General features: G+C 41.2%; 1 protein-coding gene across 3 annotated transcripts; it reads left to right on the forward strand.

Annotated features, from left to right (window-relative positions):
* The first annotated feature begins 12,481 nt into the window (after positions 1–12,481).
* GOLGA5 (golgin A5) lies at positions 12,482–52,539 on the forward strand. 3 transcript variants are annotated; one of them, XM_023546517.2, is made up of 13 exons: positions 12,482–12,506; positions 17,290–17,866; positions 25,091–25,318; positions 26,686–26,905; positions 27,812–27,935; positions 29,709–29,912; positions 35,124–35,294; positions 36,181–36,309; positions 40,758–40,856; positions 43,920–44,142; positions 48,294–48,399; positions 50,235–50,298; positions 51,948–52,537. In XM_023546517.2, the coding sequence occupies exons 2-13, from the start codon at positions 17,320–17,322 to the stop codon at positions 52,026–52,028; spliced, it is 2,196 nt and encodes a 731-aa protein (XP_023402285.1). In that variant the 5' UTR covers positions 12,482–12,506; positions 17,290–17,319; the 3' UTR covers positions 52,029–52,537. The 3 variants fall into 3 exon arrangements, with proteins under 3 accessions (XP_023402285.1, XP_003408884.1, XP_023402286.1); XM_003408836.4 differs by lacking the exon at positions 12,482–12,506 and adding an exon at positions 14,456–14,606; XM_023546518.2 differs by lacking the exons at positions 12,482–12,506; positions 43,920–44,142 and adding an exon at positions 14,456–14,606 and having other exon boundaries at positions 51,948–52,539.
* Positions 52,540–72,089: the final 19,550 nt, after the last annotated feature.

The following is a 72,089-nucleotide window of genomic DNA, read 5'->3' on the forward strand; positions in this document are numbered from 1 at the left end:
CCATAACACCATGAGTTCCATTTCATCGAGAAAAATGAAGCAAACAGATGAGAACTTTGACAAGCTCCCACCAGCATACCCATCCCTCCCTGCATCTGTCCTATATACTCCATCTCCTTCCTGTTAGGTTGGATGACTTGTCCGTGTTCCTAGTAAGGCCATTTCCTCCACCTGTACTCTAAATATGCCATCCCTTTACTAAATGAATAATCTGTTTAATAAGAATCAGCACAAATCTGTTTCCTATAAGGTGGAGGTTAAAGATGTCCCAAAAGGCCAACTTCTCCAAACTGCTGTACCACTCCATCATCTCTAACACCAACTACTCCCCCCTCCGCTCAGTTACTCTTCCTGCTAACTTTGGGCTCAGTATTCACTGCAATGTCTCACAGAACTCATGAACTGTACTTACAGGTAAGGGGTTTATTAGGGGAAGTAACAGGTTACAACTTAGGGTCAGGATCAACTTGGAAATAACTAGATACAACTCAGAAGACAATATACAGTTCTTCAATCAAGACAGCTTACAACTAAAACAGCTCTCAGCTCCTTCTCAATTGTGCCTGTAGGCAGGCCCTGCCATCTCGTTCAGCCACTTCTCGGGTCACTTCTCACTGCTGCTTCTCACTGCCACCTCAAGGCTGTTTCTTGCCATCTTCAGTGTTACAGCTGCTTCTTCTCTCTCTCTCCTTCTGTCTCTCACTAAAAACCTCTGTTGGCTAACCTGCTTATATAGCAAGCTGTTTATCAATTTCAAGGCATGCCCTCCTCAAAAGACCATGAAAACTAACCAATTACCTCAGTAGACCACAAGTCACCTAGTTTGCATACATAGTAACTGACCGATCCCTGCAAAGGTTTTACACACCTTATTTGCATAGTAGACTGACCAATCCCTGCAAGGTGGGTAAAGTAAACCAATCACAGGGCAGGCTGTGGGCCAGCCAATTATTTTGGCAGAATTATAAACCCAAGGCCAGAAAGGCCATATATAGGAGAAACCCATTGCCCTGCACCTCATACCAGCTCAAGGGAATGGCTTCAACAATGTCTCCTCTGTCTCTGCCTCGCATCCTAAATTTTCCCTCTCTTTTGGATCTTTTGCCAAAGAGATCTTCCCCTGTGCTTTTTTTTTTTCCTCTCTAATTTTAAAAAACAAAATCAAAAAACTTCTCTTGACCCTACCTTCCCCTCCAGATACTGCCCCTTTTCTCTTTTTTTTCTTTTATAAGAAAACTTCTTAGAAGATTAGTCAGATTCACTGTCTCCAATTTCCCTCCTTTCAAATTCTCTGATAAGTAAATTGTGGTATATTTACACAATGGACTACCACAGAACAATGAAAATTTTGCACACAACAAAATAAGCCAGACACAGAAGAAAATATGCCAAAGGAACTCCACGTATATAAAGTTCAAAGACAGGCTAAACGATACTATATTGTGTAACTACGCAAAGTTAAGGGATAGACCTATATAAAAATAAGGAACTGATCACCAAAAAAATCAGGATCATTGTTACAGAAGAGGGCCGGAATAGGAAAGGACACTCGGGGGCTCTGGAGCACTGGCAGCAATGTTGTCATAAGGAGCCCTGGTGGTGCAGTGGTTAAAAGCTTGACAGCTAATCATAAGGTTGGCGGTTTGAATCCACCAGCAGCTCCTTGGAAACCCTATGGGGCAGTTCTACCCTGTTTTATAGGGTCACTACGAGTCAGAATTGACTCGATGGCAACGGATTTCTTTTTTGGGGGGCTGCCATAAGGAGCTCTGGTAGTGCAGTGGTTAAAGAGCTTGGCTGCTAACCAAAATGTCAGCAGTTACAACCTACCAGCCACTCTGCTGGAGAAAGATGTGGCAGTCCACTTCCGTAAAGATTTACAGCCTTGGAAACCTGTTGGGCAGTTCTACTCTGTCTTCTAGGGTTGCAATAAGTCAGAATCGACTGGACGGCAATGAGTTCTGGCTGCAGTGTGTAGAACGGAGACGAGAATGACAAGAATGAAAGCAGGGGGACCACTAGGAGGCTGGTGAAGTGGTCTACGGGGAGAAAATGGGGGCCTGGACTGAGGTAATGGGAGCAGAGATGGAGGAAGTGCACAGAGATGAGATGACATTGGGGGCAGGCAAGATAAAGAGAGACAGAAAATGATGATGCCTAGGTTGTTGGCTTCAATAGTTGGAAAGATGAAGGTTCCATTTCCTCAGATATGAAGAACAGGGGGATATTGGCTGAGGGGCAGGGGAAATAAACAGTTGCAATGTAGACTTAAGTTTGAGGTGCCTTTGAGACACCCAAATAGAGAGGTCAGGTGGGCAGCTGAAGTTCAGAGGAGAGGTCTGAGCTGGTGATATAAACTGGGAGGTCTTCAGGGTACTCATGGTGTCAAAGCCTAGAGACTGAGTTCATGCTGTGTGTCCTCTCCCCAGACACACCCACAGCAGCCTGGACCTGGCCGGACACCTGACTTAAGCCTGAATGATCAGATTTTCCCTTCCATAATTTGGCTGTTTTGGGTGTGGGCTTAGTTAGCTAGCTAGTTATTGTCGAGTTGGCTCTGACCCATGGCGACCTTATGTACAACAGAAAGAAATGCTGCCCAGTCCTGCAGCATCCTCACAATCACCAATATGTTCTACTCCATCATTGTGGCTATTGTGCCACTCCGTCACACCAAGGTTTACCCTCACCCTCATTGGCCCTCTACTTCACCAAACACAATGTCCTCTCATAGCAATTGATACTTCCTTACAATGTGTCCAAAGCAAGCAAGTCAAACAACATTCTGTTGTTACCCATAATTTTCAGAAGTAGATCACCAACTCTTGCTTCCTAGTCCATCCTAGTCTGGAAGTGCCATTGAAACTTGTCCTGTGGGGGACTCTGTTGATATTTGAAATACTGGTGGCATAGCTTGCAGCATCACAGCAAAATGCAAGCCACCACAGTCTGACAGACTGACAGATGAGTGGTCATGATGTGGGCTAGGGGAGGGGAAGTGACCTTCAGGAATCATATAAGTCTGCTCAGGAGCTGGGGGAAGCCATGATCCATCTGAGGGCTGAGGAGCAGAGGAAGCCGGGCTACAGGAGGGGAGTGAGTACCAACAGCAGGGGGACACAAGAGACCCCAGCTTAGGGTCTCCAGCCTCTCCTGGTGCCAGCAGCATCCTTACCTTGCCCTTGGGTGTTTGGAGATACCATTCCAGGCCAGGACTAGCTCTCCAAGTATTAACCTGGTCATTCTCTGTGTTTTCTGCCCCTTCTTTTCCCTCACTCAATTCCTGAAGGTCTTTTTCCCCTCAGCCAGTCCACATAATTATGGATGTTTATGCATAAACTTCGATATCCTAGGCATCAGCAAGCTGAAATGGACTGGTATCGGTCATTTTGAATCAGACAATTGTATAGTCTACTATGCCAGGAATGACAACTTGAAGAGGCATGGCATTGCACTGATCATCAAAAAGAACATTTCAAGATCTATCCTGAAGTACAACACTGTCAGTGATAGGATAATACCTATATGCTTATAAGGAAGACCAGTTAATACGACTATTATTCAAATTTATGCACCAACCACTAAGGCCAAAGATGAAGAAATTGAAGATTTTTACCAACCTTCACGGTCTGAAATTGATCAAACATGCCATCAGGATGCACTGATAATCACTGGTGATTGGAATGGGAAAGTTGGAAACAAATAACAAGGAACAGTAGTTGGAAAATATGGCCTTGGAAAGAGAAATGATGCCAGAGATGGCATGATAGAATTTTGCAAGACCAACAACTTCTTCACTGCAAATACCTTTTTTCAGCAACATAAATGGCAACTATGCACATGGACCTCGCCAGATAGAATACACAGGAATCAAATAGACTGTATCTGAGGAAACAGATGATGGAAAAGCTCAGTATCATCAGTCAGAACAAGGTCAGGGGCCAACTGCGGATCAGACCATCAATTACTCATATGCAAGTTCAAGTTGAAACTGAAGAAAATTAGAACAAGTCCACAAGAGCCAAAATATGACTGTGAATATGTCCCACCTGAATGTAGAGACCATCTCAAGAATAGACTTGACTCGCTGGACACTAATGACTGAAGACCAGACTAGCTGTGGAATGACATCAAGGACATCATATATGAAGAAAGGAAGAGGTCATTAAAAAGACAGGAGAGAAAGTAAAGACCTAAACGGATGTCAGAAGAGACTCTAAAACTTGCTCTCCAACATCAAGTAGCTAAAGCAAAGGAAAAAATGACAAAGTAAAAAAGCTGAATGGAAGATTTTTCAAAGGTGGGCTTGAGAAGACAAAGTACTATGATGACATGTGCAAAGACCTGGAGACAGAAAACCAAAAAGGAAGAACACGCTCTGCATTTCTGAAGCTAAAAGAACTGAAGAAAAAAAGTCAAGCCTCTAGTTGTAATACTGAAAGATTCTATGGGGGAAATATTGAATGACGCAGGAAGCATCAAAAGAAGATGGAAGGAATACACAGAATCACTATACCAAAAAGAACTGGTCGACGTTCAACGATTTCAGGAGATAACATGTGATCAGGAACTGATGGTACTGAAGGAAGAAGCCCAAGCTGCACTGAAGGCATTGGTGAAAAAACAAGGAATCGACAGAACACCAACTGAGATGTTTCAACAAACGGATGCAGCACTGGAAGTGCTCACTAGCCTTTGCCAAGAAATTTGGAAGACAGCTACCTGGCCAACCAACTCAAAGAGATCCGTATTTATGCCTATTCCCAAAAAAGGTGATCCCATCAAATGCGGAAATTATCGAACAATATTATTAATATCACACCCAAGTAAAATTTTGCCGAAGATCATTCAAAAGCGGCTATAGCAGCGTATCAACAGGGAACTGTCAGAAATTCAAGCCACACTTAGAAGAGGATGTGGAACCAAGGATATCATTGCTGATGTCAGATGCATCCTGGCTGAAAGTAGAGAAAGCCAGAAAGATGTTTACTTGTGTTTCGTTGACTATGCTAAGGCATTCGACTACGTGGATCATAACAAATTATGGATACCATTGGGGAGAATGGGAATTCCGGAACACTTAATCGTGCTCATGAGGAATCTGTACATGGATCAAGAGGGAGTCAGTCATTCGAACAGAACAAGGGGATACTGCATGGTTTAAAGTCAGGAAAGGTGTGTGTCAGGTTTGTAACCTTTCACCATACTTATTCCAATCTGTACACTGAGCAAACGCTTCAAGAAGCTGGACTATACGAAGGAGAACGAGGCATCAGGATTGGAGGAAGACTCATGAGCAACCTGCATTATGCAAATGACACAACCTTGCTTGCTGAAAGTGAAGAGGACTTGAAGCATTTATTGATGAAGATCAAGGACCCCAGCCTTTAGTATGGATTACATCTCAACATAAAGAAAACAAAAATCCTCACAACTGGACCAATAAGTAACATCATGATAAACGGAGAAAAGACTGAGGTTGTCAAGGATTTCATTTTACTTGGATCCAAAATCAACACCCATGGAAGCAACAGTCAAGAAATCAAACTACACATTGCATTGGGCAAATCGGCTGCAAAAGACCTCTTTAAAGAATTGAAAAGCAAATATGTCACCTTGAGGACTAACTCGCGCCTGACCCAAGCCATGATGTTTTCAATTGCTTCATATGCACTCGAAAGCTGGACAATGAATAAAAAAGACCGAAGAGGAATTGACACTTTTGAATTGTGATGTTGGCGAAGAGTATTGAATATACCATGGTCTGCCAAATCACGAACAAATCTGTCTTGGAAGAAGTACAACCAGAATGCTCCTTAAAAGCAAGGATGGCAAGACTAAGTCTCACACAGTTTGGACCTGTTATCAGGAGGGATCAGTCCCTGGAGAAAGACATCATGCTTGGCAAAGTAGAGGGTCAGCGAAAAAGAGGAAGACCCTCAACGAGATGGATTGACACAGTGGCTGCAAGAATGGGCTCAAACACGGCAACAATTGTGAGGATGGCACAGGACCAAACAGTGCTTTGTTCTGTTGTGCATAGGGTCGCTATGAGTTGGAACTGACTTGATGGCACCTAACAACAGTCCACATCAAAGCATATTCAAAGAATCAAACACAGTCTAGCTGTTTCTACTAAAATCTAGAGAAAACCCAATAACCCATCAACTTGGATAAATAAAATTGTAGTGCGTAAATATAATAGAATAAATTCAGTAACGAAAATGAACAAACTACTGCTACAGGCAACAGCATGGCTAAATTTCATCAAAGTAATGTTGAGCCGGAAACATAGACACACCAGACTTCATACTATAATTCCAGTAATTTAAAAACAGGTAAAGATATGGAGATAGAGGTCAGGGCAGAAGTTGGCTTTTTTTTTAGTGAGAGTAATTAAAGGAGGTTTCTCGCCTGCCAATATGGTTCTATTTCTTCATGTGAGTGATGATTGCATAGATGTGTTCACTTTAGGAAAGTTTGCCAAGTTGTACACTTTGAGGTACTTCAGGAAGGTTGTTTTAAGAATAATCGCAATAAAGTCATGTGTTTTTTAAAAAAGCAGTCTAGAATACACCAAGAGTGTGACTCAGGTTCCGACTTACAGTGACCCTGTAGGACAGAACTGCCCCATAGGGCTTCCAATGCTCTAAATCTTCACTGAAGCAGATTGCCACATCTTTCTCCCACGGAGTGTCTCTTGGGTTCAAACAGCTGACCTTCCGGTTAGCAGCTGAGTGCTTAATCACCACACGACCAGCACTGCATAAAAGTTCTGGTCTCCCCAAAATGGCTGTACCATTCTGCATTCCCACCAGCAGTACATAAGAGTTCCAATTTCCCCGAAGCCTCTCCAGTTATTTTCTGTTTTATTGATTCCTGCCAGCAATGCTGGGGTGAGATGGTATCTCATTGTGGTTTTGATTTGCATTTCTCTGATATCTAGAGATCTTGAGCATTTCCTCATGTGTCTGTTGGCCGCTTGAACGTCTTCTTTGGTGAAGTATTTGTTCATACCCTTTGCCCATTTTTTACTCGGATCGTTTGTCTTTTTGTTGTGGAGGTGTTGGATTTTCTTGCAGGTTTTAGAGGTTAGGACTTTGGTGAAGTCTTTTGATGAGCGTAAGTGTTTAATTTTCAGAAGATCCCAGTTATCTAGCTTATCCTCTGGAGCTTGTGTGCTATTGGTTGTGATTTGTATCCTGTTAATGCTGTGTATTAGGACCTCTAGTGTTGATCCTATTTTTTCTTCTATGAACTTCTTAGTTTTTGGCTTTATATTTAGGTCTTTGATCCATTTTGAGTTACTTTTTGTATATAGTGTGAGATATGGGTCCTGTTTCATTTTTTTGCAGAGGGACATCCAGTTTTGCCAGCACCATTTTTTTTTAAAAAAAAGACTGTCTTTTCCCCATTTGACGGACTTTGGGCCCTTGTCAAAGCTCAGGTGACCATAGGTGGATGGATTTACATCTGGGTTCTTAATTCTGTTCTGTTGGTCAGTGTATCTGTCATTGTACTAGTACCAGGCTGTTTTGACTACTGTAGCTGTATAATAGGTTCTGAGGTCAGGTAGTGCAAGCCCTCCTATTTTATTCTTCTTCGGTACTGCTTTACTTATCCAGGGCCTCTTCCCTTTCCATATATAAAGTTAATGATAAATTTTTCCATCTCTTTAAAGAATGTTCTTAGTATTCGGATTGGTATTGCATTGTATTTGTAAATTCCTTTGGGTGGAATTGTTATTTTCACAATGTTGAGTCTACCTATCCATGAGCATGGTATGTTTTTCCATTTATGTAGATTTCTTTTGGTGTTTTTCAGTACTGTTTTGTAGTTTTCTTTGTGTAGGTCTTTTACATCCCTGGTTAGATCTATTTCCAAATATTTTATTTAAAAAGGCTATTATAAATGGTATTCTTTTCCTGACTTCCTTTTCATTTTCTCATTATTGGTGTATAGGAATCCAACTGATTTTTGTATGTTGATCTTGTATCCTGCTACTCTGCTGAATCTTTCTGTTAGTTCCAGTAGTTTTCTGGTGGAGTCTTTTGAATTTTCTTAGTATCATATCATCCACAAATAGAGACAGTTTTACCTTTTCATTACCAGTTTGGATGCCCTTTATTTCTGTTTCTTGCCTTATCGCTCTAGCTAAGACTTCCAACACAATGTTAAATAGAAGCGGTGATAAAGGGCATCCTTGTCTTGTTCCTGTTCTCAAGGGGAATGTTTTCAGCCTCTCTCCATTGAGAACGATGTTGGCCTTTGGTTTCGCATAGATGCCCTTTATTATGTTGAGAAATTTCCCTTCTGTAACAATTTTGTTGAAAGTTTTTATCAGGAATGGGTGTTGGACTTTGTCAAATGCCTTTTCTGCGTCAGTTGAGATGGTCATGTGATTCTTTTCTTTCCTTTTATTTCTGTGGTGGATTACTTTGATTGATTTTCTTTAATGTTGAACCATCCTTGCATACCTGGTATGAATCCTGCTTGGTCATGGTGTATTATTTTTTTGTTACGATGCTGAATTCTATTGGCTAGAATTTTGTTGAGAATTTTTGCATCTGTAGTCATGAGACATATCAGCCTGTAATGTTCTTTTTTGTGGTGTCTTTACCCGGTTTTGGTTATTGGGGTTATGCTGGCTTCATAGAATGAATTTGGAAGTATTGCTTCCTTTTCTATGTTCTGAAATAGTTTGAGTAGTACTGGTGTAAGCTCTTCACTGAATGTTTGGTAGAATTCGCCAGTGAAGCCATCTGGGCCAGGGCTTTTATTGGTTGGGAGTTTTTTTTAAATTACCTTTTGAATCTCTTATTACGGGTCTGTTTAGATTTTCATTTTGTGTTAGTTTGGGTAGGTAGTGTGTCTCTAGAAATTCTTCCATTCCCTCTAGGTTTTCAAATATGTTGGAGTATAGTTTTTCATAGTACTCTGTTGTGATCCTTTTTATTTCAGTTGGGTCTGTACTAATGTCCCCCATTTCATTTCTTATTTGGGTTATTTGCATACTCTCCTGTTTTTCTTTTGTCTGTTTGGCCAGTGGTTTGTCAATTTTGTTGATCCTTTCAAAGAACCAACTTTTGGTTTTGTTGATCCTTTCTATTGCTTTTCTAGTCTCTATTTCATTTATTTCTGCTCTGATCTTTATTATTTCCTTTCTTCTGGTGGCTGTGGGCTTCTTTTGCTGTTCTCTTTCTATTTGTTCAAGTCGTGTAACTAATGTTTTGATTTTGTCCCTTTCTTCTTTTTTGATGTGTGCATCTATTGCTGTAAATTGACCTCTGAGGACTGCCTTCAGTGTGTCCCAAAGGTTTTGGTATGATGTGTTTTCATTCTCATTTGATTCTAGGAACTTTTTTATTCCATCTTTGATTTCTTCCATTACCCAGTTGTTTTTAAGCAGGGTGTTATTCAGTTTCCACGTAATTGATTTTTTTTCCCTTACTCTTCCTGTTGCTAATTTCTACTTTGATGACACTGTGGTCAGAGAAGATACTTTGTATTATCTCAGTGTTTTGGATTTTGTTGATGGTTGCTCTGTGGCCTAAGATGTGGTCTATTCTGGAGAACATTCCATGCTCATTGCAAAAGAATGTGTACTTTGCAGCTGTTGGGTGGAGTGTTCTATATACGTCTATGAGGTCAAGTTGGCTGATTGTGCTCTTTAGCTGTTCTGTATCTTTGCTGAGTTTCTTTCTAGATGTTCTGTCCTTTACTGAGAGTGGTGTGCTGAAGTCTCCCACTATTATCGTGGGGCTGTCAACTTCTGTTTTTAGTGCTGTTAGAGTTTTTTTTTTAGAGTTTGTTTTATGTATTTTGGAGCCTTGTCATTGGGCGTGTAGATGTTTATCATGGTTAAGTTTTCATGATGGGTTGTCCCTTTAATTGTTATATAGTGCCCTTCTTTGTCTTTTCTGGTGGATTTTGTTTTAAAATCTATCTTATCTGAGATTAGTATTGCCATTTCTGCTCTTTTTTTGGTGGTTATTTGCTTGATATATTTTTTCCATCCTTTGATTTTTAATAAATTTACATCTTTGTTTCTAAGGTGTGTCTCTTGTAGACAGCATATTGATGGATCCTGTTTTTTTTAATCCATTCTGTCACTCTGCATCTCTTTATGGGTGTATTTAGGCCATTTATATTCATTGTAATTATTGATAGGTGTGAGTTTATTGCTGTCATTTGGTAGTGATATTTTTTGTGGTACCAACATTTTCTTTGTTCCTCTTGCTCTCCTATGCTGAGTTGCTTTTGTTTGTGAATTTCTTTCTCATTCCTTATGTTTTTGTAGATTTTGTTTTTATTGAGACTTTATGTTTTTCTTCTTTATTTTGATGAGTAGGTTTGTTAACTTTCTTTGTGGTTACCTTGAAATTTACCCTTATCTTCCTAGGTTTGAACCAGCCTATTATTACTTGGTATCATTTTGCCTTCTTCTCCATTAGAAAGTTCTATACCCATGCTGTTTATTCCCTCTTTTATTGCTCTGATGTTGTTGTCAATTACAGATTAACCTCTCTGGCTCCCTGTTGCAGTTGTTTTGGTTTCGGACAGTCCTTAAGAGTTCATTTCCTACATTGGTATCTGGCTGGTACAATCGTGCCTCCTAGATTCAGACTGTGGTCTGATGGTGTTTGTTCTCAGACTGAAGGACTCCCTTTAAAAATTCCTGTAAGTTTGGTTTGGTTTTTACATATTCCCTTAATTTCTGTTTATCTGGAAATATCCTAATTTCACCATCAAATTTGAACAAAATTTTGCAGGATATATTATTCTTGGCTGGCAATTTTTTCTTCCAAGGTTTTATATATGTCATCCTGTTGCCTTCTTTCCTGCGTGGTTTCTGCCGAATAATCAGAGCTTGGTCTTATTTTTTCTCCTTTGTATGTGACTTTTTGTTTTTCTCAAGCTGCTCACAGGATTTTTTGTCTTTGGTTTTAGCGAGTGTGATTATGATATGCCTTGGTGTTTTTCTTTTGGGCTGTATCCTATATATGGGGTTCATTGAGCACAATCATTTACACCACCCAGGGACTCCATCTGGGGCTTTGACACAAGATTTTCTTTAGAAAAAGAATTCTATGGCATAACACACACCTTAAAAAAAAACTACAAACTGTCCGTTTTATGGATGAAGAAACTGAGGCGCTGAGTATGAAAGTGAGTTGTCCATGATGCCACAACAAGAGATTACATGCTGTTTGTTGATTCTTGTGCCTGTGCTTTTTCCAGAACAAGTTGGTGCCACTCCTCTACCCAGCCCTGCTGCCAGCCTGGAGTCATAACGAAGGTTCAAAGCCTCTCAGGAGGGACAAAGACAGGTTAAGGGTGTGGATGGATGGGGGCTTGGGGGCCTGGGTAGCTTCATCAAGGGTTCAGGGCCTCAGGGACTTATCTCTGAAAGCAGCTAACAGTCAGATGACATGAAAAACACCAAACAGGTATGGGAATATGAAATCCCCTTGGGTCTTCAGTGTCAGTTCATGGTAGTATTACGTTCTGTTCGCTGTAAATTAAAAGAATACAGCAATACACGTTATTTGCCTCGCCATGTACATATATATTTGAAAGTACTGAATGCCCCCTGCTGCTGGAAGATAAGCATGCACAAAGAGGCTCACAAGGTCATTCATCAGATTTGTTCAGCAGTCCGGTCCCTGGAGCAGACTACTTTGGCTGTGCTACAGGTTTGGAGTGGAGGCAAGCATCCCAGACTGGTCCTCACACACCTTTTCAGCCCTTATTTTCTAGGGCTTAGCTCCTGTCATAGCATCAGGGCCGGAGCAGAGGGAGAGGAAGCACAGATTGTCTCACTCAGGGCAAGGTTGCAGCCTCTTTCAGTTGGTTATGCTGTTTCTTTGGCTAATTCAGCTTGGCCTCTATTACTTCTGGGTGGCTAACTCTCTTAGGGGGCATATATGAGAATTCTTGGGGCGTTTTGGGGGTGGAGCAACTGCCTACTGCCAAATTTTCTGACAGGGGAAATTTGGCTCTGCCTCAACTTTTTTCGCCCTCACCCTTTCAGTGGTTAAGAGCACTTTCTCTGGAGTAACACTGACCCATAGTTGAATCCCAAAAGTACTACTTATCCCCGTGTGACCATGGGCTAATAACTAAACCTCCCTGCATCTCAGTATCTTTATCTGTAAAATGGGGGTATGTGTTAGTGAGAGTTCATTAGGTAAAGCTACGAAAGAAACAATCCCAAATCTCTGTGTGTTCTAATAGCAAAGGTTTATTTTTTTGCTCATGTGACATGTTAGATTTGGGCTGATGCAGGCTAACCAGGGCTCTGTTCCACATCTCTTCTTCCTTCCAAAACCCAGGCTCAAGGAGCAGCCCCATCTGGGATAGGCCATTCTCTTGACAGACGAAAAAGACCAAAGATCTGGTGGAAAAACAAGATGGCTCTTTATGCTTCTGCTCAGATATGGGAAAAGGCTCTTCTGCTCATATTCCATTGGCCAAAGCAAGTCACATGATCAAGCCTGACATAGGTGAGGGTGGAAAGGATACTCCTACTGGAGGTATTGTGGTTGCATGGCAACAGGTAGGGATGTATAATCAACAGAAAGAGGAAGTTAATAGTCAGGAATAACAATACCATCTACCACAGGATAATAAAAATATCTTCCTTAGGGTTATTGTGAGAATTAAATGAGGTGAAGCATGACTAATGCTTAACACAGTATCCTACACTCAATAAGGGCTCAATAAATGTTAGTTGCTATTATTACATCCTGGTACTGCTGAGTGGTTAAGAGCTATGGATGCTAACCAAAATGTCAGCAGTTTGAACCCACCAGCCACTCCTTGGAAACACTATGGGACAGTTCTACTCTGTCCTATGGGGTCAGTATGAGTCAGAATCAACTCAGTGGCAACAGGCTTCTTTTTTTTTTTTTTTTGGTTTGATACTGCTGAGAGTTTTTGTCTTCACTAGACTGGGCTAAACCTCACTTGAGAGAAAAAAACGGGATTGTGATTTCTCCCCATATTTAACCAGCCTAATTTGAAGACAAAGCTTTGGAATAATGCAGACTCCTCATGGGGCAGATGATCAAAGACAAGTTACTTAACCTCTTCGAGCTTCTTGAGTCGTCCACCTGAAACGGAGATCATTGGGTCTATGTTGTAGGCTTGTCACTAAGGCCAACTTATTCCAACATAGTAAGCGCTAAGTATTTATTGCGTTATTGAATATGGAATTTAGACTAATTACAAATATTCGGTGATCTGTCTGCAAGATGTGACTATAGCACACTGGCCTTTTCCAGCCTTGGGGTCTCAGCTCAAGTGTCACCTCCTCTGAGACCTTCCCTGACCACTGGATTTAAAATACCTCACCCACCTCCACTCACTTTTCCCTCATTCTTATAGTCTGGTTGCAGTTGATTCTGTCTCACTGTGGCCCCATGTGTTGTGCAGAATAGAACGGTTCTTCATAGGGTTTTTAAGACTGTGACATTTTGGAAGCAGATCGCCAGGCCTTTTGAGACACCTCTGGGTGAGTTCAAGCTTCCAACCTACTGGTTAGTGTTTTGGTTAGTAGTCCAGCGCTTAGCCTTTTGTGCCACCCAGGGATATTGGTTTATTTGTTTACTGTCTCTGACACCAGAAAGTTGCCCCTTGTCGTCTAGTTGATTCCAACTCCTAGCGACCCACTAGGACAGAGTAGAACTGTCCCATAAGGTTTCCAAGGCTGTAATCTTTGCGGAAGCAGATTGCCAGATCTTTCTCCAGCAGAGTGGCTGGTGGGCTTCCCCCGCCAACCTTTCCGTTATCTGCCAAGCACTGACCACTGAGCCACCAGGACTCTTTTTAACTCCAGGAAATCAGGGACCTTGTATCCTGTATTCCCACCCCCACTGTAGGCCTCAGAGCCCTGGTAGTGCAGTGGTTAAGCGTTGGGCTGCTAACCAAAAGATCGGCAGCTCCAATCCACCAGTTACTCTTCAGAAACCCTATGAGGCAGTTCTACTCCATCCTATAGGGTCGCTACGAGTCAGAATCGACTCCACGGCCATGGGTTTGGGTTGTGTTTTTTTGCCATGAGCCCCAGCATGCTACTCTGTAAAACGTAAAAAGGGGACTGAAGGCAAGCCCACTCAGCTGGGCGTCACGCCCCGCCCCACTCAGGGCCTGAGGTGTTTTCCACGCCTCGCTCCGCCTCTGTCGCTCACGTGGGTCGCAGTGGAGGCCACGCCCCTCAAAGGGCGGAGCCTCCACTGTTGTGCCGGCCGCGTGCTGGCCGTCATCTGAGCAGGCGAGCCACGTCACACGCATCCAGGCCCTGCCCCCTGCCTTGTCCAGCCGCAGGCGGAAGAGGCGTGGCCAAGAGCGAGGCCCCCGCAGCTGCCGGCGCCGCCGCCTGAGCCGCCTGCAGGTGACTGCTCTCCTCCCCGCCGCTCAGGCAGCACGGAAGCCATTCTGTTTTGGGGTCCTCGCCGCCCTTCCACGTCTCCCGGAAGAGGTGGCAGGGCCGCGGCTGGTCCCAGAGGGGATTCGCTCAGTCTGGGCCCGCTCCGGGCCGGATGCTGACGGGGGCGGCTCAGGAGGGCGTCGAGGCCTCTGTACCGCCGCTCCGGAGTCCCCAGGTGAGGCGGCGGCAAGGGCCCAGCGGACATGACAGGTCCGCTTGTGGGCGTTAACGGCCTCAGGTGCCGGGGGGCGTCGTCTCCGTCGGAGTCCCCCCGCCTGCTTCCGGACCGCCTTCGTCTTCACCCACCTGGGGGCTAGGGAAGGGGACGGGCAGCCCCGCTGCGCTTCAGCACGCCGTTCCCTACTCGCCCCCCGCTTTTCCCCTCCTGAGACTCGAATGAGGAGGGTGGGGGGCGGAGTGTGGCACCTGGCCCGCTGACTGACTCCCTGGGACCCCCTGATTGGGCCTGACTCTCGACCCCCAGCCTCCCTCTGTGCTGACACCTGGCTTTCTAAGTCGGCCCTGCCACCGCCGTCTGCACACTCATCCCCATCCCGCGCGTACCCCCTGTGCACCCTCTCTTCCTTAGCCTTTCTCCACCTCCGTGTGGGCCATTGCCGGAGGCAGTGTCAGAGGAAATCCTTGAGGGCTTTGTACCTCCCAAGTCGGCTCGAGTTGTCTTCGTGTTTGTCAGTGGGGCAAGTGCATTCCTTAATTACTTAGTAGTTGTTTAGTTCGGTAATCAGCGTTTAGGCGCAGGCTTTTGTTTTAAAGCCCTATTAACTTCATGGGAGGCAAGATATAAGGAATTATTAAGTGTATTTTGATTGCTTTATTAGGAAAGATAATTCGCTCCCAGTTACTACCATTGCTTACTTAGGAATAATACATTTCTGTGGAGTTTTGCAGATACAAAGCATTTCACCTCCATTTTCGTTCGAAATACACAAGCAGGCAACATTCCCGTTTTGTAACGGGTTTCCCAAAACCAAACTAAACCAGTTGCTGTTAACCCAACTCATGGTGACCCCATGTGTGTCAGACTAAAACTGTGCTCCATAGGGTTTTCAGTGGCTTTTGGAAGTACGATTGCCAGGCCCTTCTTCCAAGGCACCTCTGGGTGGACTCGAACCACCAGCCTTTTGGTTCGCAGCCAAACACATTAACCATTTGCATCACCGTGTAATTTCTATGACAGATTTAGAGAATGAGTTTCTTGAGGTTACTCAGTTTCTCAGAGGCTAGTTGTGGGAGGTAGGGGTTAAAATTTGGTTTCAGGAGCTTGGCTAACTTAGATTTGAGTATCAACACTAATCCCTAAACTCTTGGCCCCTAAACCTTTTCCTATTTGTAAAAAAATGATATTGCTGCTTACCATATAGGTGTTTGTGAAAACTACTTGTGATAAAGGTAGTGTTTACACATGCCTCCTGGGCCTACTACATGCCAGGAATTCACTGATTAGCAAAACAGGGCCTTTAACCACTCTTCCTCCCTGTCCCCAATAGGGAGAGAGAGATCGGTATCGAGAAATAATAAAATACTACATAATAGTCTTGGTGGCGCAACACTCAGCTGCTAATCTAAAGGTTGGTTGTTCAAACCCGCCCAGCAGCTCCACGGGAGAAAGGCCTGGTGATCTGCTCCCGTAAAGATTACAGCCTAGAAAGTCCTGTGGGGCAGTTCTACTCTGTCACATGAGGTTGCTGTGAGTCAAAAATTGGCTCTAGGGCACCTAACAACAACTGCATAAAACGTGAAGAAGCTGTGAGAGAATAGAGAATGGTAGGACTTAATTTAGATCATAAAGGCCCTTGGAGCAGATAACATTCAAGTGAAGAGCAAGGAGTTAACCATGGAAGAGCGTCCCAGGTAAAAGGAACAATGTGTACATTTGACAAATGGTTGTTGACTTTTTTTACAGTGCATTTTTTTCTATTTCTGGAAAACGGATTACTTCGATTTATTGTAACACAGGAGAAGTACCCAGAGATACATAATTGAGTGAATGTCTGTGCAGTCATTTTTTTTTAATTCCAGACTTAGCTTAATGTACATGTAATAGGTGCTGAGTATTTAAATTACGGAAAATTCACTTTAGAAAAGCTACGTTTGTGCATAGTTCAGTTACACGTAGTATTGCTGCAGTTTAAGATAATTTTTGTATTAACCAGAGGGAGAAGTCTTTTCAGGTTTTATCACCTTAGAACAGACTTCAGAGAATTGTTTTTATTTGGTTGTACTGGAATTCTGCTGTATTGATTATTTGGTATTTGGATGCTTTTGCTTCATTAAGATTTGCCATTTGTTGCAATAGTAATAAAAATAGTGGTCATTACAGTGACCTCAACCTGTTGCCATCTAGTCGATCATGACTCATAGCGACCCTATAGGACAGAGTAGAACTGCCCCGTGGGGTTTTCAAGGCTGTCAGTCTCTATGGCGGCAGACTGCCACGTCTGCTTCTCCTGAGGGTGGGCTGGTGGGTTCAAACCGTTGACCTTTGAGTTAGGAGCCAAGTGTTCTAACCACTACACCAGCAGAGCTCCTTTAATGATGATAATCCCAACACAAAAATAACAGCTGCTAAAATGAGTGCTCACTGTGTGCCAAGCATTTTGCAAAGTACTTCTTGTATGTTATTTCATCTCAAAAACAACTCTGCCAGGTTAGTACATTTATTTTTTGCATTTTCTAGATAAAGTTTCTCAACTTGACTTAAGTAGTTTGCTCTGGGTTACATAGCTGGTAAGAGATGGGGTTAGGATTTGAACCCGGGACTTTTGACTCTGCAGCTGGTTCTTAACTGCTGTACCCTGCTGTTAGGCCACACTGACTATTTTACGTCCTTTTTACAGGTTCACCAATAGGATTATTCTGCCACCAACATGTCTTGGTTTGCTGATCTTGCTGGGAAAGCAGAAGATCTTTTAAACCGGGTTGATCAAGGAGCTGCAACAGCTCTTAGTAGAAAAGAAAACACTAGCAACGTCACATACAACAAAAATAACGACTATCCTGAACTTCGTCAGCAGAATGCAGAGTTGACTTATCAGACTGGATCTAGAGCTCCTTACATTTCTTCCGCAGCTGATAACATTAGAAATCCAAAGGCCACCATCTTAGCTGGCACCGCAAATGTGAAAGCAGGCTCTAGGACACCAGCAGAGCCCTCTCATCCTGTTGAAAATGCATCCCTTCCCAGGCCTTCCTCCCAGTTTGTTCGAAGAAAAAAGTCAGAACCTGATGATGAACTACTATTTGATTTTCTTAATAGTTCACAGAAGGAGCCTTCCGGGAAGGTGGAAATCAAAAAAGAAAGGGCCAAGACACCTGCCTTTCAGACTTCTCGGACAGCCAGTGTCAGTTCTACAAACACCAACGTGACCACCATCAAAACCGTTGAAGAAAATTCTTCTGGGAGCCAAAGCCATGGTAGTCAATCCGTTCTCTGTTTCATTTAGAGTTAAGCAAATCGGATGTATCATCATGGCCCAAAAGCTTTCTGGTAGTGTTTCTCATCCACTGTTTCAGGACCCGTCCTCACTGGTGTAAGGGCAGGCTCTCTGCAGACGTGTGGTGCGAACGAGGGAGACAGCACTGAGTACCGCTAATCAATGTATAGTTACATAGGGACCTTAGGGTGTTGTCTGTCGGGAACTTTACCCAGCCCAGCTTCTAAAAAATGGTATCAGAATTGATTCTCTAAGATATTTTGTTTAAGATCCAAAAAAGGAGCTTTTGAAATCTGGAAGGAAACATGATCATATAATTTGGGATTTGGGACTATCTTAATTCATTTCTTTTTCCTTTGGGACGTAAAAGTGACAGGAAGCTGTATTTCACATATATTCTGGGTTTTGTGTGTGTGCGTGCGTTTTGGTCCCCCCAGCGGTAAAGCTGAGAGATTAAGCAACTTCAGATCCAGTTTTGTAAATTAAAATTAAAAATTGATCTGAGTTGAAGGCGTTGACCTAGCAAAGTAAGAGCTTAGAGCTGTGGTTTTCTTCGCTGTGAATCACCCCTACAAGTGCGTCTTCTCACATGCAGAAATGAGGTGAACACTATAATGTGACTGATCCAAGCACCTAAAAAGCATTTTAAAGTAGTACCAAAATAGATTTTTTGCAAGAATTCTTTATAAAGTTGATAATTAATGGATTAAGTTTTGTAGCTTCTTTCACTGTCTTGGCTTGTTAATAAATAAAATATGTCTTGTATCTTCAAGATAAAAAAAAACGGTCTTTCAAGATCCAAATGCAAACCAAACACGTTGCTGTTGAGTCGATTCCAACTCAGTGATCCTATAGGACAGAGTAGAACTGCCCCATAGGGTTTCCAAGGCTGTCAGTTACAGAAGCGGACTTCACACCTTCCAAAGTGCCGGTGCGGCTGGTGGATTCCAACTACTGACCTTTTGGTTAGAACTGAATGCTTAACCACTGCACCACCAAGGCTCCTCTTTCAAGATTGGAGCATGCGGTAGCAGTTGGTTAATATGTATGCACAGTCCTAGATTTCTTCTCAGTTATGTTTTAATTGATTATACAAACATTTATTGAGAATCTACTTGGTACTGTGATACAAAAGTGAATGAGAGAGTCTAGTGGTGAGACAGACATGTAAACAGATGAATTACGTAGGGTCCTAAATGCAGTCATTAACGTATGGTCAGATGCCATGGAAGCGTAGAGGAGGAAGGAACTGATTGCCTAAGGTGTTCAGGAAAAGATTCACAGAGGTGTTTGCCAGGTGAAAAAGGAGGGCTGGAGAGAACATCTCTCTGAATGAGAGAACAGACTCTAAAGGTAGAGTAGAAAAACGGTTGTAAGAAAGTTCTGAGGCTGTGAGTGAGTATGAAAGGAATAGTGATGAAGAAAATGAGGCCAGCAAGGAGAGCTGGGGCCTGTTTATGAAGGTTGTATACAGCTGTTTACTTGTTTAAATCCATTGTTTTTTCTTAAGGAGTGGTCCTGGAACAGCCTAAATTGGAACCACTTTTGTGATTAATGAAAAAAATGAATTACTGGGTACAGCCCCAGGCTCCTGAATCAGATTTCCTGGGGACAGAGCCAGGGCATCTGAGTTTTTTCATTCCCCAGGTTCTTGTTAGGCTAATTAAACCTGAAAGTGACTACCACAGGCAGTGAGGTGCTTATAGAGGTCTTTTAAGGCAAGAGTTGACATGAATTATTTTTCTAAGGAAAACAACTTGCATTTCATTGGGAAGCATGGACCAGAGGGAACCTGGTGGCAGGGAAATGAGCTAGAACCAGTGAAAATACATGGGAGTTAAAAAAATTAAATTTTGTTTCTCTACAGCAGTGGGTTTGTTGTTTTTTTTTTTTTTTTGGTTTTTAGGGCAGTTTTATGTGGAGTGTGGTGGCACAGTGATTAAGAGCTCAGCTGCCAACCAAAAGGTCAGCAGTTTGAATCCACCAGCAGCTCCTTGGAGACCTTATGGGGTAGTTTTATTCTGTTCTATAGGGTCGATACGAGTCAGTATCGACTCGAGGGCAACAGGGTTTTTTTGTTTTGTTTTGGTTTGGTTTTTATACAGTTGCTGTGAGTCAGAATTGACCCGACGGCAACAAGGGGAGGGTTTCTCATCCTTGGTGCCTTTGACGTTTTGGGCTGGATATTTTTTACTGGGTTTTTAATCCTTGTTATAGGAGGCTTTCCTTTGCATTATTATATGGTCTTTAGCATCGTTCTTGGCTTATAATCCATTAGATGCCAGTAGCACCCCCAGTTGTGACAAACAGAAATGTCTACACACATTGCCAAATGTCCCTTGGCAATAAAATTGCCCTGGGTTGATAATCGCTGCTGTAGAGAATATACCTACAAACCAAAATGGTTTTCTGAAGAACTTGTACGAGCTTATGGTCTCAACCACCTGTGGGTAAGAATTCCTTTTGATCCCTCATTCTTACCAACATTTGATATTTTCAGTAAGTAGGTGAAATGGTTTGTCATTGTGATTTTTAAAAAAAAAATTTTCATTTTCCTCATTACTAATGAGGTTGAGCATCTTTTCATATCTTTGCCTGTTTAGGTTTCATCTGGGAAACCTGCTCACATCTTTTTTATTAATTTTCCATTGAATCATTTGTCTTTATTGATCCATAGGAATTCATTATGTATTTAGATGCTAATTCTTTCTTCTCTAGTGTGTACCCTGTTTTTGTTTTCTGGTCCTTATGATACATCAATGAACAGGAGTTCATGTAGATGAATTTGTCAGTCTTTGCCTGTATGGTTTGTGTTTTAGAAAATCTTTCCCTACTTTGAGATCATAGATATTTTCCTATATTATTTTCTGAAGGTTTTATAGTTTTGCCTTTCGTATTAAGATGTTTACCTGAAATTAGATTTTATGTGTGGGGTGAGGTAGACAGTCCTATTTTTTTCACACAGAAATCAGTAACCTCAGCATCATTTATTGGAAATACTGTCCTTTCCCCACCAAATTCAGCACCGCCTCTGTCATGTGTCAAGTATTCGTCTATATGTAGGTCTGTTTCTGGGCATTGATGCTGTTTCATGGCCTTATTTGCCTATCCTTGGGCCAGTGTGGAAACCCTGGTGGCATAGTGGTTAAGTGCTATGGCTGCTAACCAAAGGGTCCGCAGTTCGAATCCGCCAGGTGCTCCTTGGAAACTCTACAGGGCAGTTCTACTCTGTCCTATAGGGTCACTATGAGCAGGAATCGACGGCACTGGGTTTTTGGGGTTTTGGGCCAGTGCCACTCTGTCTTGCTATCTGATAGGGCAACATCTCCCACTTCGTTGTCTTTCTTCAAGAATGTGTTGGCTGTTCTTGGACTTTGCACTTTCGTATGCATTTTAGAATTTGTCAGGTTTCACAAAAATTCTGTTGGTCTTTTTGTTGGGAGTCCATTGGTTCTATATAGATCAGTTTGGTGAGAATCAGCAGCTTTACAGGATTGGTTTTTCTAATCTGTGAAGTGGTATAGTTTCAACTTAATTTTTAGTTGTCTTTCATTAAGATTCTGTTGTTTGCTACATTAAAATCTTGCCGTCTTTTTTGTTAAATTTATTCTTAGGTAATTTGTATTTTTTGAAGCTATTAGAAGTGATATCCTTTTAAATTTTTGCTGTTTATTGCTGGTATTTTGTCTTGTGTGTATGTGTATGACAATTTAGATAACACTTCTTAGTCTATTTTTCTATGTATTTATTTAGATTGTCAAGAACACAATCATACCATCTGTGGATAGTGACAGTTCGGTTTCTTCTGAATCCTTTTATTGTTTTTTCAGATCCTTTTCTTGTCCTAACTGCATTGCTTAGGACCCGAAAGTAATTTTGTGTCTTGTTCCTTGTCTTAAAGGGACTTCTTTGACCTTAAACTATGACGTTTGCATTAGGTTTTTCATAGGTACTTGGTGGCGTAGTGGTTAAGTGCTGCAGCTGCTAACCAAAAGGCTGGCAGTTCAAATCCTCTCAGCGTTCTTTGGAAACTCTATGGGGCAGTTCTGCTCTGTCCTGTAGGGTCACTATGAGTCAGAATCAACTCGACGCAATGGGTTAGGTTTTTTTGGGTTGAGGAAGTTACCACATATATCTAGTTTTAGTTTTATCATGTTGAATTTTTAACTGTGCTTTTTTTTTTTGGTGACTGTTGAGGTGATTTTTCTTCATTGATATATGAATGTGGTGTATCAAATCAATTGATTTTTTTCATGTAAAACCAAACTTTCAGTTTATTAATATTCTGTTTAGGCTTTTTGCATTTATTCCATAAGTGAGACTGATATGTAATATTGTTAAATTTTAGTATTACTGTCATGTCACCTTTATAATACTGTTGGGACTTGTCCCCTATTTTTTTATTCTTTTAATTAGTTGCTTTAAGATTGAGATTATTCGTTTCCTGAATGTTTGCTAGAATTTGCTGGTAAGGGCCCTGGGATATTCTTAGTCGAGGATTTTAACTATTGATTCAGTTGGCTTTCCGTTTCTTCTTGAATCCATTTTGGGTGAGTTATAACAGTATTTTTTTCTAGGAATTTATCTTACATACATTTGGGGGAATTATATTTCTTTTAGTGTTGTAGAAAAAAGTGAAGGTGTCACAGCTCTGTAACTTTTAACACAATCAGACATTATTCATTGATACCAGCCCTGTAGAAACCAAAGCTTGATCACCCACACTGCCTCGAGAATGTCAGTATCTGGCATATGTTGGCCCTGGCACTGTGCGAAATGCCTGTTTTTAAAAACAACTTTAATGAAGCATAACCGATGTACCGTAAACTACACATATTTAAAGTATACAGTTTGATGGGTTTCAGCATCTCTAGTGTGTGCCTTTTCTACTTTGTTAATTTCTGGTCTTTGTTGTTAATTTCTGTTCTTTTGCTTTCTTTGGATTTATTTCCTTGTTTTTATAACTTTTTAAGGTGGATTCATAACTCATTAATTTTCTTTCGTCTTCTGAAGTTTGAATTTATAAGACTATAAATTTCCTTCTAAATACAGCCTTAGTATATCCCACAAGTTTGGATATGTACTTTATTTTCTTTTAAAACCTTTATTATAGAAATTTTAAATATACCAAAAAAATACAGCCTGATGAGCTCCAGTGTTACCTCTTACTCAGCTATACGAGTCAACAGCTTATGGCCATTCTTGTTTCCCCTGTGCCTTCCTGTTTCCTATCCCTTTCTTTACCTTCACCCTCCACAGAGTTATTTTCAAGTAGATCACAGATATCCTGTCATTTCATCCATAAGTACTTCACTTTGTTACTCTAAAAGATAAAATCTTTAAAAGCAAACATAGTATCATCATCACCTAAAAAATACATTTCTCTGATATCAAGTCAGTGTTAAGATTTCCCTATTTCAAACAAGGTTCACACATTGCATTCAGTTGAGATAGCACTTAAGATTATTTTAATCTATAGGGTAGGCCAGCTTCTCTGTTTTTCTTGTACATTTACTTGTTGAATAAGCAGATACGTGTTTTTTAAAGTTATGGTTAAGTCCTGAATACTTTGTGATTTATTTGTGATTTGTTTGTTAATTATGCTTTTGAATCTTCTTTTTTCTTACTTTTTGCTTGCTTGATCTAAAGCTTTTTGCAATCAATTAAAAGAGAAAAAAGCTTTATAAGGAATATTTAAAGCCTATATCAAGTAAATAGAATAGTAAGATGAACGCTCTGTATTCATCATTTAGCTTCAATATTAATCAACACTTCCATTCCTCATTCTACTAGATTTTTTTTTATACTTATTTTTTTCTTTTGGGTAAAGTTTATGTATATGTTGAAATGCAAAATCTTCGTTATACAGACATGACTATACACATAGCCTATGTAATGTAACCGACACCTCTGTTATGATCTAAGACATCTCCATCACTCCAGATAATTCCTCTTGTCCTTTCCCAGTTAATCTCCCAACCCCATTCCTGCAAGTAGCCGCTGTATTGATTTTTTTTTTTACCTTAGATTAATTTTTCACTTTTCTGAAACTTCATATAAGTGAAATCATACAGTATGTACCCTTCTGTGCCTGGCTTCATTTGTTCTGCATAATGGTAGTGAGATTCACCCATATTATTGTGTATATCAGCAGTTCTTTTTTATTGTTGTGTAATGTTCCGTTGGATGGCTATACTACAATTCTCTTTTATGAACATTGGGTTGTTACTAGTTTGGGGCTATTGTGAATAAAGCTGTTATTAACATTCTTGGACTACTGTTTTTATGAACAGATGTTTTTGTTTCTCTTGGATAAATCGTAGTGGAATTACTAGGTGCATATTTAACTTCATAAGAAATTGTGAAGTTAAACATATTCATGCCATTTTATAGTCCCACCAACAGTGTATGGGCGTTCCAGTTGCTCCAAGTACTTGCTAACATTTGGTATTGTCTTTTTAATTTTAGCTATTTTAGCAGGTGTGTATTGGTTCTCATTGTGGTTTTAATTTGCATTTCCCTGATCAGTAAAGATGTTGAAAACTTTTTCATATGCTTATTGATCATTTGTTTATCTTCCCTTGTAAAGTTTTTTACCCATACAGTTATTATTTTAGTTATTTTTATTACTTAGAAATAGCATATATTTAATTTTTTAAAGGAAAAAGTCTGTATTTGTATCACATTTAGTAACAAATTAAAAACAAGATGAGTCTGAATTAATGGATCTTTTTCTTTGGTTAAGGCATTTTAGATTCCAGTTTGGCATATAACAAATTGCTCTGACCTGTTATTACTGTCCTTGCTTTGAAACCCACAGTTACTCTTTTTTGTCTTCTCAATACTTTCGATGTTGAGACTTCCCCTTTTTTTTCAAAAACAGCTTGAAGACTTGCCCTTTTTTACCTGAACCCAACTCTTGAAACTGTCTTTGGTTTTCTCCTTCCCAGAGCTGTATTCTTGTATCTGTTCTTTACCGCCATTCATCTTGTGCATCCTGACTTGGAGGGTCCTTAGAAGTCAAAGGGCTCCATTTATGAGCATGAAATTTCATCAGAGGGAAGTCTATTGAGAATTGAACTTTACTTTTTACAGTATTTTGGCTAGAGCAGGCAACTTGAGCCAAAAGGCATTCCACCAAAGTAAGCTACTAATGTGTATGTGGTGAGCATGCGCGGGTAACAAAAATGTATTTTTTCCCCAGAAACGTCTAATAATACAGATGCTGGCCCTGAAGGCCAAGAGGATTCTTCAAAGGAAAATGCATCATCAAACGGTACCTGCACTGATCCCACTCCAACATCTAATGATGGCGGCAAATCACACGAACTTTCTAACCTTCGACTGGAGAATCAGCTCCTGAGGAATGAAGTTCAGTCTTTAAATCAAGAAATGGCCTCCTTACTTCAAAGATCCAAGGAAACTCAAGAAGGTAGAGTCTTATTTAAATTCTTCAGCATTAGGAATTTAACATTTCAAAAATAAACTAAAAACCTTGCATCTAAACTATTAGAAATGTTTTGATGAGACTTGTCAAATGGTGCTTCCATAGGAATAGGGCCAAGATTGGAAGTGGCACCCATCCTCCCATCAAACCGAAACATGGAACATTGGCTCGTTTGGTCATTCTTTAGGAACCACAAAATCTAAGAACTGAGAGGAACAGAACGTTAGTAATCATCGGGTTCATTTGATTTATTTGTCATGGACCTTTTGAGGAAAACCGTTCCATGAACCAAAGGTGGGACTAGACAGAAAGTAGTGGACACTATAGACGGGGTCACAGTATTACACTGCTCAGGGGACAGGAAGTACATGGAATACAGTTTGAATAGTGCCGTCTGGAATTGTGCGGTGAGGTGGCCCTGGGGTAGAAGAACCCCAGGGTTCCTCAGAAATGGGTAATTAAAAAGAAAATAATACCACGACTAACATGGTGTTGGGGAAATGTGTGACTGTATAAGTGTGACTGAGGAGAAGACAGAAGAAATCTCTGCCTTGATTCCTAAGGGTGATCAGGAGGAATGGGGGACATTGGGAAAAGTTTTGCTGAGGCATGGTTGGGGCCCAGAAGGGTGGAATAGGAAAAGCTTTAAGACTGCTAGGACTGGCTTAACTGCTGGAAAAACTTCACTTTCCCAGACTAATTTGGATATAGAAACGCAGCTTTTCCTGAGACCCTGTAAAGTGGGCTTCAAGTTTAAAAAAAAAAAAAAAAAGTTGACGGCAACCTGCAGTTGCGTTTGGTACAGGAGGGTGTGGAAATGTCGGTGCATTTTGAATGAAGCTGTACACGGCCCTTTCTACGCTGATGACCTGGGTTAATGGACCAACATTTTTGGCAACATAAACTAGAAGAAACAGATTCTTCCCTGTGTTTATCTTTGGGTTTTGTGTTTGTTTGTTTTGCTCTTACTTGGGTGGTGGGAAGTATACATGACCTGCCTTTGATTTGGCTTTGTGTTCTTCCCCTGTGGCTGGCAGAGCTGCACAAATCCATCCACCGTTTTAGTGTTGTTAGCTCCGTGCCACCTACGAGTGTGAGCTTCCAAGTGCTTTTTTATATATCTCTAGAAAAATCTCTAGAAAAAGCAGTATTTGTACGTGAGCAACTAGCTTCATGTCCCCTTCCAACATGTTAACTGTAATGGAGGTGCGAACATTGGCCTGGAAATTTGAAGGTATTTGTAAGCGCCTAGTTTTGGCAATAAGTACTAAAGGGACTGAAAGGAGAATCTGTGTGTGCCCCAAGAAAGTTGTGTTTGTTGCTTGTGTAGTGAAATTTCATTTTTTTGATAGAATTAAACAAAGCAAGAGCAAGAGTTGAAAAGTGGAACGTTGACCATTCAAAGAGTGATCGGATAACTAGAGAACTTCGAGCCCAAGTAGATGATCTGACTGAAGTGGTGGCTGCAAAGGACTCCCAGCTAGCTGTACTGAAAGTGCGGTTACAAGAAGCTGATCAGCTACTGGATGCCCGCACGGAGGCCTTAGAAGCCTTACAGAGTGAAAAATCGCGGTAACCGATCCTATTAATAATGAAAGAGTGAGCTAGAATGTTTTTCTCTTTCCAAGACAAGTAATGGTAAACATTGTGGTATATTCTACTCTATGAAAATTTAGCTTTTGGTAATTTACAAGAAGGAAGTTTTATGTTTTGGTAGTGTTGGAAGTTTGTGTAATTAAAAATAGCTGAAATTTCTATCTATATGGGATCAAATTGACAACAGCAACCTGAAAGGGTAGATAGGAAGCTTGGTGGCAGTGAGTTTATGTTAACGGCAGAGGAACAATTCAGTAAAGGAGGGTGAGCATGGTGGCACAACTTGAAGAATATAATCAGTGTCACTGAATTGTACATGTAGAAATGGTTGAATTAGTGTGTACTTTGCTGTGTGTATTTTCAGCAATTAAAATTTGTTCAAATTATTGTTTGAACCTTGTTAGCAAATTCTGAATTTAAAAATAATATTTAAATAACATAATGTCATTAATCTTTCAACGTATAACAAAGTGTGGTGTGTGCTTATATTTTGATGCTTCAAAAATATAGATTAAAACCTCTGCTGTCATGCCAATTCCAACTCATGGTGACCCTATAAGATGGAGTACAACTGCCCCATAGGGTTCCCAAGGCTGTAATCTTTATAAAAGCAGATTTCTGCATCTTTCTCCCACAGAGCAGCTGGTGGGTTTGAACCATTGACCTTTTGGTTAGCAGCTGAGTGCTTAACCACTGCACTGCAAGCACTTCTTAAAATATAGATTACATCACTTTAAAAAAGAAAAATATTGCCCTAAGACTGTTTTAGTCAAACCGTCTTTTTCGTGCTAACATGGCAATGTTCTAAAAATGGGTCCACCTTATCGATTGTACCTGTGTGCTGTGGAAATGAGTTATTTCAAGAGATGTATTTCCTTTTAGAATAATGCAGGATCACACTGAAGGTAGTAGCCTGCAGCATCAAGCTCTGCAGACTCTTCAGGAGAGACTGCATGAAGCGGACGCCACGCTGAAGAGAGAGCAGGAGAGCTATAAGCAGATGCAGGTGAGAACGGGAGACAGCACAGCTCTTTGTCATTTAGACGAGGAGGAGTGACTTTATGCTGCTTCATAACACATTTAGCCCTGAGGAAAATTTTGCAGTGCATTTCAGAATAGTCTGTTTCTATGACATAAACCAGATATTTGAAATTTTAGCTTAATCCTTGGTAAATTTATTTATGTGTTGAGATGCAGTTAAAATAGTTAATATTCGTTAGAGACATACATTTTTTCACTTTATCTAATTAAATGCTGATTTGGGGCATCTTGTTTAAGCTTTTCCTAAGTTCAGTTTTAATCTGATGCATTTATTTCAAGAGGAAGTTGTACATACTATTATTTCAAGTTCTACCTGTAGATGAGTTTTTGCTTCCTGTTCAGTGATTTTCAACCCCGTTTGCACGTTAGAACCACCTGTGGAGCTTTTAATACTTCCAGACACCCAGCCTCCCCTCCCGGGGAGTCAGATCCCATTGGTGTGGGTTAGGGCCTGGGCATTGGTGTTTTGCTTTATTTTGCTTTGCTTTGTTGGTTTGTTTCTATTGTTTTGTTTCGTTTTTACAGTATTCACAGGTGATTCTAATGGACAGTCAGGGTTGAGAACTACTGATCTAGGTCCATCTTTCAAAAGGTAAAAATAATAGTTCAATCATGAAGGTAAAGATCAGGTCATTTTGTTTTTTTTTTAATAATATGTTTTATTTAACCCAGTATAGCCAGAGTACTAGCATTTTAACATGTAGTTAATACTTAAACTATTAATGAGATAGTTTACATTCTTTTTTGTATACTAATCCTTTGAAATGTGGTATGTATTTTACACTTACAGCAATCTAAATCCAGTCACTAGATTTTTTTCAGAAATACTTGGTCTGTATTTTTACATATTCATATTGTTCTTTGTTATTGTTGTCGTTAGGTGCCATTGAGTCAGCTCTGACTTATAGCGACCCTCTGTACAACAGAATGAAACGTCGCACGGTCTTAAAAGTTTTCCAATAATAGTTCCTCAAAAAGTGTAGTCTGGAGGAAGTTATTCTTACGTACGTGGCCACAAGTACTTATCATTTAGCTTTAAAATAGCCATCCAACCATCTCAACAAATAATATAACAGCACATGTATGGATAATTCTCTTGTGCCTTTTCTCTAAAATGAGTTGATAATCAGAAGTTTGTGGGCTTCAGTTACTGGCATGTAACTGTACACTTCCTGACTTTTGCTTCACCTTCTGAGTCTTCTGGTGATGAGGGCTTTCAAGAATAAAGGGAAAAAATAATCCTCAGAACTGGAGCATATGTTTTCATTTCTTAGATAACTGGAAATAAGGAGGAAAACATTAGCCATCATATTAGAAAAGAGGTTTACCTAATTCTCCAATTTTTTTCCTAGTAGACTTCTAGTTTTCTATAGACCTATTACTCATTGACCAGCTACTACTATCCGACCAGACCTAGAATTCAAGTGACCAGGATCTCCTGGGAAATTTCTTTTAAAAAAAACAGATTCCCACGCCAGCCTTTTGAACTTGTGATTCAGTGTTTTTAGACGGCTGTCTTTTTAACAGACTTCCTAGTTGATTTTGATGCATTGCCAGGTGTGCGAGCCACAACGTTCTATTTCCTGTTCTTCAGTTCCTAACAAATGAAGACTTTTTTCCCTCCCTGTTATGTCATTGGGCTGAGCTAAAAAATCCCATAGAAGATCTGAATGGATGATTGTAAAATATATTCCAAAGCAAAATGATACAATAAGTGTGATATGAAAATTTATCTCAGAGTGAGTTTGCCGCGTGCCTTAATAAAATGGAAGCGGAGCGTCAGAGTTTGGCAGAGGCGGTTACTGTGGCAGAAAGAAAACACTCAGACGAGAAGAAGAGAGTTGACGAGTTACAGCAGCAGGTGAAGATGCATAAGTCCAGCCTGGAGGCCTCTAAGCAGGAACTAATTGACTACAAGCAGAAAGCTACCAGAATACTCCAGGTAAGCTTGAGATGTATACTTTCGAACGTTAAGATGCGCCAGTTAACTGAGAGACGCTTTGAGACTCTGTGTAGATCCTGTGAAATGATTTGTTCAAGTTTGGCTGGATTGACTTACTTCAGGTGCCTTACTCTACTTAGAAATTTTATAAAAAGGATAAAATTGCTTTTTCTTCCTGCCACTTTTTTGTCAATTTATTCTGCCATTCCCTAGTTCAGACCCTCAACCTGTTGCCATAATCACTGTGAGAATATTAACATTTGCCGTTAAGCGTTGTGTTCATCCTTATTGATCTTCAGTTGAACTTTTTGGAGCAGCTGGTCTAGGCCTCATCCGGCCCTCAGAGCTCCTTACCCAGCTTTTTCCCCTCTCAGTCAGAGCTAAGGTGACTTTACCTCCCACTCTACTTAAACAGACTGCTGTCATAACTTCTCTTTCCTTCATCTCAGATCAGAGGGAAAACGTGTTCCTTCATTTTTTTCTAGGATAATTTTTCTGCTTGAATGTTAACTCCATCTTCTCCCACTTCCTTTAAGCCCTTTCTCCATAAACCTGTCCCCTTCTCTGCCTGTATTCCCCATCTTTCCCTCTCTGCTGCTGCCTTCTAGCCATCATCTTGCCTGCTTACTCAAGAGCACATGGTTACATAGGGGAAGACCTAGATCTTGGAACTACTACTGAAGGAAAAAACAACCCATTTGGCCTTTTTGACCACTTTGAACCATTGCCCTGTCCTCTCTTCTTTTAATGTCAGATTTATCGGAACTGTAGTATATTGTCTTCACTTCTTTAAAACTCATTAACTTCTCGATATAATTTCTGTCCTCAAAACACTTCCAAATTGGTCTTTTCAAAAGTCTTTCATGGCCTAAATACATATTCTTATCCTTTTTCTAGTTCCCATCTTCCTTGATTTGGGTAGAACATTTGACAATGTTCACCCTCCAACCTTCTTGATGCCCTTTCCTCCCTTGTCTTCTACGCCACTTGCTTGTCCATGGCTCTTCCTACCGTTTCCATCTCTGCTGGGCCCTCTTCCTGGTCTCCAAAGGATGAGTCCTCTCAAGTGCTTTCTTAAGCCCTCTTTGCTCTTCTGTCTTACAAGGTATTCTCATATATTCACCCTGCCTCTGCTTGTCACCTCCATGTGAATAGTTCAGCCCTGACCTCCTGACCCCAGTTTCTAACAGCCTGCTCTGCCTTTGTGCATGGACTGTCCTAATCCCCACCAGCTTCTCCTTCATTCTCTCATTTCAGTAGATACTATTGACATCTCCCAGGCAATAGAGCTGGAAACTTCAGTGTCATTCTCCATTTAACCTTTTCTCTGAGCCCATATTTCCTATTTATGAACACCTTTTGATTCCACTGCCATGAAGTATCGTATCCATCTCCTCCAAACCTTTTTTTTTAATGTCACTAGAATTTAATTCACTTAACGAGAAATTTATTAAGCAGCTAATTTTTTATGATAGGTGCATGTAACCTTGGTATCACAATAGTTAAGCATTTGACTGCTAACTGAAAGGTTGGCAGTTTAAACCCACCAGCCACTCTATGGGGGAAAGATGTGGCAATCTGCTTCCATAAAGATTACAGCCTTGGAAACCCTGTTGGGGGGAAGTTCTACTCATCCTATAGGGTAGCTATGAGTCAGAATCGACTCAGTGGCAATGGATTTGGGTTTTTTGTTTGTATTTTAATTTATGATAGGTACCGAGGATACAGAGCTCAAAGTCATGTCATCTTTCCTAAGAGGCCATTCATCTTAGTGGAAAAACATTGAAGTAATTAATGAAATTATTGGTGGGTACAGCACAGTGGGAGCCTGAGGGAAGACTCTTTTAAAATCTGCCTGGGGATGTCAGGGATCACTGCACTGAGGGAGTGCTATATGAAAAGAAACTGGAAAGGTGAGTAGGGAAGAGATGGCAGATGGAACAGCCTGGTAGGATAGTGTGTCCCAGACCAAGGAGGCGGGAGAGAACATGGCCTGCATGGAGGGCTGCAGCTAGTTCCATATTGCTGGAACATGAACTATTAGAGGGTAAGAGATGGGCAGTAAAACTTAGCGGCAGGCAGAAGCCAGATCATGAAGGGCCTTGTATACCATGTAAAGGAGTTTTGATTTGACCCCATAGGTGATGGCAGTGGGGGATAAAGAATTTGAGTGGCATGCTCAGATTTGAATGTGAGAACTATGGCAGCGATGAGGCACTTAGAGGAGAGCTGAGCCTCTATTTTGTGTGTCATCGTATCCCCAGTAGAGTTCCTGGCCTACAGTAGGTACTCAGTAGATTGTTGCTGAAGAAATTGAACAAGAGTGAAGAGTGGATTGGTAAGATTAGAGGCATGTGGATGGTGAAGAGGTGATTGTACGAAGTCATGGTTGGAAATAATGATAGCCTATGGAACAAGAACAAGATAAGACTAAAGGGGGATACCAGCCCTGGGGCAGGGACTACAAGACAGGAGGGAACTTGAAAGCTGGTATTAGGGAACCCAGGGTTGAGAAGGCAGAGTGTTGACATGTCGTGGGGTTGTTAACTAATGTCATAGAACAATGTGTATACTAACTGTTTGATGAGAAACTAGTTTGTTCTGTAAACCTCCATCTAAAGTACAGTTACAAAAATAATAATGAGAGCCTAATCTGAGGTTGTGGCAGAGAGGATGACAAACACAGGACAGATAAGTAGAAGGTAGAACATAAGAGACCCGGGGATTTAATTGGAGGGAGGGAGAAAAGGCCAGTGGAATCTAGGATGATTTCCATATTTCTGGCTGGAAGGACTATATGGATGATGTCCCCCTGTACTGTAAGAGGGAAGACAGATTAGGGCTGAGGGAGATGAAGAAAAATTATACAGTGTGCAAAATTGGTGTGACATTGAGGCGAAAGTGGCAGGCAGACCAGAAATACAGGCCTGACGCTCAGCAGAGCAGTTTGGGCACGGGCCATGTGGCGATGACCATGTAAATCGGGGTGTAGATGAGATTGCCCAAGAATCATGTCAGCCTGAGGTCTAAGAGCAGTCTTAAGCATCAACATTTGAGCAACCTGGGCAAAGGAAAAGAGCGTGCACAAGAAAGAAAGTGAGAAGGGAAGTGGTCAGAGGCTGGAGGAGAACCAGGAGAGACTGGTATCATCCAGGGAAGCCAGGCAAGGGAAGAGTTTCAAGTGGAAATGATTGTCAGATATGACAGAGAGCTTGAATGTGATCAGGGGTCTAGGGTTTGTCAATTAGAAGGTCCCTGGGTACCTCACAAAGGGCAGTCCCCAGTGTGAATTGGGAAGTGAAGCTATGAAGACAGTGACAGCTTGGCTGTAGACATGAGGAAGGGACAGTAGCTAGGTAGGGATGTGGTGTTGGGGGGGGGGTTGTTTTTTGCTTTTAAAAATAACTTGTTGTGTGCTGTCAAGTCAATATCAACTCATGGCAACCCTTCAGGACAGAGTAAAACTGTCCCATAGGGTTTCCTAGGCTGTAATTCTTACAGGAGCAGATCATGAGGTCTTTTCTCTCGTGGAGCTGCTGGTGGGTGCGAACTGCTGACCTTTTAGTTAGCAGCTGAGTGCTTAACCGTTGAGTCACTAGGGCTCCTTAAATCAAACCAAACTCACTGCCGTTGAGTCAATTTCGACCCATAGCAAGCCTACAGAACAGAGTAGAACTGCCCCATAGGGTTTCCAAGGCTGTAATCTTTATGGGAGCAGACTGCCATATCTTTCTGTCATAGAGCAGCTGGTGGGTTCGAACCACCAACATTTTGGTTAGCAGCTGAGTGCTTCACCATTATGTCACCAAAACCAAAACCCACTGCCGTCGAGTCAATTCTGACTCATAGCGACCCTATAGGACAGAGTAGAACTGCCCCATAGAGTTTCCAAGGAGTGCCTGGCGGATTCGAACTGCCGACCTTTTGGTTAGCAGCCATAGCACTTAACCACTACGCCACCAGGGTTTCCATTGTGTCACCAGAGCTCCTTAAATAACTCAAAATTATATAAATGATGTTTATTATAGAAAATTTGAAAAATATAGAAAAGTTAGAAGAAAGTAGAAATCACCCATTAATACTACCATTTGGAAAATGAAAAATTGTTTTTGATGGAGGAGTGTAATTATAAAATATTTATTTTCTAAGGTAGAAGCTGATGGTCCCTACTGTTACTGGTCTAGAATTACAGCAATGTTTAAACTGGTCTTCCCACATCAAACCACTTCTCCCAACTCAACCTTTATACCAGGCATTGGCGGACTTTTTCTGTAAAAGACCAGATAGTAAATATTTTAGGTTTTGTGGGCCACATATAGTCTCTGTCATATATTCTTCTTTGTTTTTTACAACCCTTTCAGAAATGTGAAAGCCACTCTTAGCTTGCAGGCCATACAAGCGAGATTTGGTCCATGGCCTATGGTTTGCCGACCCAGCTCTACACCACATAGATTGACCTTCTGCTCACGTTGCTCCACTGTCTACTTTGTGGTGATTTGGTTTAGCCTACCAGATAAAAATGAAGACATTTTAGCCTGGCAACCGAAGCTCCACAGATTGGTCCTAGCACACTTTCTGAGCTGTGTCTCACAGTTCTTTCTTATAGGCCCTCTGTGCTTTTGCGCCTTTATACTTTGCCCTTTGCTTTCTCTACACCTTTAAATTCCTAGCTATTTTTCATGTTGTCGCCTCTTAAGTGTAGCGGTCTCTTCGCCAGAAATGGTCTCTCCTCGGAACTGTGTGAATAACCTGGCCGTGTCCCTCGTTCAGCTTGTGCTTATTGCCTTCTACTGGATACTTGTAAATTCCCCTTCAGTTCATAAGGCAGAGCGTGCTGTCTGGAGGGTGGAGACATAATCTTTATCCCACAGAACTTTTAGCACAATGCCAAACCCATTGTAGGTGCTCCATAAATATTTGTTGAGTGGAATGTGATCTAAAAAAAAAAAATTTTAAGAAAACATGAGAACATGCTTTCTATGACAAGTTTTCAACTATAAAATGATCCTGGGGCCTAACTTCCAAGGACGATGTACAGCAAGATCCTGATGTATTTTTGTCGCTATGAATTTACCAGTCTGTGAACTCCCTTTGATAAAGGATATAATTGGATATAATTTCCATAGTGCTATAGTTTCTGCATAATAGATGTTATTTAGTATGCAAGCTGACCTCTGCTTTCCTTAAATGCATTTCTCTTTTTTATAATAGTCTAAAGAAAAATTAATTAACAGCTTAAAGGAAGGATCTGGTTTTGAAGGCCTAGATAGCAGTACTGCCAATAGCATGGAGCTAGAGGAACTTCGGCACGAGAAGGAGATGCAAAGGGAGGAGATACAGAAGCTGATGGGCCACATACACCAGCTGAGAACTGAACTACAGGTATGGTTCCTTGCGGTTCAGCTTCACAGGCAGCCCTTGAGCCCCAGCTAAGAACAGTTAGCAAGGTGGCGGATTCTGTGCTTGGGGGAAGGGCTTTAGTGAAACAGCACGGGCGAAACTTCTGGTAGGTTGTTAGTCACCGTATAGAAGTGAATCCAGAGCAACAGAGTTCTTGTCTCTTGGTTGACTGTGAGGTTATGGGAATAAGAAACCTTCAGCAGATATTACAGAGGGCCTGCCATGTGCCATGTGCCAGGCATCCTTTAGGCCTGTGGGTAGAACATGCTAAAACGTGGAGAAAACAGAAACCTCGAGTCAGGTTCTTTGCCACTGAATTCAGATTTTGCAGGAAATCCTGAAGGTGTTTTTTTTAGTTTGAAGAAGTGAGAGTAGTGACACCAAAGTGAAAGAGTAAGAACTCTGGGAAGATGTAAAAACAGTTAGTAGTTAGAAAGCTTAGGAGACGGTAACGATACGCTAACCTCAGACAATGTGAGAGAAAAGTTCGTATTCATTACTGGGGCAAACACCAAGTCCTAATTAAAACCTGTAATTTCAGGGACTAATTCAGTGACTTTTGTCATTCAGTTTTTGTTATATTTCTCCTGTCTTAGAAATCGTTAGCTTTTGAATAGACACAAACCTATCCATCGTTAAACGAAATGGATGACAGGTTGGCACAGCTGCAGCACTCTGTTCATTGCCCTCGCTATGCCATATAAGGAAGGTGTCCGTTTATATGCTACTCATAGGCTGAGACTATGCCTCACTTGTCTTTATCCTTCCAGTTCTTACTAAGCCCAGTTGATGGCACATCTTAGTTGCTCGGTAAATGTTAAACCAAACAGGTAGTTACTGCTTTCACATATCAGGCTTGTCTTTTTAGGATGTGGAGGCTCAACAGGTTAATGAAGCAGAGTCAGCAAGGGAGCAGTTACAAGACCTACAAGACCAAATAGCTCAGCAAAAAGCATCTAAACAAGAACTAGAAGCAGAACTGGATCGACAGAAGCAGGTAAGGATTTTAGGTTGATGATCAACAAGGAAGACTGTCATCTAGTGGTCATGTGAGGAAAACAAAACCTGTTACCTTCGAGTCAATTCCAACTCATAGCCGCCTATAGGACAGAGTAGAACTGTCCCATAAGGTTTCCACGGCTATAATCTTTATAGAAACACACTGCCACATCTTCCTCCTGCTAGGCGGCTCGTGAGTTGCGACCTCTGACCTTTCTGTTAGCAGCTGAGCTCTTAACCACTGTGCCACCAGGGCTCCTATGAGGTCGTATGAGGAGACCTCCCAAAAAGCAGCTTATTGATTCTTAGACCCTGGGCTCAGCATGTTAATGGTAGACAGGACCCTACAGGATATTTTGTCTAGCACCACCTTACCTATCGCACTCTCCTTTGTTTTTTTAACAGATGGAAAATACCAAAACCAAACCAAACCCGTTGCCATCGAGTTGATACCGACTCATAGCGACCCTATAGGACAGAGTAGAACTGCCCCATAGAGTTTCCAAGGAGCACCTGGGGGATCCAAACTACTGACCTTTTGGTTAGCCACCATAGTACTTAACCACTACGCCACCAGGGTCATTTTGGAAAATAGACACACAAAATGACAACATGATTTACCTGTTATCGCACAGCTAATTAAAGAGTAGACCAGAACCCAAGATTCCTGTCTCAAAGCCCAGGATTCTTTCTACTAGCCCATGTCTGCATTTTATCGTATCTCCTTGTCAGAATATGTATGTATAGAAACTTAAAAACACTATACTGTCGGTTGATTTCCGTGTTTACTATATTTGTCCTTTCTAGGAACAACAGTGAATGTTATTTAATATGAATACAAATGCAATATTAGTGCCATATTAGACTGCTCTTTCTGTTTGAGATAAAATGCTTCTACAGACTGTTCTTCAAAATCATGTTTAAAATCGTATTTCAGTGTTCAATTAGCAGTTTCTGCTCCCCAAGCCAAATTATTTTTTTAATGTATTTAAATAATAGTGTCAGTATTAACACAGTTATAAACATGTTTACAACCATATTTTCAGCATAAGATTCTATCTCTAATATTAATAACAACTGATTTACTAAGTAACTACATTGTTTAGGCACTTAGTGTACACTATCTTATTCCATCATCACAGTAAAATCAGGATTGTTCTCTTCATTTTTCAGAAAACTTACAATTCTTAGTGCGTTCCTAACATTCTCACTTTCTGTATTTATATGCTTTAAATATTTCTTAGGATTTATCATTTTTGAAACTGACTGTATTCTCAGAGAGGTGTTTGTTTTTATTATTAAACCAAAAAAACCCCAAACCTGTTGCCGTCGAGCCGATTCCAACTCACAGCGACCCTATAGGACAGAGTAGAACTGCCGCATAGGGTTTCCAAGGAGCGGCTGGCAGATTCGAACAGCCATAGCTTGCCCTTTAACTCTTAACTGCTGCACCACCAGGGTCCCTTTATTATTAAAGTACTTAAATCCGTGTCCTGGTTTGTAAAGGAGAAACTCAGAGTAGCAAGCAGCAGAGTACGTATGTCATAGACGGTTTTAGATGATGTAATTATAAGATTGGCTGTCCTTCCAGAAATTGGCCTTTAATTTATTCAAGCATTTCTCACGTATTAAAAGGCAAAAACTTGATGTTCTTGATGGTTAATGAGATAATTTTCATTTTATTGTGGCAGATGGTTTTACCATATCCTCTTGCCAGTGGCCTTTTTTAAAGTGAGGCAATTAAGTAGGGGAAAACAGAGGTGGATTGTAGCTATAGGCTGTTTATTTAGTAATCACGTACTTTAGGTGTGAAGTACTTAATCTTGGGATTAAATAGTCCTTTAGTGTTCCTTACTAATTTATGTAATGTTAACCTTAAACTGTGTGCTTGCAGAGACCTTAAAATAAATCAGGCAAATGGCTATTAAACCTTCCCTTAAATTGTGATTCTCCTACCCCGATTACCTTTCTATTTTCTCTTTCGGCACTGGGTTTGTTTTCCGTTTTTTTATCCCAGTTTCTTCATCTGAAATGACCAGTTTGGTAAATGTCTGAAGTTGTCTTTGGTAACTTGATTCTGTATCTCCTTTACTTCTTCACACGGTTCCCTTTGCTTCCTTTGTTGGCACAGTTGAGCACAGTGCTTTTGAAAGTGCTTCATTAACTGCAGTTACTCGGTCTTCCCTGTGCCACATTGTATTTCAGTGACTTGGGCATATTTTGTTATGGGCATGTGTTTTGCTTTCAGATTCAGACCTGACTTTTTAATTCACAGTATCCATTGTACATACCGTCCATTAGTGCAGTTGTTAGTAAATCTAGAGGTGTTTCTCTCTCATCGTGATGGAGCAAAACAGGTATAAGATATGGCTTGATACAAAAGGCATATAGATAGAAAGCTGCTCAGCATCATTAATCGTTAAAATGCCCATTAGAATAGCTACAGTTAGACTAACAGTACCAAGTATTTGGAGAAGATGTGGAAGACCTGTTACCGAAGTGTTGCATTTTTCCAATCTGCCGCATGAAAAATGGTACCTCAGGGCAATTTAAATGTACGTTTCTGTGACTATAAAGGTGGCCAAGGATCCTTTTTTTTTTTTTTTAATTGTGCTTTAGGTGAAAGTTTACAGCCCAAGTTAATTTCTCATACAAAAATCTGTACATATATCGTTATGTGACCCTAGTTGCAACCCTTCTAATGTGACAGCACGCTCCCCCTTTCCACTCCGGGTTTCCCATGTCCGTTCAACCAGCTCCTGTCCCTTTCTGCCTTCTCATTCCACCTCCAGACAGGAGCTGCCCATTTAGCCTCATGTGTCTACCTGAACTAAGCAGCACACCCTTCACGAGTGTTAGTTTATGTTGCATAGTCCAGCCCAACCTTTGTCTGCAGACTTGGCTTCAGGAATGGTTTGAGTTCTGGGTGAACAGAGAATCCAGGGACCTGAGCATCTGTTTGACGTAAGAGCCATTTGTATTTCCTTTCCTGATAATTGTTTATAACATTTGCCCATTTTTTTCATTGTTATTGGTTCTTCTCTCTTTTTTTAATCAGTTTGTAGGATCTCTTTATATATTAGGGAGATTAATTAGCCTTTTGTGTATGATATAAATTGCAAATAATTTTTCCTAATTTGAGATTTGTCTTTTAGTTTGCTTAGGTGAGGGCTTTGTTTTCTTGGCATGCAGAAGTTTGCTTTTTCTGTAGTCAAATTTATCATTCTTTTCTATTAAGACTTCTGGTATTATAAAGGAATTCACTTAGGTAGTTTTTTCTAATACTTTTATGATTTCATTTTTTGCATGTAAGTGTTTAATCTGTAGGAACCAACTTTATTTCCCTCCAGATGACTACCTAGTTATCCCAGTGCCATTTTGGGGAAAGATTACCTTTTCTTTATTGGTTTCAGGTGCCACCTTTATCATGGTCTAAAATTCTCAAGGTATCTAGATCTGTTTCTGGACCTTTATTTTCTTCTATTGGGTCAATTTACCTGTTTATACACTAAAAAAAAAAAAAGAAATTTCTTTCTTTTTTTTACCTCATTGTTTTTAATTACCAAGATTTTATGTTTTAATATCTTGTATGGCAGTTTCCCTTTTGAGAGTTTTGATGGCTATCCTTAGGTGTGGTTTCCCATATCTAGAATCACATTATATAGTTAAAAAAAAAACGAGTTTTGTTTTTATTGGGACCACACCAAATTTATAAATTAACTTGAGGAGAATTTACATCTTTCCGATGCTGACCTCCTGTCCAGGAGCATGGTATGACTTTTTACTTGTTGAAGTATTTCTCTGTGTGCTTTAGAAACGTTTTAAAATATTCTTTTAGTAGGTCTTGCATACTTATTGTTAAACTTACTCCCTTTTTGTTACTATTACACATTGGAGTCTTTTTTCCATTATATCTTCTAATTGGTTCTAACTGGTTATTATTTTTAGATCAACCTATTGATTTTCATATATTATTTTGTACCCTACCATCTTACTGAATTTTTACTATTTTATTTCATTTTCTCATATACTTTGCCATTTTTCTAATGGGGCTTGTAATTTTTTTTTTAATCCATATTTATAAACTTTATATTACTAAAGAATATCACTGTATATGTTATGAATGTTTTCCAGTTGTCATTTTTATTAATGTTATGATGTATAGGAGATTCTTAAAGGGATGACTCATCCTCCTTCATTGCTGCAAGATCAAAATAACGTTTTTCTTTGTTTTCTGGTGATTTATCCTGTTAACAGTTATTTATCAGCCTGTGTTTGCCCTGTGCTGAAGTGTAAACTTTTTATTAGACCCATTCAAGTCTGTTTGTTTATTCATTCAGTATGTGCTCAGCAAATATTGAATGCCTACTGTGTGCTGTTTTAGGTACTGGGGATAAAATAGGGAATGCTGATTTAGGTTTTGTTTATTTGTGCTTCATTATATAGGAATTCCGTTATATAGAGGAAGACCTGTATCGGACAAAGAACACATTGCAAAGCAGAATTAAAGATCGAGAAGAAGAAATTCAGAAGCTCAGGAATCAGGTATGAGTCAGCATCTACAACCTGGGAAAGATGTCGTGGTAAAGCTGCATTTTTTTTTAAGGATATAGTAAGACTTACCCACGGCCTGAATTTCACCTGAGCCCTTTTGTGGCAGTAGCTGGACAGCTTATTTTCAGCCTGCTGTAGAGTGTTCATCTAATGCCATGTAAGTCTGCATTTGCTGTATTCTCTGGCTTGCTTTTCACAGAGGATCTTATAGCCAGTTACCTAAGGAGGTATGAGTTCTCCCAAAATTTCTTACCTTAGGACGTCAATACTGGTGCTGCTGATTGCCAGTTTTGTAATGTGGTTTCTTTTTCCTAGGAAAAATGCAATGGTAAGTCTTCCTGGTAATGACTGACAGAGCTTTCATAGGGTCACCAAGACCTTTTTTTAACTATGAAAATGTAAAACATACAGTAAATGACACCAATTGGCCTACCACACAGATTTACTAAAAAAAAAAAAAACACACCAAACCTGTTGCCATCAAGTCAGTTCTGACTCATAATGACTCTATAGGACAGAGTAGGACTGCACCATAGGGTTTCCAAGGCTATAATCTTTATGGAAATAGACTGCCACATGTTTCTCTCTCAGTAGTAGCTGGTAAATTTGAAACACTGACATTTTTGTTAGCCGCTGAGTGCTTAAACACTGCGTCACCAGGGCTCCTTAGATTACTAAAGCTTTTATCATTAACTGGTAGACTCATACGTTCACTTACCCTATTATTCTGTGTTGTCCTTGCCTCTCTTACACTCAGATGATCTAGTCAATTAAAGCTTGACTCATTAGCCACTTACATATTTCACAGAAAGATTTGTTAATTCTTCCTAAGAGTTGGGAACAGGCCATAGCTAACCGCTTTGAATGTTTCTGTTACCTTCTTGAAGCCACGGTGGTGTAGTGGTTAAGAGCTACGGCTGCTAACCAAAAGGTCGGCAGTTCGAATTCACCAGGCGCCCCTTGGAAACCCAATGGGGCAGTTCTACCCTGTCCTATAGGGTCACTGTGAGTCGGAATCTACTCGACGCAGTGGGTTTGGTTTTTTTGGTCTCCTTCTTATGCCTGCGTTGTGAAATGCTAACAAATGATAACATGGCTTGGTAGCAGGAAGTCCAAGAAAGAAGGAGCAGAAACCAAAACCACCAATTGGTTTAGCCCTTAGATAAACATTCTCATTTTTACCAAGCGTTCATTTAGTATCTGTCAGTCTAAGGTGTTGTGCTGTTTTTGTTAATCAATAATTAACCATCAGAGAATGTCTCTTAGAGATTTTTTATCTAATTGGAACAGAGAAAAACCTTTGTCTTACAGTTTCATTGAGGAGGCACAATTGATACCCGTAAAACAGTGTTATCAGGGTGATCGATAGATGCCAGGACAGTCCTGGGGGGTCTAAAGAAGGCTGGGATCAGCACAGACGGGAGCGACTGGAGAGGGCCTCAAGGAAGAGGCTCTGGAGGCCAGGTGCAACTGAGATAAGGGGAAAGAGTTTTCCAAACTGGAAGATTAGAACAGCAGAGGCTGAATGGGAAGAGAGAGAACTGGTGTAAGACAAGATCAAATAGAAGAGAACAAAAGAAGCTTTTAAATAGCGACTGTCAACCAGACCCTGCTAAGAGAACGCTCATTTAATACCCCCGGCATGCAGTGTATTGTCCTCATTTACAGACAAGGAAGAAAATTCAGAAAGGTACAGCAGTTTGTCCGGAAGCAGCTGGTAAACTGCAAAACAGAGATGCAAGCCCAGGCACATGTTCTTGGCGCTGCTCCGAAGCTATTGAATGGCGGTGGGTTTGAATCCAGGCTGAGAAATTTGAACTGTGTCCAGTAGACCCATGCTTTCAAACATTTTTGACCACGATGCCATAGTAAGAAATACAGTTGGCATTGTGTCTCAACACTCACACGTACAAAGCCAGAACACAGGTTTTGCAAAGTGGTACTCTCTCATACCGTGTGCTGTGCACTCCATGTCCCGTTCTATTCTGTTACATGCTTTCATATGCTGGTTTCAACCCACCAAATTGATTTCATGACTTGTTAATAGGTTTCAGCCTACAGTTTGAAAAACACTTCTGTAAAATTGACGTCTTAACAATATTGAACCTTCTGATTCATGAGTATGAGATATCTCTTAAATTATTTACGCCTCTAATTTCTTTGAGCAATGTTTGATAGTTTCATTATAAAGATATTACAAATCTTTTGTTAAATTAATCCCTAAGGACTGCAGATTTTTGATGCTATGGTATTTTTTTTAAGTTTCGCTTTCCAGTTGTTCATTGCTAGTATACAGAATATAGGCTACTTTTGTATATTGATATTGTATCCTGCAACTTTGCTAAACTCGCTTATCTAGCAATTTTTTGTATATTCCATGATTTTTTTGTGTGTTTTATCGAACTTTAGGTGAAGTTTTGTAGAACAAACTAGTTTCTTATTAAACAGTACACACGTTGTTGTATGACATTGGTTAACAATCCCACGACATGTCAACACTCTCCCTTCTCAACCCTGGGTTCCCTATTATCAGCTGTCCTCTTCCTCCTACCTTCCAGTCCCTGCCTCAGGGCTGGTGCACCCCTTTAGTCTTGTTTTGTTTCATGGGACTGTCCAGGCTTTGGCTGAAGGTTGAACCTCAGGAGTTACCTCATTACCGAGCTGAAAGGGTGTCCAGGAGGCATACTCTCAGGGTTCCTCCAGTTTTTGTCAGGCGAGCAAGTCTGGTCTTTCTTTTTTAGTTGGAATTTTGTTCTACATTTTTCTCCAGATCTGTCTGGGACCCTCTATTGTGATCCCTGTCAGAGCAGTCAGTGGTGGTAGCTGGGCACCATCTAGTTGTACTGGACTCAGTCTGGTTCCCTGAGTTTTTTTACATGGATGATTATGTATGAAAATAATCTATAAAAAAAAAACCAGTTCTGTAGATAGTGAAAGAATCATTGTAGAATTTTATGAAATCAATTAATTTACCGGTGAGAACGTAGTGGTGGGGTTTCTATGTTGTGTGACCCTCATTTTATGTAATAATTTCATGAACACCCTGCCTTCCAGCTTACCAATAAAACTTTGAGCAACAGCAGTCAGTCCGAGTTAGAAAATCGCCTCCACCAGCTAACGGAGGCCCTCATCCAGAAGCAGACCATGCTGGAGAGTCTCAGCACAGAAAAGAACTCCCTGGTCTTTCAGCTGGAGCGCCTGGAGCAGCAGATGAACTCTGCCTCGGGCAGTAGTAACGGACCGTCCATTAACATGCCTGGAGTTGACAATGGCGAAGGTAACCCAGAAAAGGAATCCCAGAGGGACGTTTTCTTCATTTCCCTGCCTTTATTTCCAGCCTTGCTAATTCAGGCATGATTTTGAAAAATTACAGAAAGACCATTTTTATTTGAAAAGAAACCTTATCCATTGAAGGACCTAATTTTCTCCTGACGTGAGACTGGGACCATTCGCTATTTAATATTTTTACTAGTGAGCTGGGTAATGGATTAATTGATATTAATATTACTGATAATTGTACAGAAATATATAAGACACTTAATGGTGCTGAGTAGGCAAATAATTCAGTAGAGAAGGGCTGTCTTAGCTATCTAGTGCTGCTACAACAGAAACACCGCCAGCGGATGGCTTTAACAAAGAAAAATTTACTCTCTCACGGTCTAGGAGGCTGGAAGTCCGAATTCAGGGTGTCAGCTCCAGGGGAAGGCTCTCTTTCTCTGACAACTCTGGTGGAAGGTCCTTGTCATCAGTCTTATCACAGGGACCCCAGGTCCAAAGGATGCATGCGCTCCTGGTTCTCCTTTCTTGGTGGTAGAAGGCCCCTCTCGTCTCTGCTCACATCCGTCTTTTTATCACAGAAGAGATTGACTAAAGACATAACCTAATCCTGTAGATTTTCGTCCTGCCTCATTAACATAACTGCCTCTAATCCTGCTTTATTAACATCATAGGGGTTAGAACTTAGAACACATAGGAAAATCACATCAGATCACAAAATGGTAGATAACTGAACAGTACTGGGAATCATGGCCTGGCCAAGTTGATACACATTTTTGGGGGACACAATTCAATCCATAACGAGCTTTCAGGAAACAAGATTTGCTTTAATAACGTTCCAATGGATAGTTGTGAATATTAAAGCCAATACATAGTGATCTCAGGGTGTTGGGGCCACCATAACAAAGTACCCCAAACTGGGTGGCGTATCGGGATACAAATTTATCGTCTCACAGTTCTAGAGGCTAGAAGCCTAAAATCAGGGTGTCGGCTGTGCTGATTCCTTCCGAGGGCTGTGAGGGAAACTATTCCATTCTTCTCTGCTAGCTTCTAGTGGCTCTTCTTGGCTTGTAGATCTTCACATGACCATTGCCTCTCTACCCCTGTCTCCATGTCTGTTCTCTTATGAAACACTACTCAGATGGGATTAGGACCCACCCTGCTCCAGTGTAGCCTCATGTTAACCAATAACATCTACAAAGACCCTATTCCCAACCAAGGTCACAGGTACCAGGGGTTAGAACTTCAGCTTATCTTTTGGGGACACAATTCAGTCCATAACGATAATTCATAAATTATATCCATGCTCTATAATTTTAATAGCAAAACCTATAGATTCCCAACATATGTCATTAAAAAGAATGTTACGGTATATTTTTCAGCAGATCAGGTTTTTGATCTTAGAACTTCATAGTCCACAAAATACTCATGCAGCAAATCTTGCAGTTCTTTGTCCTTAAAATTTTTCCCCTCTTTTTCTTTAATAGCATAAGAATACATGATCACTGTAGAAAGAAATACAAAATACAAAAAAAAAGAGAAACTAAAACCACCTGTTAATCTACCGCCCTGAGAGGACATTTTTGACCATCTTTTTTCAGACTTGCCTATGTATGTTTGTGGTGTCTGTTTAACTGGTTTTCCATTTTTTTATATCAATATCTTTTCATGATGTATTTGGTACAGTAATTTGTATATTGCCTCCTAGAATCCTGTTGTGTGGCAAGACCGTGATTTGTTTAACGGTTCCCTCTGGTTGGGGATTTAGATTGTTGCCAACTTTGGTTGCCAATACAGTGAGATCTGTGAGAGCCGGAACTCGCTGGGATTGCTCTGTTTCTCTGGGGCTTGAAGTTTTCCACCTTTGACAGGGTGCAGTCTGACCACTTTTGTAGCGCTCTGAATTAGCGGAAAATATTTGGGTTTTCCTTTTTGACAAGTTTCCGCCTAACACAGGTTCCAACTTTCACAGATCTTACTGTATGAGCAGTGCTTTGGAAAATATCCTTTATGCACATCTTTTGTTTTCTTAGGGTAAATTATTAGAGGTGGGATTGCTTTTTTTTTTTTTCAATTGTGCTTTAAGTGAAAGTTTACAAATCAAGTCAGTCTCTCATACAAAACCTTATATACACCTTGCTATATACCCGTAGTTGCTCTCCCCCTAATGAGACAGCAGATTCCTTCTCTCCACCCTGTCTTTCCGTGTCCATTCAGCCAGCTTCTGTTACCCTTGGCCTTCACATCTCCCCTCCAGAGAGGAGCTGCCCAGATGGTCTCATGTGTCTACTTGATCCAGGAAGCCCACTGCTTACCAGTATCATTTTCTGTCTTGTAGTCCAGTCCAATCCCTGTCTGAAGAGTTGGCCTCAAGAATGGTTCCTGTCCTGGGCTAACAGAAGGTCTGGGGACCATGACCTCTGGGGTCCTTCTGGTCTCAGTCAGACCATTAACTCTGGTCTTTTTACGAGAATTTGAAGTCTGCATCCCACTGCTCTCCTGCTCCTTCAGGGATTCTCTGCTGTGTTCCCTGTCATGGTGGCCATCTGTTGTAGCTGGGCACCATCTAGTTCTTCTGGTCTCAGGCTGATATAGTCTCTGGTTTATGTGGCCCTTTCTGTCTCTTGGGCTCATACTTACCTTGTGTCTTTGGTGTTCTTCATTCTCCTTTGCTCCAGGTAGGTTGAAACCAATTGATGCCTCTGAGATGGCAGCTTGCTAGTGTTTAAGACCCCAGACGCCACTCTTCAAAATGGGATGCAGGATGTTTTCTTAATAGTTTTTATTATGCCAATTGACCTAGGTGTTAGAAGTGGGATTGCTTTTGATATTTGTTGCCAAAATCAGCAGATAATTACTGAGCACCTACTCTGTGCCAGATACTGTCCTGGGTGTTGGAGAATGGTGATGAATAAAAGAGACCCAAATCTCTGTCCTGTGGATCTTATGTTCTGGTGCTGGGAGGGGAGGGGAATACAGGCAGAGGAGACAGGCAATAATTTATGTCAGAGGGTTGTTAGTGCTGCCAAGAAAAATTAAGTAGGGAAGGAAGATAGAGGGCACCAGATGTTGGGTTGGGATTATAATTTAAATAGTGTGGCCAAGGAAGGCCTCACTGAAGAGGTAGCTCTTGATTAAAAAACTAAAGGAGGTAAGGTAGTGTAACTGTGTGGAAGTCTAGAAGAAGAGTGCCCCAGGCAGAGAGAAAAGCAGGTGCAAAGGCCCTGAGGCAGGTGTGTTGCTGGAACAGCAAGGTGGTTAGTGCAGTTGGTGTAGATGGAGTGAGAGGGAGAGTAGTGTGAGGTGAATTCAGAGTGCTCGGAGGAGCCCGGTGAGGCCGACATAAGGGCTTTTAGTCTCAGTGAGGTAGGAAGCCATAGAAGGGTCTTAGAGCGGTGGCTGATCTGACTTGTAACGGCATGCCTGCAGCTCATAGAGAAGTGGGTTGCCACTGAAGGCAGGAATCGGGATCATAGCTTTGGCCATGCTGAGTTTGAGATGCCTATTAGATTCCATTTGGAGATGAAGTATGCAACTGGATGAGTCTGGAGCTTATGGGGAGGTGTGGGCTGGAGGCATAAACTTGGGAGTCATCAGCTTTGCCATGTAGGAAGGTTTATGGCTTCACTCTTGCTAGCCCAGGAAGAAAGTGTCTGTTTATATTGACTCTTTCTTAACACTGGGTACTCCCAAATCTTAGCTATTTTCATGGGGAAAATATTTTTCTTAATATTTAAATGTTGATCTTGGTTTTTGTGGATATAGATGTTTAAACATTTTATACAGCAAAATCTGTGAAAGCCGGAACCTGCGTAAGGTGGAAACCTGTCAGAGAAGGAAAACTGAAACATTTTCTGCTAATAGAAAGGAATAGAGAAGTGGCAAGACTGCACCCTGTCAAAGGTGGAAAACTTGGCAAGACCCAGGAAAAAAAAGCAATCCTGTCGAGTTCTGGCTGTCACAGATTTCAGTGTATAATCAAATTTATCAGTCTTTCCTTTAGGGTTTCTTCTACTTTGAGTGTAATGCTTAGAAAGTTGGCTTTGAGAATCTCTTCCGTATATGATATAATGTATATCCAGCTATAATTTTGTTAGAAGGTTGATTTTGGTGTCGGCACGTTAATTTGTTGCTATTTTATTGTTGAAACAGGCACACGTCTGCGAAACGTTCCTGTTCTTTTTAATGACACGGAAACCAATCTGGCAGGGATGTATGGAAAAGTCCGCAAAGCTGCTAGTTCAATTGACCAGTTCAGGTGAGAGATGCCAGTGGCGATGAGTGATGACTCTCCACTGTCTGTGACGTTTCCAGTTGTTTCAGTTACAGTGCGTCCCGTCAGGCAAAGCCGATATTTTAAAGTGGCATTTACCTTCTTTCAAGATACCTCAGTGACGTGAAATAGTTTCAAGAGTTCTGCCGGTGCCTCCGTTGTATTGACAATTACCCCTGACCATTTCTCTTCTATCTGTAATAAACTAATCAAATTTCATCGAGAAAGCTTCTCTCTCACGTAATGATCCATTTAGGTGTTTTATCTCAATACTTTATCATGTGGTTAGAATGAAAGATGCTACTATTATGTATGTATGTGTATATATATATATAGTCATTTTAATATATAAAGTATATGTGATACTGTATAAATAAAGTCCTTGGGGGGTGCAAACAGTTAAGCATTCAACCACTGGCCAAAAAGTTGGCAGTTCAAACCCACCCAGAAGTGCCCCAGAAGACTGGTCCTGGTGATCTTCCAAAAGGTCACAGCCTTGAAAACCCCATGGAGCAGTTCTACTCTGTGTACATGGGGTCACCGTGATTCGGAATTGACTTGACAGGAACCAACAGCAACAACAGTTGTATAAGTAATGTATGTAATTTTTATATATTTATGTATATGTACATATAAACTTTGTGTACTAGCAGACATGTCCACCTTATAAAGAAAATATTTTAACAGTTTACATATAGCCTTGATAAAATGCATATCTTAATAACCTACTAAACTTTTTCCTTTTAGTGTTTGTAATTATGTGTACTTTTCATAAATTGTTGCATAATAATCTTTTCTTACCTTCTCGTATCAGAGGGTCGCTATGAGTCGGAACCGACTCGACGGCACTGGGGCTGGCTGGGGTGTATCATAGATAGGGTTATGATGTTAAAGATAAGCAGGATGATTTACAAAGGTTTCCTGAAGCCCCGGGACTAGGGTGCCATAGTCATTGTTTCCAAATTACTAAGCACATCTATTTCAACTAGTCATTTATTCGACATAGGTAATATTTCAGAGAACTTATTGCAAGGCATTGTGCTCGTAGCTGTGAGAGAAGCAGAGAGGCATAGAAGAAAGGTGTGTTGGCCGGCAGACATATCCGCCTCGTGGGGGGGCATGTCGCAGAGAGGCCTGAGGGGAGGGTCTGCACAGCCTGTTCCTGCTGTACTTGTGTAAGCGTTCACTTGAGTGTCTGTAGTCTTGCCTTTCAAAAGCATTTGTCTATGCGAAAGCTTTCAGATTGGCCCTTTGCAAGTAACTTCTGGCCTGACTCTGTTCCTGTTCAGGTGTTTCACAGCTGACTTTATTTTTTGCACCTTCTCCAGTTCCTAAAAGAAAAGTGGTTTTGAGAAGGACCAACCTTGCATCCTGCAGTTATACCCATAAAATTAAGAAAAATCACTTGCGCTTACGTTTTAACAGCCAAGCCCCCAAGTAATGGTAAAGGTATTGGCCTACTACCGTGACACGTCTGGAGCCCCGGTGGTGCAGTGGTTAAGAGGTTGGCTCCTAACCGGAAGGTGGGCAGTTCAACCACCAGCTGCTCCTTGGGAACCCTTGGGCAGTTCTACTCTGTCTTACAGCTTCCGCTCTGAGGTGGGATCGACTCTACGGCAGCAGGTTTTATGCCATGTCTATATGGTTATTTCAAGCAGTCGTGCAAGAATCTGCTATAAAAACCATACTTCTGTGGTTGCCACCCAGATAGTTCCAGTGAGTGAAATTTTAAAAAGCCTCAGTAGGTATTACCAGAGGAAGGTTTGTTCAGAGTGTAACTCTCTTCTTGTCTCCCTCCCTCGCCCCCTTCCTTTGCACAGCATCCGCCTGGGAATTTTTCTCCGAAGATACCCCATAGCTCGGGTGTTTGTAATTATATACATGGTAAGTAAACGTCTGTGAGAGACAGAGCTGCCCTTGGCTTTTAACCAGGTTTTTTCTTTCTTTCTTTTTAGCCTCTAATCTTATTGATAGTTTAACAATCAATTTTGAAAGACTAGAACACATTTTTGGTAATTAAAAAAATTTTAAATGGATTGTAAGGTGACAGTTGTGTCTAAAATAAACTTTAGTGCAATTTAATAATTACCTTCATTTGTAAGCCCCTCTAATGGTAAAAACATGATACAAAACAATTGAGTTAATTTTTATCTTGATGTTGTAAAGGTGCTTTAATTATTCTCATGTATATTGCTGTATTTTCTAAGAGAGTTAGTATATTTTCTTTTAGACTTTTTAGCTCTAATAAGATGGCTACAGTAATTTGGGATGCCATTTCACGTGCCCTGCATGCCTAAAAAGGCCACTAATATTCTGAGTGGGTATGTCTAAAAGTAGTAAAGATTGGAAATTTTTTTGAGAAGAAATAAAAACATACTTAAAAAGAAGTTTCTCTCTGATCCACTAGAGGGAAGACTTACTCTTTTAAAGAGAAAAATTTTTTTAAAGGAAGGGATGGGGGATCAAAAGAAAAAAAACTGAAGGTATCAGAAAGGAGTCAGAATATACCCACAGTGGGTGAGATTGACCTCCGGGGTTCTGGAGCTGGCGAGCCCCACATCTCCGTGCGTCCATACAAGACGGGCTTTGTTGCCCACTGCAGAGTGGTTAGGCTCAATGAGGGCATCTCACATCACTTTAGCACCGCCATGGGGATAATTAGTGTAGATCAGGTTACCCACTTACTCGCTGCTATCCAGTCCATTCCGACTCTTAAAAAAACCCAGTGCCATCGAGTCGATTCCAACTCATAGCGACCCTATAGGACAGAGTAGAACTGCCCCATAGAGTTTCCAAGGAGCTCCTGGTGGATTCGAACCGCTGACCCTTTGGTTAGCAGCAGTAGCACTTAACCACTAGGCCGCCAGAGTTTCCATTCCAACTCATAGCAACCCTATAAGACAGAGTGGAACTGCCCCGTCTTTCCCCCGTGGAACAGCTGGTGGGTTCAAACTGCCAGCCTTTCGATTAGCGGCCAAGCACTTAACCACTGTGCCTTCAGGGCTCGAAGGTCATATACTGGACCCTAAATCAACCTCTGAAAGCTGAAACGGTATTTCCGTCAAGAATGTTCTCCCATCTCCTCTCCGCCAATCATGGCTGGCCCCCCTTTCAAAGCACTGACTGTGACTCTGTTCCTTAAAGCCTTTCCAGCAGCTTGCTGCATCTCTGGCAGCGTTATTCATGCCATCTACTCTGCATGACAGTCACCGAATTGGTTGTTTATGCGAACACGGGCGTATTGTGACTGTGCCTAAGTTCAGGACTTTTCTCCTCTCACCTGAGTGTTCTATAGAATAACAGGTCTACTACCTTCCACTGCACTTAGCTCATTTAATTGTTGATTCGTTTGTTCCTTTGTTATTTACCCCGTAAACATGTTCCGAGCCCCTACAGTGTTTCAGACCCGGTGCTAGCCATACATGGGAAACAAAATAAGGCCTGCCACCTGCCCTCGGTGCCGCACACAGCGAGCCTTTGGTAAAGGTTGATTCATTGGCTAATCCATAAATTCTTTTTTTTTCTTTCCTTAGGCTTTGCTTCACCTCTGGGTCATGATTGTTCTGTTGACTTATACACCAGAAATGCACCATGATCAACCACATGGCAAATGAACTGAATCTAGCTGTTTGAATGATTGGTTGTCTTTTTCCAGACTTGGAATCAGCAGAAGGGCCAGTTGCCTGAAGTTCCTGAAAAGGGTGCACAAGATTATTTTATCACTACCAGCTTTTAACTTTTTAAGTTATTATTCGAGTACTCTGCTACCTAAATCTCTCTCTTATTTCCTTCAAATGGTAAGGGTTTCTAAAACAGATGATAATTTAACAAGTTCAGCTTCGCTTTTTCTGAGTTCAGTGATCCTAAGAGATATATATATACACACACACACAGAGCTGCTGGAGTTGTTCACCTCTGTGCAGACAGTCTTGTATTTTAGGTCACTGATTATGGGCTATAATCAGGGAAACTAATTGTATTTAGAGATATAAATAAAAAGTTTTCTTTTTGATAGTTCAGTGTGCTTTTGTATTTCATACTTTTAACTGTGCAAATATAGATTTACTTTTTACATGTTAAAGGCCTGATTGGTGCAAAATCTTTTTATAAATGCATAAATAAAATTTACCGTGCATTCTTCTTTTTAAAATGTTTTTTCATCTGCATTATACAAGACCTTCCTAGATGGGCTTTAGTGAGTACAGCCAGAAACCAACAGCTGAAAACTCATTGCCATCGATTCCAACTCATAACGACCCTATATTTTTGTTGTTAAGAGCCATCCAATCAGTTCCAGCTCATAGCGACCCTTCATACGACAGAATGAAACACTGCCCAGTCCTGCACCATCCTCAGAATCCTTGTTATGCTTGAGCCCATTGTTGCAGCCATCGTGTCAGTCCATCTTGTTGAGGGTCTTCCTCTTTTTCGCTGACACTCTACTTTACCAAGCATGGTGTCCTTTTCCAGGGACTGATTCCTCCTGATAACACGTCCAAAGTATGTGACACGTAGTCTCGCCATCCTCCTTTCTAAGGAGCATTCTGGTGTACTTCTTCCAAGACAGATTTGTTCATTCTTTATAGCGACCCTATAGGACACAGTAGAACTGCCCCATAGGGTTTCCAAGGCTGTAAATCTTTACAGGAGCAGACTGTCACATCTTTTTCCCACGGAGCAGCTGTTGGGTTCCAAAAGCCAACCTCTCAGCAGCTGAGCACTTAACCACTGTGCCACCAGAGCTCCTTTCAGCAGCAGAAGTCCCTTGTGCATGAGTCGCAGTGGTTTGCCACTGCTCCCCAGTGTGTACATTTCCTTTTTCCCTCTCCTTCCCGCTGTGCTCCAGTCTTCCTTTTATCCTTACTCACTGTCTTCCTTTTTTCCTTTCCTCCAGCCTACACCTTAGGTTAGCTCTTGCTTGTGGCATTTGGGAGTCAAGTCTGTTTTAGCAGCCTTTGCGCCTTGAAACACTCCAGTGCAGAGCATTTACAGAGTTCTTTGAAAAGCGACATTTTCTTTGCTTTAGGTCTGGTATAATGTCTGTTTTGATTTTCTTTTCATCTGCATGTCTGAAATCTTAAGTACTTTTGTCACCTAGGTACTCTCTCTTCCATATATAATTATGTGAATCTTGGGCTGTGCAAGGGTTTAGTCCTTCCTATCGGGAGTGTGTCTTTGAAGTACTCAGCTTGGTGCCTGACTGGAAACTTAACTGAAGTTTCTATTCTAATGATGCCTTTACTATGAACTTCGATTGACCTGTAAGCACTATAAACCCTTCAAAAGTTTTGTCGCACTATTAGAAGTATATGTTTCTTATTCTTCATCAGGAAATTAAGGTTTAAGGTCGTCTATGCTTGGGCTTCTCCTCAGCTTGCATAAGTCAAAAGGCAGAACGTTTCACTTCATACAAAAGTGGGTCTGAAGCGCCTGCTCTCTAAAATCTATGTGATTCTGTCAGAACTCAACCACAAAAGACAAACAACCCAATCAAGAAGTGGGCAAAGGATATGAACGTGCACTTCACTAAAGAAGATATTCAGGCAGCTAACAGATACCTGAGAAAATGCTCCCGATCATTAGCCATTACAGAAATGCAAATTAAAACTACGATGAGATTCCATCTCCCTCCAACGAGGCTGGCATTAATCCAAAAAACACAAAATAGTAAATGTCAGAGAGGCTGCGGAGAGATTGGAACTCTCATACACTGCTGGTGGGAATGTAAAATGGTACAACCACTTTGGAAATCTATCTGGCATTTTCTTAAACAGTTAGAAATAGAACGACCATACAACCCAGAAATCCCACTCTTCGGAATATACCTGAGAGAAATAAGAGCCTTTACACGAACAGATATATGTACACCCATGTTTATTGCAGCTCTGTTTACAATAGCAAAAAGCTGGAAGCAACCAAGGTGTCCATCAACGGATGAATGGATAAATTGTGGTATATTCACACAATGGAATGCTACGCATCGATAACAGTGACGAATCTGTGAAACATTTCATAACATGGAGGAACCTGGGAGGCATTATGCTGAGTGAAATTAGAGGCAAAAGGACAAATATTGTATAAGACCACTATTATAAGATCTTGAGAAATAGTATAAACTGAGAAGAACACATACTTTTGTGGTTACAAGGCGGGGAGGGAGGGAGGGTGGGAGAGGGTTATTTACTGATTAGTTAGTAGATAAGAACTACTTTAGGTGAAGGGAAGGACAATACTCCATACACAGAAGGTCAGCTCAACTGCACTGGACCAAAAGCAAAGAAGTTTCCAGGATAAACTGAATGTTTCAAAGGTCAGCAGAGCAAGGGCGGGGGTTTGGGGACTATGGCTTAAGGGAACTTCTAAGTCAATTGGCAAAATAATTCTATTATGAAAACATTCTGCATCCCACTTTGAAATGTGGTGTCTGGGGTCTTAAATGCTAACAAGCGGCCATCTAAGATGCATCAATTGGTCTCAACCCATCTGGATCAAAGGAGAATGAAGAACACCAAGGTCACACGATAACTATGAGCCCAAGAGACAGAAAAGGCCACATGAACCGGAGACTTACATCATCCTGAGACCAGAAGAACTAGATGGTACCCGGCCACAACTGATGACTTCCCTGACAGGGAGCACAACAGAGAACCCCTGAGGGAGCAGGAGAGCAGTAGGATGCAGACCCCAAATTCTCATAAAAAGTCCAGACTTAGTGGTCTGACTGAGACTAGAGGAATCCCAGCAGTCATGGTCCCCAAACCTTCTATTGGCCCAGGACAGGAAGCATTCCCGAAGACAACTCATCAGACATGGAAGGGACTGGACAATGGTTTGGAGAGAGATACTGATGAAGAGTGAGCTACTTGTATTAGGTGGACACTTGAGACTGTGTTGGCATCTCCTGTCTGGAGGGGAGATAGGAGGGTAGAGAGGGTTAGAAACTGGCAAAATTGTCACGAAAGGAGAGACTGGAAGGGTTGACTCATTAGGGGGAGAGTAAGTGGGAGTATGGAGTAAGGTGTATATAAGCTTATATGTGACGGACTGACTTGATTTGTAAACGTTCACTTAAAGCTCAATAAAAATTACTAAAAAAAAAAAGTGGGTCTGAGAGAGATTGGAGGGCTGTGGTGGGGACACATTACTACATGTAAACAGGATTCTGGTCACAGGATCTTATTTAGGTATGATAACCCTTAGAGTCCTGCTGGGAAGTCAGATCTGACCTTGAGCTGAACAAAGAGAGTTTAGTCATATATTTTAAAGATTTTTTTCTTTCCCCTTTTCTAATTTGGAAATGTTTCTGGAAAATGATTAAAGACAGCTGACACATTTAAAATGGAAACCAGCACAGGCTTACTCGCCAAGTATTTATTGCCATATTTCCTGCCTTGCGTATGTCCTCCTGGCTTTCGTGGGGACGTCTCTAAATCTTTTGTTCAGTCTTTGCATATTCTTGGCTTTGGAAATAGTTTGACAAAGTGTTTCCGGGATTATTTTTCTGCACTTAAATCTTCAATTGGTTTTCAGTTTCAGTATTCTCGACTAACTGGGGCATTTTTTTTTTAAGTGTTAACCATTCCCTTTAGCCCTCAAAGTGACAGTGACATCTTTGCTTCTTAACACTGTAAAGAGGTCTTTTGCAGCAGGTTTCACCAGTGCAGTACGTCATTTGATTTCTTGACTGTTGCTTCTATGGGCATTGATTGTGGATCCAAGTAAAATGAAATCCTTGACAACTTCAGTATTTTCTGTTTAAAGTGTTTACTTTAAAGTGTTAAAAAGCAAAGGTGTCACTTTGAGGACTAAGGTGCACCTGACCCAAGCCATGGTATTTTCAGTCACCTCAATGTTGTTTTCATGTGCTTGCAAAAGCTGGACGGTGAATAAAGAAGACCGAAGAAGAATCGATGCATTTGAATTGTGGTATTGGTGAATAATACTGACTACATCATGGACTTCCAGAAGAACTAACACATCTGTCATGGAAGAAGTAGGGCGAGAATGTTCCTTAGGAGTGAGGATGGTTAGACTTTGTCTCACTTCAACTTTGCACATGTTATCAGGAGGGATCAGTCCCTGGAGAAGGACATCATGCTTGGTCAAGTGGAGCTTCAGTGAAAAAGAGGAAGATCCTCAATGAGATGGATTGACACTGTGGCTGCAACAATGGCCTTAAATATAGCAACAGTTGTGAGGATGGTGCAAGACCATGCAATGTGCCCTTCTGTTGTATGTTGGGTCGCTTCGAGTCAGAACCAACTTGATGGCACTTAACACCACCATTCCCCTATCCTCAAATAACAGGAAACCTTCTTGACCAAATTAAAGGGGTTGTGTGAGAGCCAAAGATTTTCCCCTCTCAATCCAATGTATTTAAAGACATTCATATATAACTATGTGTATAAGTCATACACATACAAATATTATTGGAGTTCTTGTACTGCTTTGTAGCTGTCAAGTCTCCAGCATCGAGTGATACACTATGTATGTGTTTATAGTCTGTCTTCCCTACTGAAACGTAAACTCTGCAAGAGCAGGGGCTTGTTTTGTTCACCACTGTGTTCCTAGTTGCTGGAAGTGGCCAGCAAGTAAGGTACTCATAATTTGAATTACTTTGTAGTCTTCTCATGATTTAAAATAAAACTACCACCCACTTTGTTATTTTTAAACTTGGTTTTCTCTAGTCTTTGTGCTTACCGAAAACTCTATTGCTTCAGAACAAAAAGTTCAAAGGAAAAGTGTGAATTCACTTTTGAAAATGTGATGTAAATAGACTTATCCTGGCATTTTGTTCTATAGATGAGGGATTGGCAGGTGTATGGGGCTGGGTGGTCCAACCTTCATTCAAGAAAACTTGCATCCAACTCACCTTAGGAAAAGAATCTACTCAGATCTGCCTCATTGGGCTCCAGCTCCCTATTGCAAGAGGCCAACTGAGTGTTGGAAAGACTCATTTGGGCATCGTGGTCTGAGCAGGAAGTAGAAGGAAAGAGTTGGTAAAGCCAAAGAAGATAATTAAGCACTAGTGGCCTAAGGGACGTCAGGCTATGCTAGGCAAGAAGAAAGAAGCGACTGAGAAAGACGTCTTTGTGGTGGCTGTTCTGCATACATGGAGAATGAAGGTTCCTATTAACGTTCTTCTGAGTGACAAGGATACGAATTAAACGATTCTGACCTCCACACTTCTAACAGGTGATCTCGTGTACTTTGGACCGTCACCAAGAAAGACACACCACTGGAAAAGGACGTCATGCTAGGTAAAGTAGAGAGCCAGTGAAAATGAGGGAAACCCTCCATGAGATGCATTGACAGAATAGCACAACCATAGATTCAATCATTCCAACGACCATAGAGAGGGCGCGGGACCAGGCAACATTTCGTTCTGTTATTCCTAAGGTCGCCATGAATTGGAGCTGACTCTGTGGCGACTAATAACAAGAGCAATGGGTGATCTGCTTTCCAGACACAGACACCCTCCAAATAAGTAAAACTTCTTCCTTTGTAAGAACACTTGAATGTCAGATGTGTCCCACATGAGAAGCTTATTTATAGAAGATGTCTCTAGGAGAAGAAAGTGGGTGATAGTTTTGTTTTAAATCATAATAAGACTACAGAATAATTCAAATTATGAGTACCTTACTTGCTGGCCACTTCTAGGAACTAGGAACACAGTGGTGAACAAAACAAGCCCCTGCTCTTGCAGAGCTTACATTTCAGTGGGAAAGGCAGACTATAAACACATACACAGTGCATCACTTAATGTTAGGTGCTATGAAGAAAAATAAAATGGGATGAGGGCATAAGGTGGGGTGCGAGGATGGCCGGGGAAGTCCTGTCTTGCAGAATTGACACTTGCATGGGACCTGGACAAAGTGCTTGGACATGCAGAACACGGGCTGGCCTTTCTAGGCAATAGAACTGAGAAGAGCATGCTTGGTGTGGTCCAGGAAAAGAACAGCAAGGAAGCCAGTGTGGCTGGGACAGATGAGTGAGGGGAGGAAGTAGTGTGGGGCCAGTCTTGTAGGACCTCTAGGTCAAGGTAAGGTTTTGGATTAAAAATCCATTTTTGTTCCTCCATTGTCACCCCCTCACCGCTGAACCATCACTTTTTTAAAAACAGGAAAAGCCTTTGAAAATCTAGGTTTTGGAAATGGGTAGACTATGGTTGTTGTATATGCAAATACAAACTAGTATATGAATCATTTTGCTGGCCTGTGGACAGGCTGTATCTGAGGAAGTTATTTTCCTATGTAGTAACTAAGAATAGGGGGGATCAGTCCCTGGAGAAGGATATCATGCTTGGTAGAGTCAGCAAAAAAGGAAGACTCTCAACAGGATGGGTTGACGCAGTAGCTTCGACAATGGGCTCAAGGATAACAAAGGTTGGGATGGCACAGGATTGGGCAGTGTTTCGTTCTGTTGTGCAGAGGGTCGCTATGAGTTGGAACTGACTTTACAGCACCTAACAACAAAGTAAGAATTCTTCCCCCTATTTTATGGGTTTAACAACAAAGTAAGAATACCTTATCAACAAGCATGTACGTTTCCCGCTATTTGTTCATCTCCACATTTCACAGTTAACTCCTGATCTTGTTCAAGTCAAAGACAAGCAGTAAAATGAAATCTAAGAGTAGAACCCTTCAGGTCTAAAGGCAGATATCTCCCTTCTTTTGACGGACTAACCTAGTGTGGCTCACTGACTGGCATTGCTGTTGTCTAACCATCAGACTTATATACTCAAATGTCTTCGGACATCCTGATCCCTTGCGGGCAAAGACACTACTTGTTTATTCACTGTCGTGTCCCGGTGCCTGGCACATACCTGGCCTTCAGATGATATTCACTGAACTTTAACGAATGAATTAGTCATAGCACTAAAGGTCATGCATGCTCTTTGTCTCGAGCTCCCTAGATTTTCACCATCATCTCCCTCACCCATACTGCTCATCTGGTTTCTAAAACCACACCAAAAAGAAAGAGAAACTGCGACTGACCAGGTACATGGGCGGTAATGAGGGGCTACATTGAATGGTCTGGCTAGGTTTCTCCAAAGAAGGGAAAGCCTTGAAGATTTAAAGTACAAATGCAAAAGTTGACCTGACGATATTGCTGGCTGTAGATGGTCACGGTGAAAACCTTGAGTCATCAGGGAAGTTTCAATTATGCTTGATGGGCTCTCTCAAAAAGACGGGGTGTACTTAAGTGTAGGAAGCTTCCGAAAGAGACACAATATTGAGATGTGATTTTCGAACATTCTGCGAAGCAGCACCTAGATATAATCAGGTTCTTTCCGATACCAAATTAAGCTTTCTTTCTATCCATCGTACTCTTCTTTAGCTTCTGCTTGTCTTGCAATCGTAGTTAAACTCCGTTTACGTAAAGTACTGAGGTTTATACATGTAGACTTAATCAGTTGCTAGCAATTACTAAACCAGCTGAATTCAAGAATTAATAAAAACCCTAAATGTAGTAGGGGCTAGAACATGCACTCTCAACAGGGGCGATATCACCTCCCAAGGGGGGTAAAATTCAGCATTTAGGGCAAAAATATGTTGCTCTTTTTGTATATAAAGCATGGACATACATGGTGTACATACACAGACACACAGTATACTGTGGTACTGACATTTGGTGGGGGACAGTGATAATGAAAAGGTTGACAAGCACTGGGCCAGAACAATAAGGGACCTCGTTCCTGCCCTTCTACATTCTAAGAGAGGAAACTGGTTTTGAAGTCGTTTGTGATCAGGTTCAAGCCCCTCCCACCTCTGATTCTACACCCCAGTCTCGTGCCCACTGTACTCGTTTGTTTTATTGTTCCAATTACTCCCTGCCTCTTCCTCTGGGAGGAGTTTACTTCCTGCCCCACCAATGTCAGCCTTGCTGCATGAACTGTTGCTCTGACCAGTGAACCACGCATGGTAGAGACGTGTGCCATGTCCAAGCAGGTGCTTTAAGGGTCATCTTATGGTTCCACCAAACTTGTTCCTCTGCCTGAGACCAGCACGTCCCAGGCAGGGGCTGCTCCTTCAGCCCAGGTGCTGGAATGAGAGGACATTGGGCAGAGCCAAAACATGGAACATGTCCAGAAAGGACACAGAGCTTGAATGAAGAGTAAACCTTGGCTTTTGTGGCCTCTGAGATTTGGGAGGTGCTTTATTACTGCAGCATAACCTAGTACCAGCTGAGTAATGTGCCCACCAGTGCGCCTTGCTCTCACCACCTCCAGACCCCGCCCTGTGCTCAGCACACTTCCCTTCTTGGCTCCTGTTCCCTCCTGGTGTCAGCTTAAGTGCCACTTTCTCTGTGAAGTCAGAATCCCTCAAACCATCCCCCCCAAAAAATAAAAAAAGGAAAGAAAAAACTAGGTGAGGTATCTGCAGTAGGCAAAATAATGCTCCCACAAAAGATATCCATCCATGTCTTAATCCTCAGAACCTCTGAATATGTCACCTTACATGGTAAAAGGGACTTTGCAGATATGATGAAGGATCTTGAGTTGCGGAGAGCATCTTGAATTACCCAGCTGTGCTAATGACAAAGGCCCTTAAAAGATGGAAGGTGAAGAGTCAGAGAAGCAGATGTGACCATAGAAGCAGAGACCAGAGGGATGCAACTGCTGGCTTTGAAGATGGAGGAAGGGGCCATGAACCAAGGAATGCAGGCGGCCTCTAGAAGCTGGAAAAGGCAGGGAAACAGATTCTTTCCGAGAGCCTCCACAAAGGATTTCAGTCCTGCTGACCTTGATTTTAACCCAGTGAGACCGATTTTGGATTTCTGACCTCCAGAACCGTAAGATAACAGATCTGTGTTGTTTTAAGCCACTGTTTATGGTCATTTGTTGCAGAAGCAATAGACCAATAATACACCGTCTCCTCCTGGCTTTGAGCTTCCAGAGCGCGCAGTGGTCCCCTGATCACACCAGTGTGAGGACCTGCCCCTTCGCTTTCCATCACTCCAGCTAGACTCCAGGCTTGATACAGGTACCAGAGCACAATTGTATTTTCAGAGCCTACACTAGGGCAAGGCACTGATATTAAACACTCAGTGCGGATTTGTGGAATGAACAATTTTCAAAGCCATGACTAAACAACAAAAAGACAAAGCTAATCAAAAAATGGGCAGAGGACTTGAACAGACATTTCACCAAAGAAAGGGCAGAGGACTTGAACAGACATTTCACCAAAGAGAATATTCAGATGGCCAACAATCACATGAAAAGATGCTCAACATAATTAGCCATTCCAAAAACCCAAACCCATTGCCATCAAGTCAATTCTGACTCATAGCAACCCCACAGGACAGAGTAGAACTACCGCATAGGGTTTCCAGGGCTGTAAATCTTTATGGAAGCAGACTGCCACACCTTTCTCCCAAGGACCAGCTGGTGGGTTCAAACCACTGACCTTTCCATTAGCAGTTGAGCACTTAACCACTGTGCTACAAAAAAAAAAAAAAAAAAAAAACCTTTTGCCGTCTAGTCAATTCTGACTCATAGTGACCCTATAAGACAGAGTAGAACTGCCCCATAGTGTTTCCAGGGAGTGACTTGTGGATTCAGACTGCCAACCTTTTGGCTAGCAGTCCATCTCTTAACCGTTATGTCACCAGGGCTCCACTGCACCACCAGGACTCCTTAGTTAGCCATTCCAAAAAAAAGCCATTGCTCTCGAGTCAATTCCGACTCATAACGACCCTACAGGACAGAGTAGAGCTGCCCTATAGAGGTCCCAAGGACCGCTGGTGGATTCAAACTGCCAAATTTTGGTTAGCAGCCATAGCTTATCATAGCTCTTAACCACCGCGCCACCATTACATATACGGTCTCTATGAGAACTACCATTAGGGAGATGCAAATCAAAACTACAAAGAGGTACCACCTCGCCCCTTTTCATAGACTAAAGTGCATCCCCCCAAAATGTGTGTTTACTTGGCTAGGCCATGATCCTCAATATTGTGTGGTCCTCCACTGTTTTGTGATCTGATATGATTATCCTATGTGTTGTAAATCCTAACTTCTATGATGTTAATGAGGGCAAGATTAGAGACAGTTATGTTAACGAGGCAGGACTGAATATACAGGATTAGGTTGTATCTTGAGTCATTCTCTTACAAGATATAAAAGACAGAATTAAGCAGAGAAGATAGGGACCTTCTACCACCAAGAACGAAGAACCAGGAGGAGAGCGCATCTTTTAGACCCATGGTCCCTGCACTGAGAAGCTCCTAGACCAGGGGAAGATTGATAACAAAGACCTTCCAGCAGAGCTGACAGAGAGAGAAAGTCTTCCCCTGGAGCCAGCACCCTGAACTTGGACTTTTAGCCTCCAAGATTGTGAGAGAATAAATTTCTCTTTCTTAAAGCCATCCACTTGTGGTATTTCTGCTATAGCAGCACTAGATGACTAAGACACCCCTATTAGAATGGCAATGGTCAAAAAAACGGAACAAGAGGTGTTGGCGAGGCTGTGGAGAAACTGGAACTCTCATCCGTTACTGGTGGGCATGGGAAATAGCACAGCCGCTGTGGAAAACAGTTTGGCCAGTCCTCAAAAAGCTGAACACAGAACTACCATATGACCCAGCAATCCCAGTCCTAGGTCTACACCCAGAAGAAGTGAGGGCAGGAACGCAAACAGAAGCCTATACACCAGTGTTCACTGTAGCACTTTTCACAATAGCCAAAAGGTGGAAACAACCAAAATGTCCATCAACAGAGGAATGGATAAACAGAATGTGGTATATATACACAATGGAATACTACTCAGCCATAAAGAGCGATGAAGTCCTGACGCACGCCACAACATGGATGAACCTTAAAAACATCATGCTGAGCAGAGTCAGTCAGTCACAAAACAGCAAATATTGTATGATCTCACTTATATGAAATAAGTACATATATAGAAACCAAAGATTACTAGTTGTTGCCAGAGGTATGAGGGGGCTGTGGTGGCACAGTGGTTAAGAACTAAGTCTGCTAACCAAAAGGTCAGCAGTTCAAATCTACTAGCTGCTCCTTGGAAACCCCGTGGGGCAGTTCTACTCTGTCCTATAGGGTCACTATGAGTCGGAATGGACTCGAAGGCGATGAGTTTTTAGGGGTGTAAGGAAGAGGAAAAGGGGGAGTTTTTGCTTAGGGGGCACTGGGATTATGTTAATGGTGGTAGAATAATTTGGACAAGAATAGGGAGACTGGCTGCGCTACTTGAAGAATGCCGCCAATGTTACTGAATCCCACATGTAGAAATTGTTGAGATGGCATACGTTTTGTCAAGCATGTTTCACCACAATAAAAGAAGAACAGGACTAATGAGGAAAACAGTGATGCGTGACAAAAAAAAAAAAGTACATATTTAAAGCTGGATGCCACTACTTGCTGGCTTAGTTAATTAAGTGGGTGTGTTGCTCAGCAAGTCACTTAACATCTTGACTCTTGTCTTTAAGAATGGAGAAAATACCATTTATCACAAAGGTTTTCCCCGTAAGTAAAGAGAGTGCTTTCTAAGGTGAAAAGTGTATTTAAATGTCAGTTTTATTTTTTTTATGTTTGAGTCCCTGAGTGGTGCAAACGGTTAAGCACTTGGCTACTAACTGAAAGGTTGACAGTTTGGATCCACCCAGAGGCACCTCAGAAGAAAGGCCTGGTGATCTATTTCCAAAAGGTCACAGCCTTGAAGGGACAGGAACTGGACAAATGGACACAGGGAACCCGGGGTGAAAAAAGGGAGCATGTTGTCACTTTGCAGGGATTGAGACCAATGTCCGAAAACAATATGTGTATAAATAAATTTTTGAACGAGAAATTAACTTGAGCTATAAACTTTCACCTAAAGCACAATAAAGAGAGAGAAAGAGACCTGACTAACCCCTGGAAGCCTTTCCTCAGCCTCAGAGGTACAAAATGCTTCTGTGGAATAATTCTGTCCTTGGCTGGCTGGAACCTGAAAATTTCACAGCCGATGCAATTCTTTAGAGTTTCCTAAGCAAATAAAAACTCATGTCAAATGTCGGGCAAAAAAAAAAAAAAAAAAAGTCAGCCTTGAAAACCCAGTGGAATGCAGTTCTGCTCTGCAACACGTGGGGTCACCATGATTTGGGATCAACTCAACAGCTGGTGGTGTGTTTATTAAAGTTTGATGGGACAGAGAAAATGAAAAACAGCCCCGCTGACTACTAGTCAGCCATGTTCCCAACACAGCCAACAGTGCTCGGATCAAGACGTTGACAAGACAACTCTTGTGAGCACACAAAAGTGATTAGGCATCCCCCTCTTCTACAAGTGGAGTCCCTCGGTGGTGCAGATGGTTAACACCATAAGCTGCTAACTGAAAGGTTGGAGGTTCAAGGCCACCTGGAGGTGCTTCAGAAGAAAGGCCTGGAGATCTACTTCTGAAAAATCAGTCATTGAAAAGTCAGTCAGTGAGTACAGTTCTACTCTTATACACATGGGGTCGCCATGAGTCTGAGTCAACTCGACGGCAACTGGTCTTCTACATGCGTTGCCCTTTTCTGAGCAATTGTAGCTTCTTTACCAATAATAACTTCAGCCCCGTTTAACCCTCTCCTCTATATAACAATGACTGAGACGCTCAATCACCAAATTGCCCCTGCTTCTGGACAGCATCAACCCAATGCTGGCCCTGATTCCTCAATGCCCTTCGTTATCATCCAACACAAGGCCAAACCCAGTAAAAAGCCCCACTCATCCTCCACGCTGAGCTGCAGCTGGGGTGTCTGAGGACACATTCTCTCTTGCTGCGGCAGCTCGATAATCTAGCTTTCAGAGTTTGTGTTTTGTGTGTTTTGACTACAGGTGTGGTCTTTGGTCAGTCAGCTCTGACAGAGGCTCCTCACGTTCAATCCTATAATTCTATAGACAAGTACACAGTTTCAGAGACCCATCCAGGCCCTCTAATCAGTATACAAATTGGATCATACATACCTTTTGTTTGTCTTCATAAATCTCTGGGTTTGAAGTTTCTGCTTATGGGACAAGTCAGTTTACCACATCTGTCTGCCACAGAGTCTTCAGTTTCCCAGCTTGGGTAGCACCTCCCATTAGCTCTTAGTCTCTGGAGAAAACCTGCTGTATCTTGTCAAATAACCCCAAGTCCTGCAGCAAAGCCAGGTGCCTTCTGAGGAGAGACAATTGCTCTCTCTCAGCATGAGCAGAAGCAGGTGTTTGTCTCCCACTGTCTGATTTATCTCCTCCCGCTCCAGAAAGTTCCCTTTGCAGACGGGAGAACACAGGGCTTGCCTTCTTTCCAGCCCTAAAATTGGACCTAAAGATATACTTCAAATCACTTGTGTTTTCTGATTATTAAGAGTAAAAAAGAATAAACTATTTCTTAATTGTGGAAAACACAGAGAAGTATAAAGAGGAAAATGTACCTCATCCATAAACTCACCACCCAAAAGTAATACCTCTTCATGTTTTGACCTGTTTCCCTCTAGTCTTTTTTCCCTGTGTATGTGTATATGCAGGAAGGTCTGGAGGCGGAGAGAGAGCAACATATAGTTGAAGTCATACCATATATACAATTTTTCATTTTAGTTGTATGTTGAAATTACACAATATATAAATACATGCTCATTATAAAACTTAAAAGCAATTCACTATACAGAGCAAAATGTTCTCGTGCCCTTTTGACATCTCTTCATGTACCCACTTCCCAGCAATAACTGCTGATGAATTAGGGAGAGTGCAGCCTTCAGTATGGGTTACACCTCAACATAAAGCAAACAAAAACCCTCACAACTGGACCAATAAGCAACATCGTGATAAATGGAGAAAAGATTGAAGTTATCAAGGATTTCATTTTACTTGCATCCACAATCAACACCCATGGAAGCAGCAGTCAAGAAATCAAATGACATATTACAATGGGCAAATCTGCTGCAAAAGACCTCTTTAAAGTGTTGAAAAACAAAGATGTCACCTTGAGGACTGAGATGTATTTGACCCAAGCCATGATATTTTCAATCACCTCATATGCATGTGAAAGCTGGGTAGTTAATAAGGAAGACCAAAGAAGAACTGAAGCCTTTGAATTATGGTGTTGGGTAAGAATATTGAATACACCATGGACTGCCAGAAGAAAGAACAAATCTGCCTTTGAAGAAGTACAGCCAGAATGCTCCTTAGAAGTGAGTGTGGCAAGACTTTGTCTCACGCACTTTGGACATGTTACCAGGAGGGACCAGTCACTGGAGAAGAACATCATGATTGGTAAAGTGAGCATCCGTGAAAAAGAGGAAGACTCTCAACCAGATGGATTGACACAGCGTCTGCAACAATGGGCTCAAACATAGCAATGATTGTGAGAATGGTGCAGGACTAGGCAGTGTTTCATTCTGTGGTACGTAGTGTCACTATGAGTGGCAACCGACTCCACGGCTCCTAACAACAAAACCATGTGCCCCATGTTGTGTCAGCCTTACTTAATTCTGCCTTGACACAACACCTTTCTGCCAGCAGGTGTACCTTCTATGAAGTTCTCCTTCTGCCTTCATCTAACATTAGACTGCCCTCCGTGACCTGTTTAAATCCAGATACTCTTTCCACAACTAATGAGAACAACTATCCTACACATGATTGTCTAGACTTGACTGAGCAACTTTTAACCCGTTGGAAAGACTTAAGAGAGATCCTTCAACTAATCCTGATTTAGTTTTGTTTATGGATGGTTCGTATTTAAAACCTAATCCTACTAGTCCTCATTATCAAGCTGGATACGTTATTACAGCTTCTACTGAAGTCCTGGAAAGTTAGGCTTCCCCTGAAGGCACTTCAGCCCAACAAGCCAAATTAATTGCCCTCACTAGAGCTTGTAGAATTGCTTCAGGAAAATCTGTTAATGTTTTTACAGATAGTAGATATTATTTTGGAGTTGTACATGATTTTGACATGTTATAGAAACAAAGAGAATTTTTAACCTCTTCCAGAAATGCCATAAAAAATAGAGTTTTGTAGCAGACCTTATAGACACTATATTACTGCCCTATGAAACTGATGTGATAAAAATACAAGCTCACCAACCAAAAGGAGCACCCCAAACTAAAGAAATTAGAGGAAATAATCTTGCTGAAATGGCAGCCAAACAAGTTGCCTTTTGTCATTTTTTATGATAAATAAGGAAAAGGGCTGCCCAAATTCGTCTGTCGATAACTCCAACCTTCATGAATTAACTTTAGAAAAACCTTTAAAAAAACAATAATTAGCCCAAACAGATGAAATTAAGGCATGGAAAAAGGCAGGCTCTTACTAAGGTCATGCCACTAAATTGTGGACTGGGTCTAATAAGAAAACTGTCTAACCTAATTTCCTGCATGTTCCTATGATGCAAGCCTTACATGAAGGTTCCCATTGGGACAAGATAAAATGATTGAGACCTTAAAAAAAATTTGGTGGGGAAAATTTTTTGAGGCAGTGGAACATGTTGCCACCCATTGGCCTATTTGCTATTTCTATGATCCTGGAAAACACCTTGAAGTCCTACCTGGACAATATTCTTTACTTTCTGGGACTATGCTTGAATGGCAACTAGATTTTATTTAGCTTCCTCCCTCCAATGGTTATAAATACGTATTAGTAATGATTTGTAGATTTTCACATTGGGTAGAAGCCTCCCCCTGCCATTGTGCTACTACAGCCTTTGTAGCAAAGAAATTTCTTGAAAACATCATAGCCACTTGCGGAGCACCAAAAAGTCTTTGTAGTGATTGAGGAACTCATTTCACTGGTCAAATCATCCAAGAACTGTGTTGAGTTTTTCCCATTTATCAAAGGCTACATTTTCCCTATACTAAATAATGTCACCCAAGAAGAGCTAGCTAAAGAATCTTCTGAACCCACAAACAGTACTCTTCATATTTTAAGTCCATATCAACCATGGTGGGATGGATTCATCTGGTTAACTCACCAAGTGGGGAGGCTAAGTCAGGTTGCTCCCCTTTTACTGGGAATAATCAAAACACACCCATATGAATAACCCAGCCATTACCAGACTTATGGGATGGCTTCAATTTCTGAATGTGCATCAGTTATAACTTTCATGAGCTACTGACTGGTTTGCCACCAACTGGTTATGACACTCAGATATCTATTGGGTAGCCCCTAACAGCACCTTATGGCTATGTGGAACCAACCTTTGGCCCTGGCTCCCACCAGGCTAGAATGGAAGATGCTCTTCAGATCTGAGCTGTACTCAAGGACATATTTTAGCTGAACTCCCTTTACCATCTAATGTACCCATATTAAGACCTTGGTAGTCTTGATCAGTGTTTCATTGGCTTGATCATTTAGCGGCAGTATTCACACCTCAGATAGGACTTGAAGATGTTATAGCACATGTAGAGATATTAACCAAATATTTACAAATTGCCCTAAATGACAGAGCCCACAGGCTTCAAGAGATCAATACTGAAATAGCAATGATGAGAAAAGTAGTATTTCAAAATACAATGGCCTTTGACATTCTCACTGCAGCCTAAGGAGGTACCTGATAATAAAATCTGATTGCCGTGTCTATGTTTCTGACAATAGTGCTAATATTACATTCTATGTTAATCATATGCAACACGTAGTATCTCACCTTAACAATCCTTTTCCTTCCTTAACTGATATTATAAATAATTCATTTTCCTCTTGGGGTAGATGGTGGAAGAATTGCTACTTTATTTTGGAATCTTTCTATTCTTCATCATTTCTATTATTGTAATTATAAAATGCTGTTTTGCTTTGGTTCAACACATTTTATCCATGAAATGCTGTACTTCAAAACCATTTGGCCCTTCACATAAAATCATGCTGGTTTCACAGGCTTTCACCAATGATCATGTTGTTTAATCACCTTCCTTTTGTCTCCCTGGGTATGTTTCATCTTGAGCTCTATTATCCTGTTCTGACTTAAAAATGGTCCTAGAATCTGACCTTGTCCATTAAGATGTTCCCCATAAAACCTACTCACCCTTAAGATGAGGTCTTTTAGCTTGGTAAGGTGAAGAAATTAATTTTCCTCAAGAAAACTGACAAAGTCCTTGCAGAAGAAAACCTACTCCATTGTGGGTGATCAGCATCCCCTAGCGGAGGCTTGATCAAAAGGGGGAAATATAAACAGAAAAGTTTCAAACTGGAGACTCTAGTGTCAGATGTAAGAATGATGGGGCCAATGTGCATTCCCAGGAAGTAAAAGGTCAGGATGTAAACTATCTGCTCATGGGAATAATGTGTCAAGATGTAAACAATTTGTTCCTGACTGCAATCATGTATAACTGAACCGGCTGGCGTAATCTAGGTAGTAACTCACTCCTTCCTAGCCAAGTGGCTGACCTTTGCATTTTAAAGGACTTCAAGTTGAAGCTGATCTTATGTATAATCCCCCTACCTTTCCTTTGTTCTCTATGTATATAGACTCCTCTCTTTGCTTGAATGGTGGAGTGCTTTGTATTTTTACTTAGCGTTGCCCAGTTTTGAGCTGTATTATTCCTCAATAAAACTCCTTTCTTTTACTCCTAACAAAGTACAAGATTTTCTTCTTTGACAGAAAGGGGGTAAATACATACAGGATTTTAGTACTCATGATTAGAGATTAGATGCGGGTTCAGCATTTTGGGGAAGAATACTATGTATGTGGTGTTGTATTGCTGCATCAGTCCAGGAGACACAAGTCAATGATGCTAAGTTTGATCACTAGTTAAAGTGGAATCAGCCAGATCTCTCCACTATAAAGGTGCCTTTTCTCTTTTGTTAGTAATAAACATGGGGTGCTACCTTAAAACCTTGCAAGTATTCTATTCTCCAACAAACTCAATGGTTTTGAAATTCTTTGGTGATCCTTGCCTGAATTATTATTCTGGTAGTGGCAAAATGGTGATTTTCTGTCATTATTTCTTTTACAGTTGTTAACAGGCCTTTTTCTTTTTTCTCCTCTCCTTTTTTTTAGACTATGTGCTCATGGAGTCTTTTTTTTAATTCACTATGTTAAAATCCATTGTTGATATTTGAATTGTCCCAGATTTGGCCAGTGAGAACTCCTTCAAGCCAGCTCCTGTGTCCCGTTGACCTGTCCCCAGCAGTCTTGGAGCACGTCTTTGCTTTCTGGCATACTAAGATGTTCCAGGCTCGCTTTGTTCTTCCCCTGACCTAGACCTGGAATCAGTTCCTTTAGAGGAGAGTGTTATTTAGAAACCAAGAGCTCAACATTAAGACCTTTCACACCATTTTTAAAGTTGCTAACATCAATTTTAAATTGCTCCATAATATTTCAATTAAGTGGTTGGATTACAACTTAACTATTCCATTAATATTGGATATTTTAGAGAGAAAGAATCTTTCACCATTCAAAATAAACACTGTACTGAAAAACTGTGCTCAAAACTCTTGTTTTCAAATTGAGAATACATTCCTAAGGATACATCCTAAAGTGGAATTGTTGCAGGGCAGGGCTTTCCAGCTTGGGACTAAGCCCTGCCTAGGTCCTTGCCCTCCACTGACCAAGAATGCCCATGAGAGGCTTAGAGGTTCTACACAAAGGTTCATTAGTGACAGAAAGAGAGTAAAGGCTCACGAGGGGGGAACAGAGAGGGACCAAGCAATGCCAGTCTTTGTTCCCCCAAACAAAGGCTTTTCTGGGGCTTATATGGGTTTGGCCAGGGTAATAAAGTAATGAATGTTTAGTTGGTTTCTTTCAAGGGGCAGGTGCTTCTCAGAATGGCAGTGCATGCTAAATTAGGCTGCATGCACATCTGGGATCCAAGATGGAACCTGTAGCAAAGGCTCCTGGGACTGGGTGGCAGGACTTATTACCGGGTGTTGTGCCTGCAGTGCAAGGTCAATTCCTGTCGCGGCTACTTGCTTTAGGCGGAAGTCACCCATCGGTCCTTCTGAAAAACAGCTTACAAGGGAATACATTGTTTTTTCTTTCCTTATCGCACATTCCAGGATAGGGGTTTTTTGTTATTAGCCAAGTATTGAAGTTCCAGGTGTTGCAGGACTCCTTGCCCAGGGGCTCAGTCCCTGTTTCTTCCCTATCTCAGAATCAAGGATTAAAGGGTAGAGACATTTTTTGAGACTCTTGTTGCAAATCACCTATTTGCTATCCAGAAAGATGGTGCCAATTAACCTCAAACAGGAAAGAATCAGAGTCTTTGCACACTCTCCCTGGCATCATTAAAAAAAAAAAAATTTTATAAATTCAGTAGAAAGCGTGGCATCTCAATGGCTTAATATTCATTTCTTTGATTACTGGTCAGGTTGAATATAGTCAAGTAGAGAATTTTTCATGTTTATTATTTGAATATGTTTTTATAAAATTGGGTCATTGTAAAAGGAAAACCCAGCAATGAGGAACTAAATGAATACTTTTTGAATGTTCTAATTTATAGATAATGCATTGTTAAAAATATCATGTATTAATTCAAAAGAATAGCACAATATTTGATTGCTCTATGATTTAATAAATAATTTGAAAGTTGGGGCAATATGACCTCATGCAAGAAGAAACTTCTTCCAGAGAGTGAAGAATTCATGGAGACTTAAATAACTTTTGCTTAAAGAATACAGCTGGTGAAGTACTTAATGGCTACTGAGTTGACATTAAAAAGGAAACTTCACAGAATAATTGCCTCTCCATCCACCTGCAGTACTGAGCCCTATAGAAATTTAAAGTAGT

Source organism: Loxodonta africana, chromosome 10 (genome assembly GCF_030014295.1).
Source record: "Loxodonta africana isolate mLoxAfr1 chromosome 10, mLoxAfr1.hap2, whole genome shotgun sequence".
Taxonomy (NCBI): Eukaryota; Metazoa; Chordata; class Mammalia; order Proboscidea; family Elephantidae; genus Loxodonta; species Loxodonta africana.

Bases quoted from the DNA above. Each gene is read 5' to 3' on its own strand.
- GOLGA5 (XM_023546517.2), top strand. From the start codon at position 17,320: ATGTCTTGGTTTGCTGATCTTGCTGGGAAAGCAGAAGATCTTTTAAAC. The intron at 25,319-26,685 runs GTAGAGTCTTAT...TTTTTTTGATAG, and splicing joins ATCCAAGGAAACTCAAGAAG to AATTAAACAAAGCAAGAGCA. The intron at 26,906-27,811 runs GTAACCGATCCT...ATTTCCTTTTAG, and splicing joins TTACAGAGTGAAAAATCGCG to AATAATGCAGGATCACACTG.